Source organism: Microtus pennsylvanicus, chromosome 9, assembly GCF_037038515.1.
Source record: "Microtus pennsylvanicus isolate mMicPen1 chromosome 9, mMicPen1.hap1, whole genome shotgun sequence".
NCBI lineage: Eukaryota > Metazoa > Chordata > Mammalia > Rodentia > Cricetidae > Microtus > Microtus pennsylvanicus.
The window spans coordinates 80,914,226-80,975,173 of NC_134587.1; the positions used below are offsets into that span (position 1 = coordinate 80,914,226).

Below are 60,948 nucleotides of genomic sequence, written 5' to 3' on the forward strand. Positions count from 1 at the left end.
TCTATTTTAAAAATCTAAGTGATTTTTTTTTTTAAATAATAGATCCATTGTCCTTATAAAAATCGATGAGAAATCTTGAGGTTTGTGATGTATGGGTCTGAATTTGAATGGGCATTTGGGGTCAGCGTCCCCTTGTATCAATTCACTAAATGTCACTAAGGACAGTTTGCATAGAGAATCTGTGATCAAATGTGGAAGGCCTATGCTGGTGCCTTTTATTGCTTAGCACATTTACTCTACCAGTTTCTTCACGGTCGCTATGTCCCATAGACCTGGAATTCCTCTCTGAGAACTGTGGATACACGGAAACTGCTAACAGAAGTTGTGTGCATCACCAGTCTGGAGCAAAACCCGCACTATTCCCCATGCTTTCTCTGAAAAGTATGCTTTAAAAAAGAATGCTTAGAAACTCGATTAAATTTATGTAGCGCATCACGTGAGCAGTCATGTGACTAACGCTATTAGTAGTTGAGTCAAGAGCCCTTCACCACAATATAAAGCTGAAAAGGGTAGCACTTCCTAGTAAACCATAAAAATATACAATAATCAATTCTAGGCCAATGTTCTGCTTCGTTTCGTGCTAAAATCAAAAGTTTCACATTGTAACTTTAACGTTGTCAGAGATTCCTAAAGTAAACAAAATAGCATGGAATAAGAAAGCTTGATTGTGTAACTTCTGCTTTTGCTGGCTAGGAGATAGCAAGTATCATTTTCTCACAAACCCACCTCCAAACAACCATGACTGCCTGCCTAGTCACAAGTCTGGAGTCTCCCAAGTTTTGGTTTCATCAGAGGAAGTGGTACTATTTGACCAACGCTCCTGGTTTATTATCATCATCTACAATAATTACTTTTATGTTCCCAATTCTCAGTAAAAAGGCACAAAGTCCTGCTTACAAGAACCTTCAGAAATGACCCTGAGATTGGGTTCTGCCAAGGAACAGGGGCCTTTTCCCCCCTGCCAAGCTCTGCCTTTCAGACCTACACCCACCCGAACTAGCGGGCTGGCGCAGAACCACGTGTGCGCGCGCCCTGGCCCCGGCCACACAGAGGCGCGGAGCCGGACACCGCCTTCCTCCAGCTCTGGCGCGCGGCCGCGACTAGCGCTCCCGGCGGGGGTCGCGAGCACGAGGGAGGGGAGGGGAGGGGAGGGGAGGGGCGGCCCCGCCCCTCGCCCCGCCTCCCCGCCCCTACTCAGTGGGGCGCCCACGTGCCCAGCCCGCCTTGTGCAGCGCGGCGGCGGGAGCTTCTGTCTGAGCGGACCTGGAAGGTGGCGGCGGTTCGTCTAGCCCTCTCCCGCTTGGGATCCCCAGCGCACTGCAGCCGCTTGCTCGCCGGTCCCCGTCCCCGTCCCGGTCCCCGTCGCGCGACCGGAGCGCTGCCCCAGTAAGTTGCAGAGAGTGCGCCGGGGCCAGAGGGGAAGCGGTGGGGCGCGGGCGTCCAGGCCGAGTCCAGCTGCGCGCAGCTGCCCGGAGGAGAGGCCGCGCTCCGGAGACTGGGGAGCTGAGCGTCCGGGGTACAGCGGGCAGGGGCTGCAGCCTCGGACCCTCGTCCTCCGGGCTGCATCCTGGGCTGCCACCCTCCTCTTCTTGTCGGCCTCCGGTGCCGCTGGCTGACTCGCACTCGAGGCGGGCATGATCCACGGCGGCCACGCGGGTCGTAGAACTTGGGATAGGGCTCGACACTGTGGCTCCGCTAATGTCCACAGTAAGTTTAGGTCCTGGAGACCCTCAGTATCTCTCTCCAGGAGGGCAGCCTGCCTCCACACCCTGTACACGGAGTGGTCCCCCGAAGTCTCCTTTCACTCTCTTGGGAATCTTGGTTTAAATTTGGAACAAGGCTTGGATCGCTAGAAGTCTTTTCCCATCCTGCTCTGGATCTGGTACGACAGGTAAAATGACCCACTTGGGCGTGGGGGAGTTTGTATCGCTGACTTAAAGTAAATGGGTGCAGCATTAAGCGCTTGAGTTGTTCTGTGCCTCTTAATCCCGTTTCACGAAGCCTTCAAGCCTTGATTACCTTAAGACCATCGCTCCAGGTTGTAGGTTCGACTAGTCTATTCCACCTTCTCTTGCCGCATACATGCAGTACGTGGCGTCAGGTAACCCTGTAGTTACTTCAAAGAAATAGGCTCAACAAGAGTCGAACGGCCACAGGTGGCTCTCAAAGTGGAAGCTGTCTACATGCCAGAAGTCAAAGAGTTAAACCGATTCAAACCCTAAACTCTGTAAAACTGCCTTCAAAAATCTTAGGTCACGACTCCTTTGGGACTGAAGAATTCTATCCATGTGGATCAGTTCTTTGCGAGAATGGAACTATCAGAATCTAGGGCTTGGGCCGTGTAGTTAAGTATGTCTGGCCTCTAACGTCATTCTTTTAAGACTTGGTTTTCTTTTCCACCTCCATATTAATATTTATCTTCACAGTAAAGCGAAACATTTTATTTGTTGTCTCTGGCTAGGGACGGTGCAGGTGAAGAATACCCTATTGTTATATATGCTTTTTGTGTTGTTCGATCTTTTTTTTTTCTGATCACACCAAAGTAGCATGAAGAAATGAATGATACATCGGCTCAGAAAAACATTTTTCCCCTTGCTTTATGCTAAAGAGTTGCTAGCTGGCGACTGTCCAGGAGTGAATCTTGGAGGCAGCATTACATGTGTTTGCATTTTTCCGGCTTTCTCCTTTGCTCGCCACTCTCCTTCCCTCTGTCTCTTGATGAGTGAATGTCATTTCCCTTAAGGCATTTTAATCTTCTGGGATGTGTCACGAACTTGAAGATCAATCATACTAGAGCATCTTGGTACCTGCAGAGATTCAGTTTGCAGAATTCTGAGCTTCACTTTGTCGGCAAAGCCCTGATTCCAGTCTCCAGTTTTTGTCGCTAGGCTTAGAGTTAATAGCCTGGAAAGAGGAATGACAGGGAGGAGAGCAATATGGTAGCTGTGGACATTTTGAAAGTCTGAGAATTTGGCCTGGCGCTGGTGGTGCACGCCTTTAATCCCAGCACTCAGGAGGCAGAGGTAGGGGGATCTCTGTGAGTTCGAAGCCAGTCTGGTCTACTAGAGCTAGTTCCAGGACAGGCTCCAAAGCTACAGAGAAACATTGTCTCAAAAAAGAAAGAAAGAGAATCTGAGAATTTGTTGAGCTTTTTTTTTGTTTATTTTTTTAATTTAGTTTAATTTTTTTGTTTTTGTTCCATATTTCCAAGTCTCTGGGCCCCTTGAGCCCTCGTATCTGGAAAGTTTTGAAGCTGGGGTTTCCTCGCTGCCAGTCACTCACCTTTGCAGAGCCATTTGCCCCCTCTCCCTTTTAGGTGACTCAGTGCCCGCCTTTTGTGTTCTTCTATCTTTTAGTTTACGTCAGTGTTATTTCTTCTGCCTCTCTTAGCCAGAGACCCTACTGGTAAGTGGCTATTTCTCCTTTTTCCAAATGTTCTTCCCTTAAGGTTTTCTCTGGTAACGTGTCTAACAGACTTCATGTTGCTCTTTTTTGTTACATTTGTTGGCTCCTGTTGGTGTGTGGAGGCAGTGAAGGTGGTGGGGAATGGGGGAGTTCAGAGCCATCTCCTTGTTTTATCTCAGTGCCTTGCAGGGACAGCTTTCAGGACAGAATCTGGAAAATACCCTCATGCTGCTGTTTGCTTCATTTTCTCCCAGATATAGTAGAAACATGATCTTGAAGTCTGGTTTCTTAAGAGAGGACTTTGTGGTGCCAAATATTTAGAAGAAAAGGAAAATTTTCAGTTGAATGTGTTTCTAAGCTTTCGTGTTCGACACTGTGTGCCAAAGGAATGCTTCACAGCTGGGTGGTGGTGGCGGCCTTGCTGGCGCAGGCTTCTAATCCCAGCACTCACTCAGGAAGCAGAGGCAGGTAGATCTCTGTGAGTTCAAGGCCAACCTGGTTTACAAGAGCTAGTTCCAGTACAGGCTCCAAAGTTACAGAGAAACCCTGTCTCAAAAAACCAAAAGAAAAAAAAAAGGAAGGCTTCTCCATGCAACTGAAAAGCCGAGGGAGCTGACCTTACATTATACCTGTCTAAACACCTTAGCAAATTTAAATGTTTAGCTTCTACTGAACCTTTAGGAAAATATCCAGAACTCTATCGATAAAACCTTGAGCAATAATAAAAATCCATGAAACGCTTCCTCGTGGTTTTCTATTTCAAAAATTTGTTCTTCTGTTCCCTCACCTGGTATGACCTAACATGTGTTCAGAGTGTCTTTATCGTAAAATAAATAGGAATGGTTCCAACAACTTGAGAAAACGCGTCGTCTGTCTCCTAATGCTTTCATGCCTTCACTCAAAGTTTCTTGGGTTCCTACAGTACACTAGGCATGTATTGAGTGACCCAAAACTAGTTACTGCCTACTAGTTAGGTAAATAGTGGTGGGATTCTGTAATCACTTTTGCATTTGGGAAACTCTTGGTGGACTTTAAAAAATAGTTTATTGTTGTTAACTGTATAAAAATAACAAATCTCAGCACATTGGCTTCAGCGTTGTGCTGCATTGTGACATAGGACGATGGTGTTGCCGTTTCGTTATCAAAAGCATGTATGCTGGGTATACAAATCTATGTTGATCTGCTCATACATCCTTTTGCCTGCTTTTCTGGCCCTTGACTTAGAAGTGGTAGCTATAGCTGCGGAAATGAGAGTGCTACTTTGTAAGAACCAAAGCCAGCGAGACTTCGTTTCCAGCAGGCAACAGCTAATCCAGACAATCCCAGCTCCGTCTATTTGTTTTTCTTGTCTAACTCAGTAAGCGTAACTGCTTTGTGCTATGGTGTGGGGGCAGGCAGCATACTATGCTTTTTGTGTGCTTGTGGACACTTGTAGATACTTGTAGATGATAGGTGTCAATTTCTGAAGACATCCCCTGCCCTTATGGCAGCATTCTGACTGGTAAGTATGGTTAGTATCAATTTAAAAAACTATCTGAGATAGTGTGGCTTTTGTTTAACAGACTGGATTTTAATGTGTGAGTCTTGTGTCTTCTCCGTTCTTATTGCAGCTTTCAGTTTGGATCTCCATCCTTCTAGAGAGCTGTGGCTCCTCACAGTACTAGGTGTGGATGTGGATACAATATCTTGTCGGAAACCTTGGGTTTTCTTAACGAAGGGTTTGATTCACCTGAAGCTGGCTCTTCTCGATAAAGGCTGTTGTGTGCTCTCTTTTGTGCTTTATGCTTATCTGCCTGTAAAGGAGCAAAGATAGGAGTGAAATATGTGCAATGAGCCTAAGAATGCAAAGCAGGCCTGCACGTGCTAGCTGGGTAGGAAGGCACTGCGTATGCTATCTCCTCTCTTCAGAGCTGACCCTGAGCAGAGACCCCGCAACACAGAAGGAAAGAACGGCCCGTGACCTTTCCTGCAAGAATCAATTTCATTAAAAAAAAAAAAAAAACAAAACTTAGGGGCTGGAGAGATGGCTCAGCGGTTAAGAGCATTGCCTGCTCTTCCAAAGGTCCTGAGTTCAATTTCCAGCAACCACATGGTGGCTCACAACCATCTGGAATGAGGTCTGGTGCCCTCTTCTGGCCTGCAGGCATACAAGCAGACAGAATACTGTATAAATAAATAAATAAATATTTAAAAAAATATAAAAAAAGAACTTATTAAACAATTCATACTAAGGAATGTTTATGGCCCCTGTTGGTTCTTGCTGGCTGTTCCTCTTCTTTCCTGAACTCATGCTGACTTTGAGACTCCAATTGTCATTCCATGTCTAATACAGTGCTTCTCAGCACTTCTCTTGGAGATGCCTTTCCAGTGGCCCCTGCCACCCAGGGGTGCAGAGCAATATCAGAGTTAAGACGCTCACTTTAGTTTAGTCCTTTGCTGGGTGGGAGGGATGTTAGTTCATATTTAAGAGAACTGGCTTTGTTGTTCTTAAAAACAGGCATTTTCTTTTATGACGTCTGGTAATAAAGTCTTAAAACTCACTTGTTATTAATTTTTCTTTTCGTGGGCAAAAAAATGGTGTTTGAGCTGCTACCTTGATCGTAATAGGGAGATAACTGTGAGGATTTCTTGCTTTAGCTGTGATATCTACTGGTGTCAGCTTGGCAGTGATGATGGTGCTGCTCACTGGCAGAATTAATGGCTATTTTATATTGAACCAAAAGAAAAAATTAGAGTGTCTCTCCAATTTCAGCAGCATTTATTTAATATGAATTTGGAGCAGATTTTCTAAATGCAGTATAATTTTAAAAAAAAATAAGAAATAAACTTAAGATGTGTTGCCCACTGCGTGTGGCGCCTCTGGTTCTTTCCCTGCCTGCAGTTCCTGCTGTACAGTTTGTAAAAGGTGTGCATTCCCTGCAATCAGCTTCATATGCTTCCGAAGTTAGCATGTCAAATGTTGTTATCTAGTCTACATAAAACTTGCGCTATTTAATAATGATACAGTAAGCCAGATGACTGAGTGTCGTTTCCTAAATCAGGGCCCCCTTAGATTAAAGCTTTGCAACTTCGATCCCAAGAGTATCCTATGTGACAGTCTGTGTGGAGTTTTCCATAGGTGTAGTTCACGGAATGCTTGTAATTTGCCCTAGCAGTTGTTCTGATTTAAAAAATAAAATAAAATAAACTTCAGAGCTGACCTTGGTGGAGCACCTTCATTTCCCAGCCCAGCAGGGGAAAGGCAGAATCAGGAAAATCCAGTGAAAAACTCATCCTGATAGTTTGTATCAACTTGCACATGAATTCCCCTGGGAAGAATGTGTTTCTGAAACTCCAGGTTGCCCTGTGCAGCAATGTTGCCTGCTTTATGGGCCTACTTTCCACACAAGGAACATTTGTTCGGGGGAAGAAAGAAGAACCTGTGGCCACAGCAACTCCTCTGCACAGCAGTGACTTGTGACATATCTGATGGAACTTAGAGATATTTTGTGATAAGTTTTTATCCAGCCATCCCACACAGTTCCCTTTTCCGTAGAAAATAATGCCCCTTCCTGGCCATCTTGTTTGAGATTTCTGAACATACGGGGTCTCTACTTTGATTCAATAGACAGCTAGAGTTTCTACAAATTGGGATAAGAATCCCACAATACAGAAGCCATTCTTGATGCCTTGGGAAGGAATCTGAAGAGATTCTATTGAGTCTGCATGGGGCAGTTTTGATCATGCGTTCTGTCTCCTTGCCAATTTAAGATGATCTACAGGTTCTGAGGGGGTCAAGTCATAGCAGATGGGGACTCACTGTAAGATCAACTGGTAGAAAGATGATGAGGTTTCTCTGTCCCCTGTAGTTGATGTGGTCGTCAAAGCAGACAAGATTATACAGAGCAGCCTGGGGTTTAGAAATGGGCTTTTCCAGGGGGACTCACACCCAGCTGGATACAGCTATCAGAAAGAGTTTTCATAGCATAAGGACGACTGGCCTCTTTGTGGCGTGTTGAAAGTGTTATGGCTCTCTGGACTCTCCGTCTTTATGGTCTTTTCTCCAAATTCTCAGATTCACATATTTCAGTATCATTCCGGTTCAAGAAGTGAATTTGGTTCAACTTTAGCAACATATAGTCTTGTTTGAATGTTTGTCATTACACCCATCAGCAGGTCCACCAAGAGTGGGTAAGAAGGATACATAATGTTGGAACATCTTTAAAATGACATTGAGATCCATCTTCCTGGTGCACTGTACATTTGATGTAGAAATTGTGGAAATCGCTGGACTTTCGTAAACTTGTTGAATCAAAGCCTAACTAAATGCTAGTAGCCGGGAAGGCATGCGTGGCTGGAGTGAGTGACCAGTTTGTAGCGGTCCCTCGTCACATTTGCTTAATAAATCATGTGCTGAACCAATGGCAGCGAGCCCAGAGGGGGATATTTACAGTCAGTTTCTCTGCTGAAGTCCATCTTTTGCAGTTTGTGTGGTTGGGATTTGTAATATTTGGTTAGGGGGGTGGAAGAGAGAAAGAAAAGGCCCTCTGATGTACTGCAGTTGTGACCCAGAGCTCACGTAGGGGGAACGAGTCTTGTATGGATGCTATTCATCAAGAAAAGAGCACCGAGTACATTTGCATGCCACTGAGGAACAGTAGTGGGTGTTGATACAATTTGTAGTACTCGCTGTGTAAACACATCCTAGGCTGGTGCCACGTTAAACTCCTGAAACTGAACAATTCACCTGCAAAAAGAGTCCTATCCTCAGAGGATTTGTGCATGAGTAAGGCTTATCTGCCCCAGGTGCAGTTGGTTTTATCACATAATGATTGTAGTAGTTAGTTTTGTATCCCAAAGTCTCCAGTGGCCTTAAAACTATCTTGTGAGAAGTGTCTGCAGCTTCCCGGTGTTCATTTCTAGCATCTTTCCCCATGGGCAGTTACTGAGTTCCTGGCACTGATTTCTGTCCCAAGCACAGCACTGAACAAATGTGGGGAGAAAGAAAGCACCCGAGAATGACATTTTAGAATGTTCTGTAAGCTCAGAAATCAAGGTCTTGAAAGATAGAACGTCAAAAATTGGGACAGTAGATCCATTGCAGAACCTAAGAATTTAGGTGGAAGTACCGATTCGTTTCGGGTGATCTTGCTTTTGTGAAAGAAAAATATAAATTGCTAAAATGCACATTTCATGTGGAATTTTGCAGGCGGGAATCAAATTACAATACCCACTTAAAAGTTTTTAGATTCTAAAATTTTCTTAGAACCTAACATGCATGCATATTTTAGCACAGTGGAATTTTGAGGATGTGAACAGTTTTAATAAATGGCATACTTTACAAGAAAATGAAATATATATGGTTAATCTGGGGGAAAAGAGACATTTTAAGTATGAGTGCTAAACCATTAAAGTCAGTAAGAGTTAAGCTTAATAAATAGCACTTTTGAACAAGGGCTATTTGTAAGTGCTTTTGTGTTAGCTCAAAATAAAAGAAGAAAGCTGTGTGGGTTTTTGCCTTTCAGATTATCCTAGGTAACATCTGGTTTGCACTTAGTTCAGTGACCCAAACAGAAAAAGAGCAGACTTTGCATAAAATTTCTGTTGATAGTGCATGTTAGCCTGGCTGAGATGGATCACATGAACTTTGTGCATAACGAACAGCATATTTACATTGTTTGGATCTTTTATCTTTCCTGCCACAGATTACCAGAGAGATAGGAAGAGCAAACAGCCCAGCACTGTCACCTTAAAAGTTATCTTTGTAAAGTATTTAAAATAGTCTTCAATTTTTCTGCCTCTAGGTATTTTCCGTGCCTTCTCTACTGCTATTTCACTGAACTACCAGAAGCTGTCTTAAATTACTCTGTGTAGAGATTTTCAATTTTAAGGCTGGATGTGATGGTGTGTGCCTATAGAATCTCAGTGTTTGGGAAGTGGAGACAGGAAAGTCAGGAGTTCAAGATCAGCCGCAACTGCAGGAGATCTTGTCTCAATTCCCCCCTCTCTTAAGTTTAAAATTGCTTAGTGTACTTAACCATTTTGCCCATCTGTGGACTGCCAGCACCAGCCTTTCATAGTGTTTAGCTTTCATGGTGTGCGGTGGGGAAGGCCACAGAGGGTGGAGGTACGTGAAGGCAGAATAAGAAATATTCCCAAAGTGGAGGCTGTGGTGGCATGGTCCTGGGATACCAGCGTTAAAGAGGCTGATGCAGGAGGATTTTGAACCCAAGGCCAGCCTAGGCTACATAGCAAGCTTTTTGTCTCCCCAAAACAAAAATGATGTCCCTGAAGTGGAATAGCTCTCCTGGAGGGGAGTGTGGAAACTAGCTGTCGTCTTTGGTATTAAGAGTTGTACCACTTTTGAATTTATATTCTAAGAATGAGCCTTTATTACATGACACAGAATCTTAATGTATTTTGTGTCAGGTCCAGAGATAAGGAAGGTTGAATTAACTATGATTCCACTTCTCATTTGTTTGCTTGAATCAGTATTTAGTTTCTTTTCCAGAGTTGGTGGCAAAGTTATTTCATTGAATTAAGTATAAGGGAGGAACAAAAAGAATGCAAAAACTGCCATTTGTTTCTTTTTGTCCAGTATGTATAGAATAATTCATTAAGAAGTCCCACCTGCAGTAATTAATTACTGGACTGAGATTCAAATGTCTTTTAGTTTTTGGTTTTGTTTTCATCTTTGAGACAAGGTTTCTCTGTGTAGCCCTGGCTATCCTAGAACTCACTCCATAGACCAGGCTAGCCTCAAACTCACATAGCTCTACCTGCCCTGCCTCCTGAGTGCCGGAATTAAAGTTGTGCACCATCACTGCCTGCTAGATTTGCGCACCCTCAAAGATGAAATATTCAGTATTGCGCGTTAGCGGTAGTGAATTATGAGATTGCTGGCTCAGAAGCGGTCTATTACACCCATGTCAAGCAGAGTCGTGCCTGGCTCCTCTGCAGGGGTGTGCATACTGTAAGTGTGAGCTGGCTGTGGGATGTGGGCAGATGTGTTTGAAAGACAGTCACGTTTCTAAAAGATAATGGACGGTTGAGGATGTCTGCATCTGTAGGGAAAAGTCAATGTTTTAATGCCCACCACTGCAGTGGTGGTTTTCTCCGCTTCTTTTCTCTACTGCCTGGGAGGACAGGGGAAGTTAGAACTTCAGAAGTGTGTTTAAGTTCCCACTCTGAAGGAGCAAGTGATCTGTCCTTTCCTGTCTGTTATTCCGTAAGATTTCCCCTCTCTGCTGTGATCTTTCTGAACACTTGGTGCTTGATGCCACCTCTGCATTACAGGCCCTGGCATACAGCGGGGGCATTCCTGGTGGCTTATGACTGTGGACGGCTGACATCAGGCCCCAGGTGGTTCCCTTATTCCCCCTCCTCCTCCTTCAGAATTAAATGAGTAGCCTAGCTAACCTGAAGCCTAATGGCCACTAGTATCTGACATGTTAGGGCTGAACCCTCTCTGAGTGTCCCCGTCAATAATACTCTGTTATCCTTGGTCTGGAGATGGTGTTTTCTGTGCTCCTGTGGCACTAGGGAATCTGCCGGTATGTAAGGGTCCCATCCTCATCACCTACTCCTCCTTCCTCCCTCTGTTTTCTCTCCACTGCTTTCCCTCCGTCCTGACTGTAGATGCTACCCCTGGAGTCCCAGACAGCCTTTTTAAGAGTGTAATAGTGAATAAAACTGAACATGGGAGGAAGGTACATTAGCCCTTTAGACAGTTGTTGTCTCCATCAATTTATGCCATCGTGTTAACTTGTAAGGCAGATCTCTAGTTCCTCTGGAGAGGGTTAGTGATGGGGCTTCCGGACTCCCTCTTGGCTCTCAGTGTGGGTGGTTGCATCTGTGATCTGAACACATTGTGCTTGAGTAACAGTTACCAGACATTGAACTTTCCCCCTGCTACTGTATTTGTTATTGTTGCAGTTGTTTACAGACTACCAAGGACTCACTGGCTTACCCTCCTGTTTTGGGTACTCTGTCTCTTTAGAGAAGCGCTGTGTCTGGTGAATAGTTCATACCATTTGCATCTACTGGCAGGTTATGTCTTCGGGCAGGTTTTTCAAGGACAGCAATCACTTCATAAAGACCCACTGACCCAAAACATCAGACCTACTTACTGGGGAGGGGGTAGGGAAGCTCATCCCAGCTTAGACTCTTGAAAGCTCAGATTAGCGGGAGAACTCATACTGGACAGTGAAGCCCGTGTTCTTTCTGAAAGCTGCCCGATGCCAGGCCATGGTGTGCACACCTGTTACCTCCACAAAATAATCTGCTCCCCTTAGAGGAAATGACCTCATTTAAGAGTCTTTGGCTGGTTGGCTTAAAGGTAAATCAAACATTTTAGAAAGTAAGTGTGTGTGTGTGTGTACGTGTGTGTTGGCTTTTAATTTTGTGATACTACAATTTTAGGCAAACAACATAAAATCTTCTATCTGAAGCTTTTTTTAAATATCCAATTCAGTACCATTAAGTACATTCATATTGGTGTTCGACAGCTTTCCAGTGCTTTTGAATCCTGAATAAAAAAAAAAGAAAGAAACTGTACCGATTAAACGGCCCCTGGGGTGGGGTGGCAACCACTGTCTTATTTTCTGTCTTGATGAGTGTGTAATAAAAGTATTACTTGTCCTTTTGTGACTGGCTTATTTTATTAGCAGAGTGTCCTAAAGGCTTATTCATGCTTTACTGTGTGTCGGAATTTGTTTCCTGTGTTATATGTGTGTCTCTGTGTGTGTGCGCGTGCACGCGCGTGAGCATGTGTGTGTGTGTGTCCTTACATCTGTGCATGTTCATGTGGAAGCCAGCTGTCATTCCTTAGGCTGTCCGCTTTGTTTCTGAGAGTCTCTGACTGGCCTGAAGCTCACTATGTAAGTGAAGCCAGGAAGCCCTGGGAATCCACCTGTCTTTGCCTCGCCAAAACCATAATTACATGTGTGTGCTAGCGCACCACTTTTTAACATGGTCTTGGGATCAAACTCAAATCCTTAAACTTTCAAGGCAGCACGGTATCAACTGAGCTCCCAGAATTTGTTTCCTTTTTATAGCTGAGTATTATTATTTCATGATATTGATACTCCACATTCTATTTTCCCTTTTTTATTTTTTATTGTTTTTATTGAGCTATCTATTATTTCTGCTCCCCTCTGTTCCTCTCTCCTCCCCTTCTACTCTCTCCCATGGTCCCCACCCCCTATTTACTCAGGAGATCTTGTCCTCTTCTGCTTCCCTTATTTACCCTCTTACACATCCGTCAACATCAGGGGCTCTTCCATTTGTGAACACTGCTTCCATGAGCACAGACGTGTAATTATTTCCCGGAGACCCCAGGAAATAAAACTGCCGCATCATGTGGTGATTCTGCTTTTTGATTTTTCTTTTGGTTTGCAGCACTGGTTTCCAGAGAGGCAGTGCCATTTCCCATTTCCGCCAACAGCACGTCGTCTCTCGTTCTCATCTAATCTCTGGAAGGCATTTTGTAGTTACAAATTTGCTCTACTGTCTCAAAAGCAAAACAAAGCAAGCCTTTCACTTCTGTTCATACACACAGATTCAAAATCTTACTGGCTGTTTTTCCAAGATTTAAAAGGTTTAAAAGATATCTTGTTCGTATAATAGTGAACACCAGGACATGGGAGACGCCTAGGATTGCTTCATACAGATTGAATTTAAATATTAAACATTCACAATAATGTTGGTTTCTCTCTACATGAGTGTGTTCATTTCTTGAAGGATTGCTTGGCAGCAACAGCACCTCACACATCTGTGATCACAGAGTCTACTTCCAATTTAGCCAGAAAGGAACATAAATGAATGAAATCCTTATGCAGTATAGTAAGAAATTTGTGGAACTAGGGTGAACCAGAGACCAATCAACCTAGAAAATACTCTGTGTCCTACAACATACATTTCACCCTGGGAGCAGTGACTGATAAATAGTTGTAAAGAAATCAGTGCTTCTAAGTCTGATGATCCAAGACTGTAAGTCTAGCAAATGGAAAGGGTGGGCAGGAGGATCTGCCTGGGCAAGTTAGTAAAATCCTGTCTCAAGATAAGATGTGCAAACTAGGATATAACTCAGTGAGTTGTCTAACATGCACAGAGACCTGGGTTGATCCCCAGCACTTCATAAAACCAGGGCAAGAAGCTGAAGCAGGAGGGTTACCCATCCAGACCAAGCTGGGATACCTAGTAAGATTGTCTGGAAAGAAAACAACAAGCACAAAACCAAGAATTTGTTTAGATGGTAGCCCAGTGTCAAATGCTACATGGACCAGACCAAGTGAATAAACAAGAGAGCATTTTCTTCTAGTCTCTGGAGAAATGATTTCCTATCTTATGGTGGGCACACTGGCAGAACCATGCGCCAATACCTGCTCTTTTGGATTAAATACAACTACAGGGATAGAGGGGAAAAGGGAGTGAAAGGGAAATTACAGGTAAACAGTTGACCCAAATAGGTTATTGCATCAGTTGAACCTTTAAACTTAAAAAAGGTTTACCAAATCAATATTTACTTGATCTAAGTGTTATGCTGTGGTAATGACCCTTGGCCTTTTCCGGAGTCGTCAGTGATGAGAGCATGGCTGTTGTTTTTTTTTAAATTCTCTAGTCCCTGTGGTCTTACTGGACACAGGGATGGGGCTGATGAGTGGGTGTGAGGTCTGGTGCAGTATGTACTTTAGAGTAGGACCCTATCAGCTTGGATGTATGCAGAGACCCAGGGGCTGAGCCTTGCTTTATCCAGCCACTGAACTGCCCTTACATTTCAGCAACTGCCATAGCCAATGCCCTACAGAATCTCGTGTCCTGTGATCACACGACATCCCTGCCTGTTGTCACCCAACTCCTGCATTCTCTCATTGATTTGTAAGTAAGGACATGGTCTCCAGACTTAGACACCTGGCCTATCTCAATCACACTGTATTGGAATATTTCATAAGGACCTAAAAAGATGGGGCTAGAGGAAGGTATCCATTCTGGAAAATTTTGAGTTCCTGCTACATGCCAATACCCAAAGTCCCTTCTTTCTTGTAGCTTACATTCTACGGGTCTTTATACTGTGCCTCTCAGGTTCTGCCACATTGCTTTGTCCTCCAGGGTTGGACACAACTGAGGTAGCAAGGAAATGAAGAAAAGATACACACACACACGGAAATCACACAGTCAAATGGAACAGGCTCTTTCGGAAAAACCCCCGCACCCTGGAAACTCAGCATGTTTATTAGGTAGAGTTGAACAGAGAGGCGGAGTATTGCATATAGACAAGCCAGGAGGCAAGATTATTACATACAGACAAGGAGGCAGTGTTTGTGATACACAGCAGGATCTAGGGGACTGGTGTAGCTAATCTCTGTGGGAGTAGTCTCTGCAGTGGGCTAGTCCTCAGGTGGTAAACATCCCGAGGAAGGAAACTCAGGTGGACATTGCTGCTTTTACTACCAACACTCTCACTGTCTCCAGAGGAAGGCTTTGCCGACCTTTGAGCCTGAAGCTAATGGAATTCTTGACACAGTTGTGCGGATATCAACACCATACATTCCCTCAGGACTGCTTCCTCTCTCTCTGCACCCATCGACAGCGGTTGAGAAGTAGAGGTGACGATTCTATGGGAAAATGTCAAATAATGCGTGAAACATATCAGATGCCGCTACCCTTTTCCCCCATTTTGATCCCGTCAAACACATTCCTTCCGTGGATTAAGACAAAAATTAAATTACCCTAGTTTATTTCCAGGCATGAGACAAAGTCTCAGAAAACCCTTTGACCATAGGAGGGTGCAGTTCCTGATGTGACCAGTAGTCACTTTAAATAAAATCTGAACAAAATGAAATATAAGTGATGTGACCTGGAGGGCCAAGATATTTGCTCTGAGATAGTTTTGAATTCAGAAATATGTGAAGACTTGAGACTATTAGATATTTCAGAAGGTAGATTGGGAATGCGATGGCTAAACTATTAACTGTATACAGTTTTTCAGGAAGTACAATACAGTTGCACAAAAACCAGCAGGTTCTTTTCTGCAAAGAGCCTCATATTAAATCATGGAAGGATTTTACAGCCAGAAGAAATAGGATTTTAATGTATGGCAGCATTCTCGACATGATGCTTTTCTAAATATTTTTCTTTATCTTTAAAGGTTGATTTTCTACCTTGCTTGCCTGATAATTATCGCATTTCCTTTCTTTGGTCAGTCGTGGCTTTGAGCATTTTGACATTGAAAGGTTAAAATCTCATGCCGATGAAGTTTTAAAATTCCGACGCTTTTTCAGATATATTTTCAGTAGTGTCTCGATGACCTTCAAACGTCCTTTTATCAGCTGAGCATTAGGTGGGCTGCCAAGAGTCTGGGCCCAGGAAGAAAGAAGTCTGCACTTGCTGGTTCTTTCTAGGTTATTTGGGGCAGAGCAAAGAGCAGAGGCTTACCAGCTGTAAGACCTCGAGACCAGATGTCTGGTTTTGAGCACATTGTTTGATGGTGCCGAGCTTGAGTTTTATCATCTACAGGTGAGTTGACATGCTGAGAACTCAGTAACACACACGCAGGTCAGGAGCCTTAATGGTCAGGAGGAGTAATGAAGAACCTTCTCCACCTTTTCCAGTCTCATATGCCAGAGTCTGGCATAAGACAGCCTTGCTGAAAAGTAAAATCCTCTTTGAATTACCCTTTTCTCCCCATATAAGAATCTCAGATATGTATTCTTTTATTTTTCTTTTCTTTCTCTCCCCTGCCTCACCCCCAAGTATCGGAGCTAAGGAAAACACTGTATCAGGTGCCACCGTGGACTTGGAGTTTCTCTGCTGCTGCTATACTGAGCTGGATGATGTAACCATTAGCTAACATTGGCCTCTCACCAAGCTCTGGCGACAAGGTTCTTCCCTGAAGGCATGCTCTGGGTAGTATTTCGTCTCAGTTTAGAAGGCGTACGTCATAAGAGGACTATTTATCCGCAGAGAACTGCCTGTGCTTTGCCTTCTGGGCTGTGGGAATTAGCACTTTGGCCATCCTGAGCCCTCCGCGTTTCCTCAAGCTAGTGCCCGTCCTGGGAGACATAGAAGTTCAGACTGCAAGTTTGCCTCTTGAGATGGTGCAGGGTACCCCAAGACTTCACCCACTGCAGCAAAATACAAGGGTTGCAAGAAAGGGGGGGACGGGAGAGGTTGTATTCGCTGTTGGTTCCCCTGTATTGTTTCTAAAATGCTGATGCACATTAGAGCCTATTGCGGGCAGTCAGACAGAGTGGGTTCTGTGTCCTAACTTGTGTATCTGGTTTGCTCAAGGTGCTAAAACAAATGATCATAGATTGGGGGCTCAAACCACAGACATTCATTTTCAATTCTGGAGGTTGAGAGTTCTGGGTGTCAGGATGATGGGGCTCTGGTGGGGGCTCTTGGCTTACATATGCTTCCTCCTCTCTGTGTTTCCATGGTGGAGGGAGAGTGTCAGCTCCAGGACTTACTAAAGACACACTTGCATTATGAGGGATGGGAGAAATTCATTCACATGCCTCATTTAGCCCTCATTACCCCCAAACACCATCACACTGCATTATAAAATTCAGGTGAATTTTGAGGATGCAGTCCATCAATAACACTTAGGTGGAACTTATCTCCCTGGGCTTTGGTTTTGTCAACAATATGATAGCAACTACAGTATAGAGTAGTTTTCGTATTGTCCTTAGGGTCACCAAGGTCAGTGCTTCTTGATGAAGGTTGTTTGCATGGGCACACTAATGCGTTGGTCTGTATTTATAAACCTGTCTTCTGCTATGAATCTCTTAGAACTCTCTTAGGTTTTAAAGCAATGGCTAAGTTCTTTTTTTTTTAATATTTATTTATTTATTTATTATGTATACAATATTCTGTCTGTGTGTATGTCTGCAAGCCAGAAGAGGGTGCCAGATCTCATTACAGATGGTTGTGAGCCACCATGTGGTTGCTGGGAATTGAACTCAGAACCTTTGGAAGAGCAGGCAATGCTCTTAACCGCTGAGCCATCTCTCCAGCCCATGGCTAAGTTCTTTGTAGCCTTATCAAAGTCTCTCTTCAGTGTTCCTGCCCCGTCCCCCGAGCTCCGTCCATCTAGGTCAGCCTTCACCCAGGGTGTGTGCTTGCTGACACCATCCCTGCCGTGAACTTTGCCTCACATCCTCCAGACTCTTTCTTTTTTAGTTTTGCTGCTCTGCCTTGTCCCACTCATTCACATAAAGATGGCACGTGTCTTAAAAATGGTGAAGAAAAGAGTTTCTTTAGTTCTTTTGAACCAGGACAGGTGGTTTCTCATGCCAAACACTCCTCTTACCCAGAAGGCTCAGCTTGCTTATTCTCTGCTCTCTCTTCCCCATAAAGCCTCCCAGATTGACACACAAGAGCCCCCTGGTTCTTCTGTAAGCCCTGGTTCATTTCCTCCCAGGAGGACATGATGAATTGAAATGTCTGTCCTTCTAACAGTGAACTTGGAGACTATATGTATATGTATATATATATATACATATATATATATATGTGTGTGTGAATGAAAGAATATATATTCTTTCAAAAAATCATATATATGTGTTTTGAAAGAATTTGTGATTATCACGACATTAACATACTAAAGCTATAATATATTTAATTTTATGATACTTAAGTACTGTTGGCTACCTTTTTTGGACATCAGGAAAGCCTCATGGAGAAATTAGGGTTTGAGAAATATAAGTCAAAGAATAAAAGGGGTGTATGTATATAAATAGAGATGAGTGTTGACTCACCCAATCCTCAGAGAGGTTAGCGCTGATATACAGAATGGAGTGGAGACTGAATGCCAGGACGAGTTTATCTGTGGGTGCTCACTGAGGTGTTTGAATTGCAACAGTGAACAACTGGGGTTTCTGGGAGCTGAGGGTCCTGGGGTGAACTCTAAATTGAAGAATTGCAGCTCCAGGGGTACCCATGAACAATAGCAATAGTGGTATTTTCCTATGTGTAAATCTTTAAGAAAGAGGATATATATTTTTCAAAGGAGTCACTGGTTTGCTACACTATTGTTGACCTGTGAACACAGAACTACTGTATAAAATTTGTAAAGTATCTGAAAAAGCTGGTCCTTCCTGCTATCTGCCCTGAGATAATTTAATGTGTTGCTGTAGAGCTGAAGTATTCAAGGTTGAAATGACCTTTTGTAAACCTGTCCTGGACTGAGCATATTTTTTAGGTTTGATTTTGAAAGAAAACCCAGTACCATAATGATATTTGGTCTTTCAGATTTGTTGATAGTATTGATTAGGCTAACATATGCAAGGTAACTATAATTCTCTTACTAATTCTATTCTCTTTTTTCCTTGAGCCTTTTAGAATACTTGCCATTTAGAAAGAAATACACTTAAAATATGAAGTTGTATATTTTGGTAGAAGGAGGACAAAGAAGTATTTATATTTCAGAAGAAAATGGAGGGAAATACTTGTAGGGGTTAGGCAATGCTAAGTGTACTTTGTGTTTTTCCCGCATAAGAAAAACAAAGGTGCTTGTGAATGACCTGTATTCCTTCTTTGTGACTGATGGTAGGGGAACAGTGTGTGGCTGTAGGAAATTTGCATCAGGTTGGTTTGGCAGGACATTGATAGCTCCTTTAGGCAGAGTTCCTATGTTGGTAGTTTGATTGACGCCCCTAAGTAAAGAGTGCATTGGTAGAATCTGCTCTTCCAGCCCCATTAGGCCCCGTCTCCACCATTTAGTGCCTCAGAAACTCTTCCCTAGTCAGAGTGCACAGTGAAGACAGCCATACAGAGACTTGGCTCAGGGTGAGGCAGTAGCCCCAGAGAGGGGTTCTGCAAGGGAAGGAGCCATGGCTCAGGGCTCCAGCCTCCTTTCAGCTCTCTGGCAGTGACTCTCTCATTAGCATGGGGTGCTGGGATCTACTTGGCTCAGGAGGGAAGCTCAAGAGAAGCCTTGAAGAAAACCCAGCTCTTGTGTCCAAGCCCAGAATGATGTGTTACTGGCACACATCTTCCTTCGCACAAGGAAGAAATCAAACCCAAATGTGGAGGCCGGCTGCCTTCGCTTTCCTGTTCAAGTGTTCTCTTCAGCACCTCTCATAGCAAAGCGCCGCCCTAAGGCCAGGCTTAAGGAATTGTGTTTGGAATGGTTTTTAAATTGAGACCACAGGGCCCAGTGAAACAGCTCGCAGGTGAAGGCACATGCTGCAGACTCACAACCCGGAGTTCAGTCCACTTTGTTGAAGGAGAGAACCAAATCCTTCCAGTTCTCCTCTGCCTCAGCACATGTGCCGTGGTGTGTGCAAATACAGTCAGTCAATCAATTCATTATGTTGGAATTGAGATTGCAAAGACTTACAAACCAGTAGGAATGCCTTATTAATTATAGCATTGGCTACAGAAACTCAGCTTCAGACAGGAAAGGGAATTAATTGTCTGGGCTATATCCAGGACCATAAAGGTTAAATGTGTTCAGCAGCGGAAGAGAGCAACAAAGGTGGCTTGGAGTTTGCAAGTACCATGTGTCCTTGGCTGTGCTACCCAGGTAAGTGACAAAGAAGAGATTGGGCAGAACGGTCATGACATTTTATCATGTGCCTTGTGTGATGTAAAAGAGAATTCTGTTTGTCCCAGGTGTCTACTTCCCAGTTTTAACCCAGGAATCTCCATGAACCCCTGAAGTGAAGAGCAGAGTCCCAGTGCCTCTGAGGGCACGGTGGCTGCTGGACTAGTTCTAGCTAATGTCTTGTAAGGTACCGTCGCCTTTGCAACTTCCAGGAGGGGCCCGTCTCACCCTTTTCCGTGTCCAGATGATGGGAATGCAGACAGGGCTGCAGTCTGAAGAGCTCTGCGGACCATGAGGTTAATTTAAGGCTGAGTTGACAGGGGACAAGCTGTAAGGGGCTGGTGTCTCTGCTCTGCAGACCTCGGGCAGATGACCTCTGGGCCTACATGACAATGAAGTGAGCCCCTAGCTCAGATCCCTGCTTTCTGGGGTTTTCTGTCATTGATACTGGAACATATTCCTAACACAGGAACTTTGTGGTAGAACTGAAGACAGAAAAGGGTTAAGTTTTCAATATAGGAGAATTTCAAAATAGTGAATAATGTTAAGACCAAAATGCATTGGCAAGCTCTTGGATGAAGATAAAACACTCAGTACAGTGTTTCTAGGAGTTTATACTGAGTTCTTCTTGCATAAGAGCAGAACATTTCAAAGGGTGGAGGATATTTTTTCTTTTTCTTTTTTTTTTTTTTTTTGAGAGGCCTGAAATTCTATGAAAGCTGTGAACTGTATTCTGAATTTCCTGAGTTTATGTGTAAGTTTCCAGATGTTTGGGAGTTGTCTGATGAATAATTTCCTTGGAAATTTTCTTCCCAGCTTAAGGGAATGTGTAAGTTTTAAGGTGTTTATCCTGGGTTGAGATATATGTGGATTCTGTAGCTCCAGCTGAAACTTTATATGTCAGAACAATGTGATGCTTTGTTCATTTGTTTATTGTCTGTGTCCATGCTTACATCACATTTCGGTCAGCACCTTGCTTTGTTCACCCTCCTTTCCTCAGTCTGTGTGTGGCAGGTGCATAGGAGACTGATATAGTTTAGAAGTAGATTTAGTTAAGTGACCGATCCACATCGTGTGTAGTACTGACTGCTATATGTGTGTTCGGAATTTTTAAATTTTTATTTTTAACATCCATAACTGAAGAAAGTAAGTTGAAGCCTGCCATTATGAACACACATCGGTCAATTTGTCTCTAATTGTTCGTTTTCTCTTCATGTATGTTGAAGCTGTTTTTTGTTTTGGTTTTGGGGGGGGGCGGTTTCAAGTCAAGGTTTCTCAGTAGCTTTGGAGCCTGCCCTGAAGCTCACTTTGTAGACCTGGCTGGCCTCGAACTCACAGAGATTCACCTGCCTCTGCACCTTGAGTGCTGGGACTAAAGACATGCATCACCACCTCTAGGCTTTCAAGCTGTTTTACAAGCACATCTTGTTAGATGTGACTTCCCAATGTGAGGTTATGTGTTAGAAGCTTGGTCCTCAATGCAGCAAAGCTGAGAGGTTGTAGGACATGAGAGGTGATGCAAGGCTGGAGTCTGGAGTTGGTTAAGCCTTTGGAGCCATGACCATTAGAAGGTCAGTCCTAAAAGAGTTCTCATAAGAGGCTTGATATTCAATGTGTGGATGTGGCCTCTCCCTGCATCATAGCTTATTTTGCCGCGCAATCTCTCCCTTTGCTCATGGTCCCCACGTGTTGCCATCCAGATGAAGCTAACGGATGCTCCTGGGTTGAGTAAACCCTTCACGGGAAAAGTACTCACCCTCAAGTATTTTTGTTATCGTTTTTAAGAGTAATTTCTCCATAATAAGTTGACTTTATTCTATTTTGCAAGGGGTCTAGTTAGACTTTTAGCCTTAGAATTTACTATATCGCATAAGGTACCATTGTTTTCATTATGCTTTTTCCTTTCTCTGTGTATTATTGGCATGTGACTGGCTATTTTACCTTTATTTGATATGGTTATAACGTTGACTGATCCTTTTCCACACACCTATGAAATTTCCACGTTCGTTTGATTTAATGAATCAGTCAGTAATGAGACATATAACTGAAAATTTTTAAATTCAGAGGATACTGTCTGATATCAATGGGCAATTTTTTCATGTTTAATACTTTTGGTACTTTCATATCTCATTTTAGCAACTGGTTTGCTGTTTTGTTTTTTTAAGGTTTTTTATTTAACATAATTTCCACTGATTCTTTGGGAATTAACTAGTGATTTTTTTTATGTGCTGTGTTTCCTACATCTTTTTGGTCCTCACATTAATTGGGAGTTATTCCATTTGTCTTCTTCACCGTGTGGATTACTTGCACTGTGTTCCTTTTCATTTGGTGCTGGGAGCTGAGATTTACGGTGCACACTGTCCTGGCAGTAGAGAACAGGGACTGCATGGGCTCAGCTGCCCTTCTCTAGAATTTCTTCTGCTTTTACTCTGAGGGTCTGTTTGTTTGTTTAACGTATTTGATTGGTTTTCTGTTTTGCTTCATATTCTTAAACAATAGTTTTGATCTTTTGAATCGTTATGCTCATCTGCTATTTCTGTTATCCAAAGTTTTAGGAAGGCTACTTAGTTGCTTTTGTGTGTAGTGTTTTATTGTGTAGTGTCCTGGTTTGTTTTGTTGTGTTCGGAAATCCTGGTTGTAAGCCCATAATTGGCTTAATTGAATCTGTAGGAATGCTGAAGCTTTGAATTGAGTAGGCTTTCCTACCAAGGGGATTTGCATTCGGGCCGAATACATGCTAAGGATCTGTTTTATTAGGTACACAAGCGTGCTGCTGACCTTGGCCACTTGGGTCCTGTTTCCATGCGTGGGAACAGCCGTCTGGCTTCTGCCCTTGTCTTGCTCTCCATAGATGTCTGACTCCTTATTAACTGTGTCCACTGTTCCTCTTCCACCTCCTTCAAATCATTTTGTCTCCCTCTTTCTCCATCTGCCTCCCTCCTTTCCTCTCAGGTCCCCCCACCTCTATCCCTTTCTCTTTTCCCTCCCTTCTTTGTGGCCCCTCATGGCCTTTTGCTCAATGCTGCTAAGCTGTGTTTTCATTTACTCAGAATTCAGTTGGGATTTGTAGGCCCCTGCTGAGCATCCAGCCCACGGTACCTCTGGGGACAGGATTGCCTACATAGTTGATACATATTGATATATCATAGTTGCCTACATAGTTAATCATATTGATACATCATAGTTGCCTACGTAGTTGATACATATTGATATATCGTAGTTGTCTACATAGCTGCCAAGCATCAATAGTCTGTGTCTGCTTCATACCTGCACTTGTGATATGGGAAAGCTGGCTTTATCCCCAGGACATTTAACAGTGACAAATGTTTGTAAGATTTGGCCTCTGTGTCTCTTGACATTTGAAATACAGGTTGAGCATCCTTAATCTCAAACTCTGAAATCCCAAATCCTCTCAATCCAAAATTTATTGAGGTCAAAAGTTCCAAATTTCAGATATTCATACCAGAGGTGTGAAAGTCAGTAAATATTCTAAAATCACTAAATCTCTCAGGTCTGAGACACTTCTGGTGTCAAGCATGTCAGAGAAGTGATGTGGCTGGTACTAAATTACCAAGCCCACAGAAGACTCTAGTGTCCTTTGTAGCCTGGTGCCACTGGACCAGTTTCTCTCCACCACCGGGTCCTGCACGCTAGTTCCCACAGCCGCTTATTATCAGTTACAATTGTTTGACCAATGTCTTAGGCTTCTTACTGGCTAGCTCTAACTATTAAATTAACCGATTTCCATTAATCTGTATGTTACCCCGAGGCTGTGGCTTACCAGTTTGGCATGTTGCTCCTGCAATGACATGGCATCTCCCTGACTCCACCTTCTCTCTCTCTCTCTCTCTCTCTCTCTCTCTCTCTCTCTCTCTCTCTCTCTCTCTCTCTGTGTGTGTGTGTGTGTGTGTGTGTGTGTCTTTGTTTGACCTTCCCGCCTGGCTTTACTATGCTAACCATTGGCCAAATGGCTTTATTCATCAACCAATAAAAACTACACATATACAGAAGGGTATCCCACATCAGTCCTTCAATGTAGAGGAGTTTCAGGGTTGCAGAAGAGGAAACTAGAGGGGAGCACAGTGGGCCCTTTGTTTCTCACTGCAGTTCCCCTGGAAGACCTCTGGGAGGGTCTCAGAACAACAGACAGAGGTGGCCTGGGAAAAATGGCTCCAGCTGTCTTGGTGGTAAGGGAAAGGAACGGAAGTGGGAGTTCAGTGAGGAATTCTCCGGCCTCAGTTTTCTCCTTTAAGGAGATCATGATTTCTACATGCTACACTCTTTCTAAATGAAAGTTGGCAGTTTATATAAATGGAGTAATTTCAGTGTTCCAGGAGAAAACTTTTCTAACAAATATCTTCTGTGTATGTTATAGAAATAAGTTAATAATAAATAAATTAATAATAGCCCCTCCCCACCACTTCACCATCCATAGGGCGCTTGACGTGTGGTGAGCACGTAACATGTGTGCCCTGTGATCGTTACAGCATCCTGATAGAGCACTGTTGCTTTCATTTGGCCACTCAGAAATGTGTCTCATCCCCAATTCCACACAGGGCGCCGATTTCCAGAGCTACTCAGGGCACCTGTTACACCGAAGGAGCACAAACAGTAACAGTAGAACAACACCCGATTATCATCAGCTTTTAAAATGTTTGGTTTCCCTCTAGTGCTCTCTGGATAAGAGTTTTGTCATTGTTGCCTCTGTGAAGGGTCAAAAGAAAAGAAAAGAAAACAGTTTGCCCCGCCTTTTCCCCTTTCACCATTCGTAGGTGAGGAAATTACCAAAGAGTATTGACTGGGACAACAGTCGAGGGGGACACAGAGCTCAGCTCTGTTCCTGTGTGTAAATAAGGGTGCATGTGGAATACTGTCTTTTCTATTTGTGTGGTTAAAAAGCTCCTTTCAGTCCATCAGGTTTCCCTCACTTTTTGAGGTGAGGTGTGTCCCTCTGCCCACGTCTTCCATGTGCTAAGATGTTCATCTATATCACTAGAATGGGGGAGAGATTTTTCATTGTGGGTATTTTTTTTTATTTGAAGCAAATCAAATTGTGAAGGCCTTCTCTTTTAAAGGGGTAACTGATCTGGTCAGTCTATTAATCTGATTGGCCATAGAAACCAAAAGTAACCATTTCAGTGTGAAGAACTGTAGGCTGACACCACATTGTCCACCTGAAATGTGTACAATAAGAACAAGCAAAAATAGTCAACCCCCAGAATATAACACAGAAAAGCATCCCGAGTTGTGATTGTCAGTGTTCGCTGGACTTGCTTCTTGCCTCCTCATGCCTTGTGTGTGCCTTCACAGGAAGATGTCCCAACAAAAGGGACACAGTGTGGATTATAGTGTGGGACATAGGAACTGAGCGATGGGCAAGTCCTGAGGGAGACATAGGTGGTAATCCGGAAGGTGCTTGCTCTGGTCTTAATTTGACCATCAGCTTTTGACTCTTGAATGATCGTGGTGGAGAACCCTGCTTGTCTCATTAGCAACAGACTGTCGATGGTTTCCCACTGAGGAGACATTAAACAACAAGAAGGTTCTGGAGCTTCCGATGTTGAAATACTGTTTTGCTACTTGCTAACAAGAACATTTCTGTGCGCAGTAATTTTTTTTTTTTGTAAAGCCTCCTATGAAAGATTCTTAAACAAACGTGTTCTTTGTTGGCATAAGATAAAAAAAAAATAGAGTTAGCCAGTGGGAGTTGGGAACTACAGTTTGCAGTAAATACTCATCTTAAAATGTCTCTTGGTGACAGGGAACTGCTTTGCTTGTTCCTGAGAACATTTCTGTAAAGACGCAATCTATACCTCCCAAATCCATTTAGAGTTGGTTTTTAAGGACTCAGAGAAAGTGTGGCTATAACTCCATAGACTGTAGTCCTAAGTGGCAAAGCTGTTTGAGGAAAACAACCATCAGATATCACAAGTATCTTGTCAGATAGTGAATGCTTGGTCTAAGCGGGGAAAGAAGAAAACTAGGTAGATACCAGAAGAAATAACTGTGGCTGCCTCGGGAATTCGCTTGAGGAATTTAATTTTAAAATATGCATGAATAAAGTAAGTAGTGTGGATTTGTGAAAAACAACAACAAAATATTAAAATTGAAGTTTTATGAAATAGTTCATTGTGTATGTGTCCAAGATGGGAATGGCCTGGAATGGGGGCAGTAGGTGACTGAGAGAAGACAAGCCCCGACATCCCTTTTGGGGGGATTTGTGCACGAATGCAATCTTACTAGAATAAAACATATATTCCTGGGGGGTCCTGAAGCCTGAAGTGGAGAGAGGAAGAACTGAGCCACGTCCACCTGGTTTGTGATTTCGTGTCCAGGTGCATCACACGTAAGGTGTTAAAAGAGTGAGGGTGCAGAAACATGCACTGAATGGCCCTCTGTAAACTCGGCACCCCAAAATAGAAGGGGACTGAAGAAGGGAAGAAGCAGTTACCCTTATTTCCTGACACGAGACCCCTGGGAACCTCAGGTCAGGCAGTTACATGTTATTCGCCAATGAAAGTCCAGACATTCCTAGTATGTGCTTGGGAAAGAAGGGCTGGATCCCCGGGAGGCATCACAAGCTCACCATGAACAAGTTATGCCTCACAAACTCTACGACATCCATTTTATGTGGTTCTCAGGCCAGTGGATATGGGAAGTTTAGACATAATGTCTGCTGTCTATGATGATCAGTACCTGTAATTTCAGCATTCCAAGGCTGGAGGATCATAGGTTCTAGGCCAGCCTGAGATACAGATACAGAGCGAGAGACCCTATCTCTATAAGAAGCAGGTGGGGAAGATACCAAAATAATACATCAGCATTTCACAAAGCATTTAACTCCACTTATTGTGACAACCTTGGCTAGATAGGTGAGGAGATAGGCTAGAGAGAAAAGTTAATTGGTAGATGTATGATATACCCAGAGTTTTGTCAACAGGCCAACTTTGTTAGAGGGATATTCTTGGTGATATCATATGTGCTTGCCTATGTAAGGTGTGACATTTTACATATAATTTACTTAAAGTTGGAAAACATACCTGTCAAAAATTGCAGTGATACAAAAATAGGTAGGGCACTTGATGAATTGATTGCTGGACCTTTATTACAGCAGTTGCAAATAAAACTTTCAGTTTTGAAACAGTATGGTTAAACCCTGGAGTTAAGGCATCCACTTGTATAGGTATCTTTGATTTAAAAAAAAAAAAAGCAGACATGTATGTTTGAGTTGACTACAAACCAGGTGTGAAGCAGTTATAGATGTCTGACTGTATTTCAGCATCTGTGGGGGCCCAAGGAACACAGCAAATAAAATACAGACGGATATTTCAGGAAACTCAACAGCCTAAAGGAGTCTGCTGATTTCAGAGCTTGCCATATGAAAGTACTATAAACCAGGTGACTTTTAACAGAAATGAACTGTGTCATGATTCTGAAGTTACGGGTCCAAGAATCAGAATGACAGCTAGGGAACAGTTCCCTGGAGAACATGGGGTCACCCCCTCTTTCTTGTTTTTAATATTTATTTATTTATCTATTATGTATACAATATTCCGTCTGTGTGTATGCCTGCAGGCCAGAAGAGGGCACCAGACCTCATTATAGATGGTTGTGAGCCACCATGTGGTTGCTGGGAATTGAACTCAGGACCTTTGGAAGAGGCAGGCAATGCTCTTAACCTCTGAGCCACCTCTCCAGCCCTCACCCCCTCTTTCATTCCCTGTCTTCTTAGAGTGGGTGACTTTCAACTTTTGGTGTTTGTTGGGTAAAATATTCATCACTAACTTATGCCACTGCTACCACATGGCATTTTCCTGTGTGTCACCTGGCAGGTTTTCTTCATATATAAACACAAGTCGTTCTGCCAGGGGCTTGATTTAATGATCTTAATGCCTACAGAGACATTTAATGTCATCAGGCAGGGTAGCAGGGTTTAGCATTTCACAGCTGTTTAAGAAACACAACTCAGCCTGTAATAATGAGGAAGAAAACATGTTTATCCAAGTGGTTGCCTATAATCGTTATAAAGACAGAAGTGACATAAAAATACAGAATAGGCTAAGGTTGTAGCATGTATACTTTTTTACAGTGTGTGAGGTTGTAGGTTGTTTCCCCAGCACCAAGAAAGAATAAACAAGAGCCAGTGTTGGGAAAACATGAGAAACCTAATTTAATGCAAAGAGAGCTATCAGGTAAAAAAAAAAAGGCAAAAGTCATTTTCCAAGAAGACTCACCAAGCAGAAAGCCCTAGGCTCTGTGTTCTGAGGAAGTTACAAGGAAACCCATTGTCGCTCAGGGCAGAGAGGAGGGAACAGAAGATGGGCTGAAGAGATAGTGAGGAGCAGGTCCAAGGCCTGTGTGCCATGTTTGTCCGGTGTATGGGGGGCGTTAAAAACAGCAAATTGGTAGACATATGTAGGGGAAATGGACTGTAAGCAAATGAGACTTTGTATGGCCACATCTGGAACTCTCCGCCTTTACCGCAGAGGTTCTCTATGTTGTTAGACTTGAATGGATGTGTGTATATAACAGAGGATGTCTTTGGGCAGCAGCCATTTGGATTTATTTGAAGGAGGAAACAATTCAGGAGATGAAAAGTTTTCTAGCAGGGAAGGCTGCCCACGGGGAGGGCAGGATGCCTTCATACCCAGGCTCTGCGTGAGGGCAAAGATGAGGAAGGCAGCCTGTAGCAGTGAGGTGAAGAGGAAGCCGTTTCTGTGAAAATCCTCTACATGAAGTGTCCATGAGGTTTGAGAGGGGGCAGAGAGATTTCTAAACTATATTACACGTCCTTTAAAAAAATAAGAAAATTAAAAATCTTAGTGTTACTAGAGAATGATCAAATACTTGAATTCATTTAAAAATCTTGGCAGCACTATTCAGATGATTTGGCTGTGCTGTGCTGTGCTGTGCTGTGCTGTGCTGTGCTAGGTGCTGTGCTGAGTTGGGCTGGGCTGGGCTGGGTGCTGGGCTGTGCTGTGCTGTGCTGTGCTGTGCTGGGTGCTGTGCTGTGCTGTGCTGTGCTGGGTGCTGTGCTGTGCTGTGCTGTGCTGAGCTGTGCTGTGCTGTGCTGAGCTGTGCTGTGCTGTGCTAGGTGCTGTGCTGTGCTGTGCTATGCTGTGCTGAGCTGTGCTGTGCTGTGCTATGCTGTGCTGAGCTGTGCTGTGCTGTGCTATGCTGTGCTGAGCTGTGCTGTGCTGTGCTATGCTGTGCTGAGCTGTGCTGTGCTGTGCTGTGCTGTGCTGGGTGCTGTGCTGAGCTGTGCTGTGCTGTGCTGTGCTGGGCTGGGCTGTGCTGGGTGCTGTGCTGAGCTGTGCTGTGCTGTGCTGTGCTGGGTGCTGTGCTGTGCTGTGCTGGGCTGGGCTGGGCTGTGCTGGGTGCTGTGCTGAGCTGTGCTGGGCTGTGCTGGGTGCTGTGCTGAGCTGTGCTGTGCTGTGCTGTGCTGGGTGCTGTGCTGAGCTGTGCTGTGCTGTGCTGGGTGCTGTGCTGAGCTGTGCTGTGCTGTGCTGTGCTGGGTGCTGTGCTGTGCTGTGCTGTGCTGGGTGCTGTGCTGAGCTGTGCTGTGCTGTGCTGGGTGCTGTGCTGAGCTGTGCTGTGCTGTGTGGAATCCCATTTGTCTTTGCTGACACACTGTAGTAGTCGCAGTGAGAGTCTTTAAGCTCATGTCTTTGGTCCAGCTCTCTCTGCTATTCCCTGTCTATTCCTTCAACTGACCACTCATTCTATCAAGCGTGATTATACAGATCATTGCAATAAATTTGTTCAGCCAAATATGTTTCCTTTTAGAAACGACGGCATGTGAATATACACATTCTGTTTCACACCGATAAAGCAATGTTATCTTCTTTGGGGAGGAGGGAAACAGAGGGCACATAGTAAATACAACAGTACGTTTACCAAGGTACATTTGAGAAGGATTTCAGCACTCACCCCTCTCTCTTGGAGAGGATCTGAATCAGACACCAATCCTCAAAACCTTCCTCCCTCCCTCTTCTCTTGGAACAGGTAGATAGGTAATCTAAAGACACTCATTCTTTTGACTGTTGGCTTTTCTTTTGAGTGAGTGGAGTAGCTAGGGGCTGGCAGAGAAGGCAGAGAAATGTCTTGCTGACTTTAGTGACTCAGAGTACCTGGGATAAGGACAGAAGCAGAGGGCCAGGGGACAAGCCAGCAGCAGCCGGGAACACACAGGTCAATATCTCTTTTCACGTGTGTGGGCGAGAAAGCAAATGTTCCAAGGATAGTTGGCCAGCAGATCAGAACACAGCATTCACGTGGAGAGCTGCAGAATTCACAGCTGGAAGGGTAAACTAGAGACGGAGCCCAGAGGGAAACCCAGGATGGAGGCAGATGAGAGTCCAGTGTGAATAAGCATTCAAATTAAAATCTTACTAGTTGTAGATCATAATTCTTATATCTGTGTTCTAGTGTTTATGATATATATATGGAAACACATATGATATATTTCTGAGAGTACTTAAAATTATGGAAACTAAATTCTGCTTTCTTAACGTAATTCACTCACAAACCCTTGTGCAGCGTAGTCTCAAGTATTTGCCACTTCCCCCGAGCATCATTTAAAGTGAGAACTGAGAAACAGCAGTGTTGGTTTCCTGGACAGAGCTAGGACTCAGAGTCTAAGGTATTGTGCTTGCGTGCTCTCTCTCTCAGCACATTAGTGTTAAAGACCAAAGACTGTGCAGGCCAAATCAGACAGTGTTTTATAAAGCAGTAACAGGAATTCAGAGTAGAAGAGAGTGTTTATCTTTCTTCCTACAGTCTTCTTAACAACACCATAAATGTGTGTTTATAATGTGAATTGCTGGCTTTAAAATACTTTATGTTGTATATTAATATATTTTTGTACGTTTGTGTGGGTATGTGGTATGAGTGTATGTGACCATGTTGTGTGTGTGTGTTGCACGCTTGAGTACACACAGGCGGAGACCATAGCTGGATAGCAGGTGTCCACCTCTCTCAGGCTGTCTTATGGCCTTCAAAGTGGCTTTGTGGAGAGAATTGGAAGCTCTCTATTTGGACTATGCTAGCCAGCCAGCAAGCTCTGGGATCCACCAGTCTCTTTGTCCCTAGTGCTGGATTAGAGGCTTGCATGTCATACCCAGCTTTTTGTGTGGTCGTTGGGAATTCAAACCCAGGTTTCCAAACTTGCAGAATGAATGTGCTTACCCACTGAGCCATCTTGCTAGCCCTTGTTTGGTTTTTGTGAGTCATTTTTATAAAACCTACTCTTCCCACCTTATTTAAATACCTTAAAACCTTTATTGATGAATGACTATCAGATAGTTTTCATATTATGAGATAATTTCAGTTTTAAATCACATAGTAATATGAACTGTTGCTGTTTAAAATTAAATCAAAGTGGACAGTTGGAGGACCTTTTGGTAAGGATTTTGTATATTGATAATTATTTTAAGGATTTTTCTTTTATTATTTATTATAGAAATTATATTATTATTTTGCAAAATTTGGGGTTTTTTTCAAAGAAAGGGATTGCTCCAAAAAAGTAAGAGTCTATTTGAACTTCCAATTATCTTTCAGAAGTAACAGAGGTTATGACTCCATCAAAATACCAAAATGGGTTTTGAAGATTGTGGATATTGCTTCATTGTCAGAAGAAGAATGAGCTAAATGGGTTCTCTCGTTTATAGTTTTTGCTTTAGGGACTATCTACATTGTAGGCAGCCTGCTTTATTTACTACTTATTTAGTTTTTGAGACAGAGTCTAGGGCTGGCTTTGAACTCTTGATCTTCTTATGTCAGCCTTCTGAGTGCTGGGGCTGTAGGATGCATTGCCATGCAGCCTCCCCCCCACTGTTGAAGATTCACTGCTTCCAGCTCCTGCTGAATCTGAACAGTGCGCCCCCTGCCGTGTGTTCTGGCAGTGCAGGACTTCCTTTAACAGAGCCAGTCCGCCTGTCTCTCTCTCCTGTCGCTGCGTTCCCTAGAATGGTTTTAAAGGCATTCCACTTAGGCTAAGAAAGTTTCAATTTTTGGAATTTCTAAGACTTGACCTTTTAGAGAACTTGTCATTTTGTGGAGCAGTTGGTCGTCTGAATTCAGTCTTTACAAAAATATGGAAATAAAAACTTGTACGAGGAATTGTTGACAGTTGTGGCATATTAATAACGTGTCAAGACGGCCAGGGTTGCATTTTAAGAACTTCGCTGTTTCTAGTTGGGCTCATTTTTTAACATTATCCTTCGTTTGCATATTCTAAATATAACTTGTGGTTCTGCACCATGGGGATGAGTTGGCATGCCTTTCCTTGCTTCCTCTGAGCACACAATAGGAGGGTTTTATTCTCAATTAGCCGATGCCAAGTGAACTTACAAAGTTCCCTTAATCAATAGCAGTGTTTCAAGAATCTTCCCAAGATGCCAGCAATAGCAGTCTCTGCCCGTACATTGTTCGCAGAATGTCAGAAGTGCCAAATCAGAGCATTCTTCTCAAAATTGAAAATGTAGTGTAGAACTGACCCCCCCCCAAGAAATAACTTTATAGCAAAACCATGAAACTAGGTATCCAGCTACATTTTTTGGAGCTAAAAAATGGGTGTGAATTCTTGTAAAATTCCTTTCCCACCACAGTTTGATGGAAGGAATTTTTGCCTAGCAGTGAGACAAGAGTGGTCAGATCCTAACAGCCAGCTAAATCAAGTAGTTTTGGGGGTGGTAGACTGAATGAAGGGTGTTCTGCCTCTGGAAAGACAGTGGCTAGAGGAAATCAGAGTGCCCTGAAGCATTTATCAGTTCTTTGCCTTCAGACAAAAGACCTCCGCTTCTCCCACCCCCATCCTAGTCCAGGCTCATACTTCCAGCATCTGGAATCCAAAATTTGGTGACTAACCCAGAAATAAGTATAGTAGTCTGTTTCCTGAGCACTGGCTGCCTCAAAAAGTGCTAAGCGCATAGATTCCTTCAGATCATCTGGATGTTTTTTTTTTTTTGGCATCCTAGAATGGACAGGGCATGAAAGGTAGAATTAAGGGAATAGAAATTGTTTTTAAAACAGCCATGGTCATTTTTTAAGAGTTTCTTTCAGAAGCAATGCTAAATGAACCCCCCCCCCACACCTTTGTTTTGCTTTATTTTGCTGTTGTTTTTTTTTTTTTTTTTTCCCAAGACAGGGTTTCTCTGAACTAGCTCTTGTAGACCAGGCTGGCCTCGAACTCACAGAGATCTGCCTGTTTCTACCTCCCAAGTGCTGGGATTAAAGGCATGCGCCACCACCGCCCAGCTTATTTTGCTGTTTTGTGTTGGGTCTGTTTAGTTTATGCGGATGGCCACTTTGCTGAAGCCCCCATCGCTGGCCACTTGCTCCTTCGTCACTGCGGCATTGTCTCCCACCCCTAAGCCACCTGCAGTTGGAGCAGAGACAGATAGATAGGCAGGGCATGCTCAGATGTCCCCTAACTCTAAAGAACATAATGACTGTGACACTCAAACCAATGGGGTGTAGGCTACAATCCCCCAGAGCAAAGGTGACTGAATGGGTTCCCCTACCAGGGAGACATGGCCCGAGGGGACCAATCACCTCTCTTCCCTCCAACCCTGCCAAACTTGCAGTGTTAGGCTGTGTTTCCTCTGCTCTGCTAACTCCCCATGCATGCAAGCTGTGCTGAGCTGTCTGGCCAGTAAAACCGGACGCTCCCCATGAGGTCCGGTGGTGTTGCAAGGGCTGCCCTTCCAGCCCCTGCTCTAGGGGTTTCATTCAACCCTAAGGTTCACTCACCTTTTGCCCTTCGAGCTTCACTTCCTGCCGATTCCTTTTCCTCCCAACATCAGACTTCCAGTTGGAATACTTTTCCAGTAAGGTATTCAGAGAAACCCCATTAGGCCTACCCTTTACACCCACCAACAGTTCGTGTTTGGCAAGTGACTCCGGAGCAATGGTTCTCAGCCTTCCTAATGCTGTGACCCTTTAATACTGTTCCTCGTGGTGCTACTTCATAGCTGTAATTTTGCTGCTGCTTTGAATTGTAATGTAAGTTTTTGATATGCAGAACATCTGATATGCGACCCCTGTAAAAGGGTCATTTGACTCCCTAAGGGGTTGAGACCCACAGTTGAGAACCTTTGTTCCAGCGACACCAATGGCTTTATCTTATTCCTTTCATAGGTGGACTGTGATGTTGGCTAACTATACAATACCTTAGTTTGTTCATCTATACAATGAAATTAATAATATACCTGATCTTACGGGAACACTAAAAAGGCTTTGGGATTGGACAATAAAATAAAAGGTATCAGGGCGTACCAGGATCATAAAATCACCAGAGACCTACACTGTTAAAACAAGTAGCACTTGCGAATTAGTGGCAGGTATGAGATAATTTTGGGAAGGCCTTCTCCTGATGTTTGCAGTGGTCTCTATGGAGTGACTGGCACCAGCAGCTTGGGGAAAGGAACAGGTGGTGCCCTATGGCATTCGGGGTGATTTATTGGCCAGCCATTGCTGAAGGGAATTGACGCCTGCTTGGTGCTGGTGCTGCGACCAAGCCAGGGCAGAGTGCTGACTGGGCAGCTGCTCTGGTTACCACCGAGCCCAAGGCTTTGCTTTCATTATTCCACTTTTTGCTGTATTCTCTCTTCCCTTCCCCTGGGAACAAAGTTACATGCTAAAATACAATAAAAACAACAAACAAAGAAAGAAACAAAAATCGTGTTCCGTCTGTTCCAATGAAACCGCTCCATCTGTACTGCGGCTGTGTTTTCAACTGTTCCCGAGGTGAGTGTACCCACGTGTTCCAAACCACCCGTTATCTTTAGGAACGCCCCAAAACCCTGCAGCAGCTATTCAGTTGTTGTATAACCTTAGAAGAAATGCTTGCCCGTGAGAAATGTTGAAATAGTACATTTCTGCCTCCACGTTCTAGCCATACCGATTCAGTACTTTAAGAGAAAGAACACATGCCCTTACTACAGTGCCTGGACATTTGTAACCATCTCAATTGTATCGTGGATTCTTACTTGTCTCGACTTTGCCATTCGCCTCTCTGGGAAATACCTGAGAGGATGAAGTTGTTTAGATGTGGAGAAAAGAGAGAGTAAGATGTTAGGGGAAATAAATGCAGGGCTTGTTTTTGTCGTTGGCTAGTCCAGGTGCAATGGTTACCATTTCTGAGCAAATAATAGCTTGCTTTAAGAAATTTATGTCTCAAAGATAAGTAAAAAGAATTACCGTTGGTCAGCCATGCCATATTGCTTTCCCCTTTTGCTGACTTAAACTTTGTGTTGGAATTTTAAAATCATGGGCACATAGTTGATGTTGACTATGGAGACTGCGAAATCAAAATATCTAATCTGAAGAAAAAAGGAGGGGTAGGCAAGGATCCTTGTACTGCACATGGTAACTGCATTTCTCTCCCTCAGTCCCGACATGCCAAGTGCATATTACGCACCACGAAACTGGCAGAGGGATGAGAAAGAAAAACCTGGGTCCTAACTGGGACAAGCTAATTGGTTGCAGGCTCTCGGCACCACTGCCCTAATGGCTTGCCTCCTTTCGTTCCCCCTGTAGTAATATTGTAGGACAAGTGATTGTCACGCAGGGACCATTTGACATATCCGCCTTGAATGGGCTGGAGGGGAAGGATTCGTTTCTGTGATGATTGTATCAAATATGGAAATAAAGCCACAATCCAGGATGGACTTTTTTTTTCTATAACTAGCAGGGGACATCTGCCCCCTGGTGCTAGATCATCAGGTATTAGGGTTTAACTAGACCCAAAGTTCTCTGCTGTCAAATTGATGACCTGGATTGAAGACATTTTAGAAGTTACATTTCCGGGTTGCTGAAGAAGTATTGATAATTAGAAGTTGTCATCCTCCAGGCTGGGAGTGGACTGAGGAGGACTCACGTGTATCATTAGCCTCAATAAAATCATATAGGGACATGCTCATAGTGCTCGTCCCCGCAGGCTCGCTTCAATCTCAGCTCACGTGGATTTCTCTTCCTCAAACAAAGTCACTGTTTTAGAACTTAACAAAATAATCATTTGTTCTAAAAAAAAAAAACCTACGTACCTATTTCTGCTATCATCAGAACCCTGAGTCTACAGGGATGTTAGAGCCCAAATATCCTAAGGCCAAGGCCGTAGGGTGAGTGTCGCGTGCGACAGTCTCATAAGTTTATGTTATTGTTGATGAATATGATGAAGTTGAAGGGATCACTGTGCCGGTGTTCAGCCCATGAAGTACAGGCAGACATGACTTAATATCTACAGTTGCATAGACAGATACACAGTAGCCCCTACCCCTCTTCCTCCATTGCCTTCAGTCTGCTGAATTACATGTCTCTATAGGAAAAGTCAAATAGACTTTTAAAATTGCAGTATTTCTTTTGTACATAAGTTATACCTATTGCTCGGCTGAAATACACAGAAGTAAAAAATTAACTCACCATCAAAATATGGTTAGGCTAGTATTTTGGCTCAGACATTTTTTTTTGCTGCAGTGTGTGTGTGTGTGTGTGTGTGCGCGCGCGCGCGCGCGCATTACTGAAATCCATACTTTGTTTTATATAATAATATTTTCCAGGCTTAAATTGTTTGGGCCAATGGGGCTCTTTCTGTTCATTATTCATCCCTGCTTAAGAGGAAAATAGCATGGTTCTGACACATTCATTAAAACTTTCAAGTATATAACCACCATCCTTTACCTACTTTTAAGCCAGAGCTAGACTGTAAGCCCCTTAAACGAGAGCCACATGTGTGGCCATCCTACATATATTCCTAGTGCAACCTTGGTGTTTGAGAAAGCTCCAAAATCTTGAATTGGATGAATGATTAAAGAAGAAAATGGTTTTAAGGGCAGGATCTAAACCTTGTCTTCTAGTGAGGGGTAAATTAGTCGTCTAAGAAGAAATGCATTCCTTTCGATGTGTCTCAGAAATTACAATAATTGGAGCAAATAGTGAATCTTTCAAATCACCTTCTCTTCCACCCCAAAAGTAACTCGTTGGAGTCCCTTTAATTTTTATGTGTGACACTCGGGAAGTGAGCAGCTTTCTCGCCTTTAATCCTTCTGGTTGCTATGAACCAATTATCTACTAAGCAAAAGGGGGAGCTGTCTGTCTTTGCTCCATGGGAGGGAAGATGGCCGCAGACCCCTCCTAGTAACCCCTCCTCTCCTTCCTCCCCTAGGCTGCTGTCTTCACCATGATTCCCTGCAGAGCAGCGCTGACTTTTGCACGATGTCTGATCCGGAGAAAAATCGTCACACTGGACAGTCTAGAAGATTCCAAACTCTGCCGCTGCTTAACCACCATGGACCTCATTGCCCTGGGGGTTGGAAGCACTCTTGGCGCTGGGGTTTATGTCTTGGCTGGGGAAGTCGCCAAAGCAGATTCTGGTCCCAGTATTGTGGTATCCTTCCTCATCGCCGCCCTGGCCTCGGTGATGGCAGGACTTTGCTACGCTGAATTTGGGGCCCGAGTCCCCAAAACTGGATCTGCTTATCTATACACATATGTAACGGTTGGAGAACTGTGGGCCTTCATCACTGGCTGGAATCTCATTCTGTCATATGTCATAGGTAAATTCCAAAATCAAATATCGGTTGTGTACAGGGTAAAAATAGCCATCCAGAGACTCTCTGCACTAGGGGTAAGCTTGCACATCTCAGCTTGTTCCCCCGGCTCATTTTTGTCATCTCTAAAATACATCCTCACTGCCAAAGTCTTCCCCCTTGAATTCATGATTCTTAATGGGTTTGAAAATTGTTTGAAGTTTTAATTTTTTTCTTTTCATGAGTTTGTGTGGTGTGTCTGTGTTTACATGTTTGCTGGTGCATATGATTCTGTCTTCGAGGGAACAGGGAGGTCCGAGAACATATCAGCATCTTCCTCAATTGCTCTTCCTTTTGTTCTCTGAAACAGGATCTCTCAGTTGAGCCCAATGGTTACATTTCAGCTCAACTTGGCCAGCTTGCTCTTGGGCCCCACCCCTGCCTTCCAAGGCTAGATTTAGAGGCTGTGCTCCCCAGTGCTACCTACTTAAGGGTCTGACTTGACATCTTGCTTGTGCAGCAAGTGATTTAACTGCTCAGCCATCTCCCTAGCTTCTGGAAAGTTATTTATTACAAATAAAGTTGCCTGATATGAGCATTTACACACCTTATGAGGTCTACCTGGGATAACAAGACCCTGCCTCAAAAAAAAGTGTTCTCGTATTCTTGACATCTTTATGTATATGTAATAGTAATTTGGTTTTCTAATGTGATTAAAGTTTCAGTCTGTGTGAACTAAGCCAAGTTTATCCAGAATCAAGTAAGCAGATGAGTTTCGTTAATTTCCTACCTGTAACCTTTTATTCTCTGAACATTCTGCTTTGGGGAAGGTACATCCAGTGTCGCAAGAGCGTGGAGTGGCACCTTCGATGAACTTCTAAACAAGCAAATTGGTCAGTTTTTCAAGACGTATTTCAAAATGAATTATACTGGCTTGGCGGAGTACCCAGACTTTTTTGCTGTGTGCCTTATACTACTTCTGGCAGGTAAGAAAACCAGTCCTATGCTGTTCCCGGTAATGCACCACACCAAGGGGCCCCCGGAAAGTTGGCTATGCAGATTTGAAGCCTGGATTCTTGGAATGAGGTCAGTGTATCCTATCAAGGCCCGTAGGATCAGTGTGGGTTCGCTGCGGGTTTCATCTCCCCCATGTTTCACAATAGGATTCAATGTGTGTGAAAGGAGACCCCTGGCTTTGCAGGAGAAGGCACCTGGATTGCAGTAAGTCATAGGATGGAGGTGCCCGTCTTTGTTTTGAGAGCATCGGTCTTTAAATACTAATGAGAGACATTCAAGAAGAGGAAGGGTATTTCCATAAGGGAAAAAAAAATGTAGAGTTTCATGGTATTGTTTTACCCTGTTAAATGCAACTCAGGTCATTAGCAAACATATTAGTTCTAGAAAAAAGTGCTGTTTTCCTGTCTTGTGCCTACTGCAGACACTTGTTTGAAAAGGAAGGATCCAGCTACCGGGGATTGTCTAATGCTGATATCCCACAGACAGACAGACTTGGTAAAGGACCTTCCACTTTCCACCAGCGTGGTACGACAGCGCTTTAAACAGGCTCAAGAAGGCTTTTCGTCTTTCTCTGCTGCTCACTGCCTGCAGGATTTGAAAGGCGCGCTCCGTCTCTTCCTCCCTCAGTGTGTTCATTAGTGAACTGTGAATATCGCCGACTGCCTCGCGCAGCTCCTGGCATAGAGCGCAGTGTGCACGCAGATGGCAGCCAGTTTTATTGTGTACGAATAGTTAATCCCTGCTCTCCCTTACATGGACTCTGAGCATTTTCTGTTATGACTGTCCTTATCTACAGACCCTCTTAACGTCGATCTGTTTGTTCCGGCTTCTTACGTGATTTACCCTGGGTAATTGGCCTCTCGCTTTCCTGTTCTTCCTCATTCTCTGTTCTCTCCCTGGGCTCAACGAGTGTGACAGAAATAATTTTCTATTAGGAAATGTTTTACCTGGACAGTTTCACACTTCAGAAAATAGCCTTATGTTAAAAAAAATCTGCCTCATTAGTTAAGAATATTATAAAGATGGGGAAACAATCATGAACAAATTCCATAGATCCATAATATTGTGCCCTTTGCTTCAAGCATTAAGAGAAATACCTTCTGGGTCACTGACATGGCTAAGTGGGTAAAGGTGACTGCCGTTAAGCACGAAGACCCAAGTTCAGTCCCTGGAGCAGCAGTAGGAGGAGAAACCAACTGCCCAAAGTTGTTATTTTATTTCTACCCTTGAGCTCCTACCACCTCCCTTCCCTACCCATATGAATACAAAATCTTTTCATTTTAAAGGATATTTTCAAAAGAAATACATCCATTATTTTTCATTATGTGATATTAAATGAACTTCACTGATTCGGTTTAGTTTCAAAGCAGCCTAGTTAATATGATCATGTTTTATTTAGAAATGGCTTCAATAAACTTAAAATATTCAGCTTTACTCTCTTAATAATGAGAAGTCTGTAGCTGTGGCTGTTCAGAACTGTTCAATTCTATAGCGGCGAGACCTCTGCTTGAGCCTGAGTCTGTGTCCTCTGCTCATTTCCCTTCAGAATCTATCTTTTTAAATGTAGTCTAAATTTACATTAAAACTTTGTTGCTAGACTATTTGAAAATGAAAATCTCCCGTTATAAGTAGTGGCTCAAACAAATTGCAGTGCCACACGACCGCTGAAACTTGTTTTATGAGTGCTACCAGGGAGTCATGGATAGCGTTCAGATGAGGTATTTACTGGGATCGGATCTGTTGGTGGCAGATAGAAACTTAAGTAGAGAGTGTGTTGGCATGTTTGGAACCTCATATAAAATGTGGCTGTGGCTCTGTTCTTCTTGAAGATGGGCACATCTCACCCAATTGCCAATCGCAGAGTCCATAGTTGTGCCAACCCCACAGCGTTCCTTCATGCCATTGATGCAGGGGTTTTTTTATAGACACAGAGACAGGCTTTATTTGCGAGGTTCATGCAGGGAATGCTATACTCTGTGTGTGTGTGTGTGTGTGTGTGTGTGTGTGTGTGTGTGTGTGGTGTGTGTGCATGCTCATACATACACATGTCATACATATGGCCATTCAGCTAGCCGTGGGAATTTCCCACTTGCATGGCCTTTTCCCTGAGCACTGGAAAGCCCTAGCTATGAGGCACTACATTGTGCTGAAACTTCAAAACATTTTCATGACCGTTGTGTCTTTCTAGCCTGACTCACCAACTCCCGTTCTTCACTTTGTGTTGAGTGTGTTGTTTTGCCAAGAGTGGGAACTGTACATGTAGAAGTGAAATGCCGCTGCTCTCATCTCTGCCTGCACAGTTCTGCTTCTATGGCAGTGGATGCTGTGGATGCAGGGGAGCAGCTAGCAGAGCTGTGGCATTGTCTTTTCATGGCAGCCATTGCCCCAGTAGTAAAAGCTGGACTGAGAGCCACACTTCATATAGTATATCAGGTGGGTTAAAGATGAAGATACGATAGTATAATAGTCATTTAAAGCTGAAGGGAAACGTGAATACTTGAGGATTGAAGTTTGGGGGGAATCTTATTAAAAGTAACTATTAAGATAGGTGCATGTGGGTTATTCTAGCAACTTTTTACATTTATAAACAATAAGTTAAGGTTAAAAATAAGTTATAGGGTTGGGACTGAAGTTCATCGTGAGCATTCGCCTAACACACACAAGGGCTTGAGCTCTAAATTTACCACTGAAATAAACCAAATGAAGTCATTTTTAAAATGATGGAGATGAAAAATATTACCATGAATGGGTGGCAGAGAGCTAATAACATTAATATCTATAAGTACTTATAATATCTATAAGTACCTCTTATAAATAATTATGAATAAAATACTCTGACTTAAAATTCATGTAATGTAAATGGTGCCAAATCTTGTTCTCTATAAAAATTCATGTCCTGGGGCTGGGAAGATGACTTCATGGGTAAAGTGGCTGCCTCACAAGCATGAAAATGCGAGTCTGGATCCGGAACTCCTCTAAAAGCTGGCAATGGCAATGTGCATCTGTAACCCCAGCACTGGGGGTGGGAGGAGCTAGGGCAGGAGGATCCCTAAACCCCTAGAGCCTACTGGACAGATAACCTAGTCAAAATGAGGAGCCCCAAGTGTAGTGGGAGACTGTCTCAAAAATGAAGTTCAGCGCAGTCAAGAAAGACACCCATATCAGCTTCGGACTTCCATGTGCATTCTCATGCACACATGCATACACCCACACAGAATGCTTATATACTACACACACACGTACTATATACATACTTACATGCATACACACACATACATGCATACACATACAGACACACAATGCATGCCCTCCCATACACTCTTAATTTGTAGACTATTGTAAGGAAAAATGTTAGAAAATGCACAGGGATATTTATATAAGATGGTAATGATGTCAGTGCTGTTTATAAAATAAAACCAAGAGTGACCTAATTGTCTATAAATAAGGGATTAAAGCATCTCCACATAGTATGTCATGCAGCTGTTAAAACTGATGATAAATTTGTTGATACAGAAATATATGTGTGTGCATGCATATGTAGAATTCTACGGGAATACCATAGTTGATCGCTATTCTTTATACTGTTCTTTTTTTTTCAAACTATTCGAATAGGATTTTTATGTTCTTAGTATAAAGTAATTCTGTCATATAAGAATGGATTTAACAGAGAACTGTTTTGGCATGGCACCTAGGAGAATTATTTTCTGGTGATGTGATCAGAAAGTGCATGGGAGACTTTTATATTAGTCCTGGAATAGCTGTTAAGGACAGCCCTTCAAATGACGGGTTCTGCCTGTGCCTGCCATGGTAACAATAACCAGAGTTACTAGACTTACACAGACAGCATAGAGCTCTCGAGTGTGAGCACAGTCTGCTTCCAGAAATCACAATCAGTGGCGTCTTCAAAGGCGTTGCTCCACAGAAAAGTAATTGTGTGCACTAACAATGGAACTAGAGAAATGGAAGGTATGCATGACTGCTAATACAGGAATATCCAATGCACGTATTAGCACCAGGGTTCCATTGCCTTGTCTATGGCTGAAGAGCCCATGTTAACGCCTTCTCTTTTTCCATAGGTCTGTTATCCTTTGGAGTAAAAGAGTCTGCTTGGGTGAATAAATTCTTCACAGCTATTAACATCCTGGTCCTTCTCTTTGTCATGGTGGCTGGGTTTGTGAAAGGAAACGTGGCCAACTGGAAGATCAGTGAAGACTTCCTTAAAAACATATCAGCGGGTGCCAGGTAAAATGTTTAGTCCCTCTCCACTTCCCCCCTCCCCCCCTCCCTCTCTATCCTCTCCTCATTATGTGTTAAGAGTGCTGTTTTCTGAGAGCAGCACTTCTCCTTCTGGGGCACGGTTCTAGGATGTGACTCCTCTGCCCAGGCTCCCCAAACTAAGGTAGGGATGAGCTTCCAGCTGCACCAATGTGTGAAGCTCTGCAGATGCTGGCTCCCAGTGCAGCCTCTAGGGTGGAGTCTAGTCCCTGCAAGAGCTCCCCTTCTGCCCCCGAACAATTCACCAGGGGGCGAAGAGAAATTTTCTTACCTTTATTGTAGAGCATGGCTCACATATGGGATCTCAGATGTCAAAATCCTGCTTCCTGTGTTCCTCCGTCTAGCAACATCTATAGAGATCAGCACAACGGTGCTCACAGGAGCCCGAGGCGAGGGAATGGCACGTGTTTAAGTCTAGCCTGAGCTGTATTTCAGGTTCCAGGCCAATGTGGGTTCAAAGTAAGACCCTCTCTCTCTCTCTCTCTCTCTCTCTCTCTCACACACACACACAGACACACACACACTTTGGTCTGGGCCTTCTGTATTTGCTGTTGAATAGCCTGTAGTTGGATGTCAGTGACATAGAGGTTATTATGAGGGAATCTATCATGTTCTCCAGACTAAGATGACAGAATAAAATTTTGGATTTTATGAACATTAGCTCCAAAGAGACAACGAGCAACATCAGCCTTCCAAGACTGTGGTTGGAGAGGAATCATCAGAAGGTACAGTGTCTGTGAAGTGGCTGACTGTGTCTGTTCTTTCCTTCAGAGAACCGCCTTCTGAAAATGGCACGAGCCTCTATGGGGCTGGTGGTTTTATGCCCTATGGCTTCACAGGAACTTTGGCTGGTGCTGCAACTTGCTTTTATGCCTTTGTGGGATTTGACTGCATTGCAACCACTGGTACGGGCAGTGTCTCCTCGAGAATTAGGAGAGGGTACCACAGGCGTAGGCAGCAGAGGATCAAGGAGACAGGATGAGATGTGGGGTGGGAAGAGTACCAACTCCAGATCCACCTGCAACCCATGTTACATCTGACACAACAGCCACTTGGTGTAAGTCTCAGGACACTGGTGTCTGTCCTGTTAAGGGCAGCACCTCCCCTGAGGATATTGTGACGACCACCAAAGACAACACATCTGGCTGATCGGATGAGGAATCTATCTGTAACCTTTTGACTTAGAGCTCTGTCCCCTCCAGATGGTCATTGTCTTAAATGGTCTTTTCATTCACCAGCCAAAATACTATACCAATTCTTTTCTCTTTATCCCAGGTGATACCCATCCCAGAGTTTTTTTGAGCTTTCCAGTTGCACAGCCTTGTAACTGACTCTGTCTGGGTAGCTTCAAACATTAATCTTGTAAGAGGCATATTCTGATAATTTTTTTATAGAAACTAAAGTTTCGTATAAATGAGTAAATAAGTTGGTTTGAAGCCTTGCAGTTCAAAAGCTCACAGAATACCAGTGTAGCTGTTTTCCAAATGACATCAACCACCATTCAAGACCTAAACACTTAAGAGTGCTCATGTGTCTCCCCCTCCCCGACCATCCAGCCTTTTGCAAGTAGGAAACTGACTTGTATGTTCCATTCTTCTCTTCACCCTCTGCCATTTGGATCATTTTTTTGTTAATAGTGTCGTATCCTGAAGAAGAGAAGGGAATCTTTATAGGAACTAGATAGAGCTCACTAAGAATGCAGAAGGGGCAAAAACATGGTAGAACGACCATCAAGGAGGGGGATTTGAGCCACAGGAAGTCCAAGGAGGGGGATTTGAGCCACAGGAAGTCCTTAAGCCATTTGACTCTTTACTAACCTTCAGTTTTGTTTTTCCTTAGGGGAAGAGGTCCGGAATCCCCAAAAAGCTATTCCCATTGGAATAGTGACTTCCTTATTGGTTTGCTTCATGGCCTATTTTGGGGTTTCTGCAGCTTTAACGCTTATGATGCCTTACTACCTCCTGGATGAGAAAAGCCCACTTCCGGTAGCCTTTGAATATGTCGGATGGGGTCCTGCCAAGTATGTTGTTGCTGCAGGCTCCCTCTGCGCCTTGTCAACAAGGTACATGTACTGTCCTTGGGGCTCTCAGGGCTCTTGCAAAGTGTAGTCAGTGTCTTCAGATTTGCTTTTGTGGGTTTCAAGAAGAGCTGTGTGGTAGAATACTTGGCGAGCATTCTGGAGGCCCTGGGTCAGCACCCTAGCCACTGCTACCACAAGACTGATTTTGTATATTCTAAAAATATCCTAACATGAGGAACGCATTATACAACTATGCACTCAGTGAATAATTTGCCCAGAATCCCTGTCTAGAAATCTTGAGGGATTACATAAAGCCTGAGTGACCATCATCAGCTGAGTTCTTTTTTTTGTTTTATTTTGTTTTGTGTTTGTTCTTTTTTTTTTCTTCAGGATAATGGTGGTAGCACTGGGACACACACACATCTGTGTCACACATAATCACATGCTATGCCAGGCACCTTTGGGATGCTCATGTTCCTGGCATCCGTATTGCTTGCATTGTGTCAGTTGGAGATTATACACAGACTTCACACTTGGGACAATTCTCCAGGAAGTAATAGTGTGTCTGGGACTGGAAGCCATATGTAGCATCATTTTTTATAATGTAAATGTGCATCTGAGCCTTTTTTCCCCTTTAGTGCTGACCAGACTGGATTTATTCAAGAGACAGAATCACCATTCTGAAATTACCAGCGGAAATTCTTTACTTATATGAAAAGAAAAGGGAATTTGATTGCCAAATGTCCGTCTTTTCAGTAGCTACTTATTTACTATGTTACAGCTCATGCCTCAAGTTTCCACAGCCGCTCATATGATCTGGAGCAAAACATTTCATTCTAATCTGTGCCACACTTCACAGGAGAATAGTCTCACATGGAGAATATCCTTTTTTTTTTTTGCCTGAGAATTCCTTTTGAAAATCGAAAACGATTTTCACAGTTCTGAAATAAGAAATTTTTCTCAATATAATTTATCAACATGACATTTTTTTCTTTCAAATGTGTTTTTAGTTTCTAGTCCTGACAATACTAAGTGAGTTTAGGAGTTCTTCATCATCTGCTGTTGACGTGGTTCATTATGAAGAACTTCGAATAGCTTAAAGTCCAAACCCTGATGACACTGTGCCACCGTGATCTGCAAAGGGATGAGAGGACCCCTGTGGCTACATCAGCTATTGGTGCACAGCCTACTACTGTGGTTGGTCCTTACATGAATATAATTTGAATTTTTGGAAACTTTGGCTATGCTGTCAACTTTGAACAAAAGTTTCTCAGTTTACTGTGTTGAGTTGGTATTGTACAGAAACCGACAGCTGCATTGGTGTAGAAATGTGAAACTTATTTTTTTCCATTTGTGCAAGGATAACACACTGTATTAAATATACATATCGTCTTACCTATGTGGGTTTGATGACAGAAACTAAGAAAGTATTCTCTAAATAGTGGGGGAAAAGATAAAGAAAATTAATAGATGTTTTTGGACACAAGATCTTGTTGTATAGCCACAATTGGCCTGGTACTCACTATGAAGTCCAAGCCAGCCTCAAATGTTCGGTAGTCTTTTGCCTCAACTTCTTAACTGATAGGGTTTTAGGCATGAGCCACCATGTCCAACTCCCCCATTAACTTTTTATTTAATTAAATATTAATTTATTTATTAATAAACATTAATTAAAATTAATTATTTTACCTCTTTTTCTTAAGTAATTACCTTCACAACTGAATCATATGTGGAATGACATAAGCAATAAATGTAAATAATTCAATTTATTTTAAGAAAAATTGTACATTAAACCTCACTGTTACTAACATTTAATTGTAGCTCTTTCTATATACTAAATCTATAGTATGTTGTTCTTAAAGCCATTCTTTACCTTGATAATTTTAATGCTTGGAACTATTACATGTTATAGTTATAGGATGCAAAATCATGGTACTATGAAAATACACAATCACTATATAAATGGGTGACTTACTGCGACATAAAATTGATCAGTCTTCTTAATTACCCATTATTTTGGGAATTCTGTTTTCTGAATTGTGAATGCTAAAAAACATCTTAGTATTTCCTACTTCATTTTATTTTGCAAGAGCTAATTCAGTTTTAATTCAGTAACAATCATGGCTATAACCAAATGACGTATAGTATTGTTCTTAGTCTTATCATTTTGCTGGGCAGATATTTGCAGAAGTTATAAGTAACACCATGGCCATTACTGACTGGCAGGTGTGTTTAAATGCCCAACCGCAGCACACTGTAAGACCACGTGAGTCCTTGACCACAGCAGTCTTGACGAGTGTTATCCAATCACGGTGTTTCTGTTCTGGGTGTGATCACGTGTGATCATGCATGACTGTGTTTGCCATACTGCATGTCTTTGCTTTTTACCCAGTCTTCTTGGATCCATTTTCCCAATGCCTCGTGTAATCTATGCTATGGCGGAGGATGGGTTGCTTTTCAAATGTCTAGCTCAAATCAATTCCAAAACGAAGACACCAATAATTGCTACTTTGTCATCGGGTGCAGTAGCAGGTGAGAGAGCGTTGACTTTTACTAAGAAAAGGGGGATCGTTTTTTGTCAAGAACTCTGGAGAATGTAGACAGTTAGGTGGTTTTTCTATTTCGGATTAGCATAAAGTTCAATGACTTTGTGACTTTTCTACTTTGGTCTCTTTGTGTACCTTACCTATATGTACCCTTGTAGAATAATACTCAACTCACACTGGATTATGAATTTTTCTATTCTAGTCTTCTGGGTTCTATGTTCCCCTTACCCCGCATTCTGTTTGCCATGGCCCGGGATGGCTTACTGTTTAGATTTCTTGCGCGAGTGAGTAAGAGGCAGTCACCCATTGCTGCCACAATGACCGCGGGGGTCATCTCTGGTAAGCTTTACAAACACAGGTTTCTCCATCATTGGACTAAAACGTGCTGTGCGCATGCGTGGACTTAAAAAAGGGTCTGCATGCTGTGCATGTAAGTTAAGAACACAATCATGGATAAATTACTGTGTGAGTATTGGGATTAACATCTGACAATTATGGTGATGGTGAAACACTGAAATTCGTTCATAACTAATCACTGGGGAATTCTGTGTTTTTCCTACTTTAACCATTGAGGCATCTAATCCATGTGTGAGGAGCTAATGGCTCTCTACTATGTATTAGATATCACTCTTCTAACTGATGAATAAGCACATAAAGTTATAATTTGGGCACAGAAAAATTTCTAGATTAAATCATTGCTTAATATTGGAAATGCTGATTTTAAAATAATGATTGTAGGACTGTTAGAAAGCTAAACTTTACCAAGTCTTAGTCCAGTGTAAGAAAAGAAATGCCAAAGGTAATCCGAAGTTGGTTGTCCTCTCTCCCCAAAGTGAAGTCCAGCAGGGTTAGGCCTGCACCCTCTCAGCCCCCATTAGGAACCTAGCTGTCGTTCAATAGTTTGGACATGTAGGTTTGGACTCCTAGAATCTAGATTGCCTACGTTTTGATATGCTATGATGTTTGTGTTAACTACCTCTGGCCAGATTCTTAGAGCATGCAGAAGGTTTCAGGGGTAGCATAGCCTGAGACAATGGTCTTAGTAGCACTTGGCTATTTGTAGTCATTACAAATGTGCTACATGTTTGATAATCTATTATATAATTATACCAGTAATGAAGCGTCTGCAGAGGGGGCATGGGGTGCATATCCAGAGAGGAGAGGGATGTCGGAGGGTTGTAAATACAGGACGGCTCTGCCCGTAACTGCCCACTGTAACCTTCTTAAGTCAGCTTGTCTATGAAACAGGGATAATTCTATCAAGGAAGACCATGGGAAGTTGCTAGATTTGGTAAAAGTAAGTAAATAAATAAATGTCAAATATTGTCCATCTTATGTAACTAAAAAGGAACTAATTTCCTCTGCTCCTAGAACGACTGACTGAAGATAAAGTGAGTTCATAGACGATAAAACTTAAAAAGAGGTCTAGGACACCATATAATTTAAATGTGATGTTAGCTATTTACTAAGACAGGGAGTATTATGTAGTAAATTCAGCTAATATAAGGTATTTTTACTTTTTAACATTGTTGAGATTTTATGTACAGGATCGTAAGTTGATTTTTCATAGCTAATCAGTCTTCCAGAATGTGTGGTTTTAATTTGATTAAAGTTTACTCTACATCCAAAATATTATTTCACTGAAGAAAATAAGTATTATTTTGTAAAGACTATTTAAAATATGTTGAGTTGTATATAACTTGATACAAATGGAATTTAAAGTGGTTATATAACTTATACACATCAAACTGGTATTTCCTAGCAGTGCTTGTTTACCTTCCGAGACCTCAAAAGACAGTGTTCTGTCATATAGTATGTTTTAAATAATCATAGCAGATGTATTTAATGTTTCCTAAGGAACTGGGGGCTTTGAGTCTTAGCGTTGGCAGTTTATATAGCCCAGAGACTCTCTTATGACGTTGTGAACAGAAGAGTATCAGTCAGCTGTCCCTGAGTGAGTGAGCAACTGGAAGAAATGTCCTCAGACATCTTTGGTTTTACCTTTCCCATCTGTTTCCTGATAGCTGTGATGGCATTCCTGTTTGACCTGAAGGCTCTTGTGGACATGATGTCCATCGGCACCCTCATGGCCTACTCTCTGGTCGCAGCCTGTGTGCTCATCCTCAGGTGAGTCTCTGTTGGTTCTGAAGGGCGTGTGTCAGATGGTAAACAGGGCATGGAGAGAGCAAGGACTGCAAAGATCCAGCAGCAGTGTCACCAAAGTGGGAGGCATTAAAGCAGTAAGATGGAGTATGGGAAGCAGACTTGACTTCTAGCAAAAAGTCAAGTACAGTTTGACCCTTACCGATAGCTTGTCCCAGTGTACAAGGCTGTTCATTACAATGTGTGGAGATACATAAACGTGTTGTATTTTTTGAATCATAAATACTAGCAGACTGACAAATAGGCCCCTACTCTTGACTACTACATGATATTGCCTTTGTTATATTGTCAATATATCCCGAATGTTATTCCAAGTCAATAAGTGTATCTACCAAATATGTGCGAGGTTATAAGTACTTTTAGCATTAATGATTTAGTGCTAAGGTTTTCACTAAAGACCTTATCAAGGAGTCACCAACAAATCGATGTGAATGATGCTCATGGAAAAGGTAGATTGAGAAGTGTGGAAAACGTGGCTGAGAATAATGATGTAAGTGAAGGTACATTTACAGTGGCTTCTTCCGCAGTAAAAGCTGATATTTTGGTGTTTTGAAAACTATTCCAGTTTGAAGATACAAAGCCATAAAATTTGAATTTTTTAAAATAACATTATAAATTTACATTAAGAAATAATAAACGTTTATGTCTGCATATATTCCAAGATGAGCTTGTACCAAAATGCTAATGGGGATTAACTTAATGACGCTGTTGGTCATTGTTGTGCCCTTCTGAATTCCTTTGTGCATTTTCCTTAGTGAACGCGTTTCTTTTCATGGGGGGGGGTGTTTCTGAAATAGGCAAGGGCCACAGGTACTAGGAAGTGAAGCAAGCGATACACTGATGAGCTGTAGAGGAATAGGGCAGATCGCAGGAAAATGGTGCCCATGGGGTAGTAAGGTGGCCGAGTAGCTAAGTGAGCATCTCTGGGTGAAGTGAGACGAATCAGGCTGGGAATAAGGAAACATGGGCAGAGAAACAGACCCTGGTGGCAGCTTGTGAGTCCCTAGCCAAAGAGATGCTGTCCTTCATAGCTGGTGACTGTTTCGGGCTCTTTTTATACATCCCAATGCCACTGGGGAAGGGGGCTGCAGGTACCATCCTGTTGCCGTCATTTCTTCACCTTTATTTCTAACTTTACTTTTTGGCATTTGCTATACAACTTTCTGGCTAAAGATCAAGGAGAGGAAGTTCAGAGTGTCTGTGGGGGTTTGTAGCTCAGCACACTGTGAGTTGGAGTCAGTTATGAGGCTGGTCACCTGACTGTACCCACTGGGACTTTGTAAAGTGTCTCACTCACCAAAGAGTTTACGGTGACAGTTTCATTTGGTCTGATGAGAGTAAAGACACTGATATTTATTTATTTGGGGATAGGTACCAACCTGGCTTGTGTTACGAGCAGCCCAAATACACCCCTGAGAAGGAAACTCTGGAATCATGTACCAATGCAACCTCGAAAAGTGAGTCCCAGGTCACCATGTTACAAGGACAAGGTTTCAGCCTCCGAGCCCTCTTCAACCCCTCTGCTCTGCCCACCCGACAGTCCGCTTCCCTCGTGAGCTTTCTGGTGGGATTCCTGGGTAAGTCTTCACTGAGCATGTTCGAAGATCCAACAGATTTGGGTGTGTAGAACCAGTCTTTGTGGAAGGCAAAAGACAAGGCCTCACATTGCCCGGGATATGTTAGCAGCCAATTTGAGACATGAAATTTGACCTACGGAGGTGCTGGTAGTTATGGTCGAGTTATATCCTGTAGGAAGACTTATGAGCTGGAGAGCAGACTCCGTGGATAAAGTACAAACTGCACAAACGTGAGGCTCTGAGTTAAGATTTCCAAAACCCGTGCGAAGCTGGATGGGGAATTATGTGCTCGTATGGCTGGTGTCGCTGCGGCAAGGTGGGAGTTAGAGAATCCCTCAGTAGCTTGCTGCACACTGTGACAAGTAAGAGAGGCTGCCTCAGACACAGTGGAAGGCGGCCACCAGCATCCAAGGCTATCTCTTGACTTCCACGTGAGTGCTTTGACACACATTTCCCATAATCACACATATGCATACAGATGCAAGGAGTTCCTACAGGAAGAGTTGCAGAATTAGAAACTGGCACACTCCATTAGCTCAGGGTGCTCCCTGTGTTAAAGAATCAGGCCAAGTAACAGAACTGGACCCCAATGGTATTGGGAGGCAATATAGGAGCGTTTTGTTAGCTCTCTGGTTACCTAACCTCCTATAGGTTTAGTGACGTCTACTGGGCATTATCTGTGTTCTGAATACTTGGGGTGGTCAGACAGACTGCCCTTGCTCTTGAGGACTGTACAATAAGATCATCGCAAACTAGAGAAAAACAGGCTTCTCTGAGAGTGACTAGGAGGGACTTTTATTGCCTATGTGATGATCAGAAGAAGCCTGACATCCTTGCCTGGAATGTGGAAGAAAGATTCAGATCATGGGATATTATTTCTTTGTATTAACAAATAATCTTTATACTAGCTTAATATAGTCAAAGCTGCCATACTTCATTTGAAAAGAAATGGAAACCACACACCACCAAAAATGATCCTCTTCATGTAGTCTAAGAGTAGGAAACTAGGAGCCCTCATCACATGTCAGACAAAGCAGGATGTTAGTGCCAAGTGGGGAGGTTGACTTCTGAAAAGACAGACATGAGGGCATGATTCTTACGTAGGTGAAGTAGACTGTCTCTTTTTTTACAATAGAAAAGAAGTGAGGGGTCTGTGTGGCAAAATAGATTATAAAGAACTTGGTGTTGCACCAGGCTAGACCCCTAGGACTGAGCGACGTGAGACAAGGATGTGTGCTGACTCTGCTTGTGTACTGACACCACAGCCTTTCTCATCTTGGGCCTGAGTGTTCTGACCACGTACGGAGTCCAGGCCATTGCCAGCCTGGAAGCCTGGAGCCTGGCTCTTCTCGCCTTGTTTCTTGTTCTCTGCACGGCCGTCATTCTGACTATTTGGAGGCAGCCACAGAATCAACAAAAAGTAGCCTTCATGGTAAGTGAAATAATCATCAGAAATCATAGTTCTTGAATACACGTCCTCTGTATGTGTTCTGTGTTTATTGAATTTTTCTAAACAAAAGCCAACAAGGAACGAGACTGTCAAAATTCTTTAATGAATTCCTTTAGTCACAGTACATGAGTCATCTACTGCTCTTCTCAAAACCTTGAGTAAGCATGCATGCGTGCATATATACATGCATGAATACATACAAACGTGTGCATGCGTACATACATACATTCATACAGTGAACAAATTTTGTGTTGTATAGTCTATAGTATCAGAAAAATAATTGATGAGATTGTGGGTTTAATCCCTAGCACTAAAAAAATAAATGAGGATGAAAAGAAGCGAAGGAAGGAAGATAATTTGAGGATTTATTTTCAGAAGTTTGAAGCCCTCTTGTGAGGATTCATCCCCACCAGTGCCTTCATGTGCTTGTTAAATTACCCTGCACCACTGGAACTAGGGGTAGGCATGGGTATGAACAGAGCTACCTATACCCAGAGATCCAGAAGCATCCCCTGTTGATGGATAAATGAGCGCGGTGAACTCTGAGCCACACTGATGCTAAGCCCTGCGGTGGCTGAATGAAAATCAGCAGGTGTCACTGTGTTTCTTTCCACTTCTGCAAGTGATGTGAATGGTGATTCTCCTTTCCCTAGTTTTATCTAGTTCCCTGGTATTTATTCAGGTCCTGAAGAAATAATTCCTGAATTATTTTTTGAGACTATGAGCTCAGTGACACAGTAGGACTACATGTCAGATATCGACACTGCCTTGGAATCACTTAGAGAATATGCTTCCACAGTAAACTCTGGACTCAAAGGATGTTTCTTCCCGTAGGTCCCGTTCTTACCCTTTCTGCCGGCCTCCAGCATCCTGGTCAACATTTACTTGATGGTCCAGTTAAGTGCGGACACGTGGGTCAGATTTAGCATCTGGATGGTGCTTGGTAAGTCATGTTATCTGGAGGTTGGTTCGCCTTGTGTCGGCTGTGGTTGCGGGAATGCGCTCACTCCCTTCCTCCAACTAAACATTCTGTTCATTTCTTTCATTATGACTTCCTCTCAATGATTACTTTCCCAGTGTTTCCAAATATAAACGTTTTCTTCATTTTTCTTCCCTTTCATTTTCTTTTCTGTTGGGCTGAGGACTCAACCCAGGCCTCAGAAATGCTCTCCCAGCCTCTCTCACTCAGCCACGTCTCCAGCCCTTCAGATGCTAGTTTTCGTTTATCTCCCACTAACCCCGGAGTGCACATAGATTCTGTTTTCTACCACTTATGAATGAGAAAATGAAGTCCTCAAATATTTGTCATAACAGTGCCAGTGCCAAACCCTTCCCCAGCTGTCTAAACTAGAACGTAGCATGAGAAAATACATATTTATAAGTAATTATCTTCTAAGGGCACTTAAAGCATTGCCTTCTTTTCCCCCACAGTTAGCACGGTTAGTGACGCCTCCCGTTTGACAGTAACAGGTAGAAGGATGTCCATGTCCATTGTGAGCACAGGCATGCTTTTCAGGCTACCCAGCCATGACTCTGATAACCCACTGCTGGGGTTCAGTGTGCAATGTGAGCGTCACCCATCATTCTGCTTAAAGTTATTCTGTTGAGATTTGAGAGCGTAAGTGGAAAATTTCCATATAACTGCTGTCTGAAAATACTTGTTGAGAGAAACTATATTCTGTAGGGTTGGGGGATTACAAACTCAGAGGTGCTTTCTGTCTAGATAGGCAATCTATGCAACATCTTAATTCCACATTCTGTTTTTCATTTTAAAGATGGTTTACTTTTATTTAAATATGTTTTAGATTGAAATATAATTATATTACTTTCCCTCCACCATTCCCTCCCTCCAGCCCCACCAAAGTACCTCCTTTTAACCCCTCCTATGACCCCCCCCACACACACACATACTCTTAAATTGATGGTCCCTGGAATTACAGGCAACAACTGACAGCTGCTCACGGAAGGAGAATTGGCCTCTCCCAGGGATGAGCCCCCTTACTGGGCGTCCCATGCAGAGTGGCCAGTCCTGAAGCCGTATCCACATGCATAACAAAAGCAGACTCAGCAGGTTGCACTTTTATACTATATATGCACACATTCTGGTTTTCCCAGGTTGCACAGAAAGAGAGGAGGAGACTTATTGTATTGTTTTCCACATTAAAATATTTCCTAACACTCTGATATGCTTCCTCTCCCCAAAGGCTTTTTGATTTACTTCGCTTACGGCATTAGACACAGCTTGGAGGGTCACCCCAGGGATGAGGAAGATGATGAAGATGTTTATTCAGACAACATCAGCGCAGCAACAGAAGAGAAATCCGCCATGCAGGCCAACGACCATCACCAAAGGAGCCTCAGTTTACCTTTCATATTCCATGAAAAGACAAGCGAATGCTGATGCCGGCCCACAGTCTCACCACATCGCTTATAAGGAGTAAACTATGCGGGACATCACCATCGTGCTGGGCTGGCATGAGATTGCTGCAGACATGGCTCACCTAACTTATACTTCCTCCTCCAGACAGCCTCTCTTCAGATGGTGAATTATTGTGTCTGGGGAAACTGCCTGAGCGCACTCCTCAGCAATGAGTATCCCAAAGTAACGTGTCCGTGTGCGTCCATGTATGTTCGGGAATGTGAATTTTAAATGTCCTTGGCTTTTGTTACTGTGACGTTTTTCCAGCGTCGTGATGGGTGGCATAGATGGCAGATGCTAATGGAGGGTGTATTGCGGAACAGAAGTGTGTTCTGATATGTCCTGGGAGGTTAGGGAAGTAGTGGTGGCTTTCTTTATTAGGTCTATGACTGTCAACTTGGGCGTGCTGAGAAGGCAGCCACCTGTCGTGATGTTTAGCAGTGAGCAGGGTGAGCAGGAGATAAGGAATGAGCCTTTTCTATACATTACAGTGCCTTTAGAGTTATCACACGTTGTCTTCTTCTACTTGCTAGGACTTTACTAAACTTTACAGGGGGAGCGTGCCTTTATTCAGTATGACAGGATGGAGAGGCGAGGCTGTGACACCAGATGGTCGGTCCTGGTTTTGAGAGCTTTGGTCCTTAAATAGAATGCTTCTGCCTGCTCTAAGTGGCATGTTCCCCCAACCTCACCTCCATCAAGGACTCGGGAGAGGTACTAGGACCTGCTCGGGACCCTTTAAGTGGTCCCATCCCACGGCCAGAGGACCAGAGAGACTTAGAGAGGCTCAGACAGGCTTTCTGTTTTTAAAAGTGAGTGAGGGCAGTATAAGCCCCTGTGTCCCATGTTTGGTGGAATGGTTCAGGCTATTTTCTGTTACTTAATACCCAATCACAGCTCAGCTTCTGTTGCTACATCAATCGCTCTTTTGCTCTGATATTTTCTCTGACCTACATGGAAATAGATGTGATAGCAAATTCTATCTTTGCAATGTAAAGAAGAAGAAGAAGAAGAAGAAGAAGAAGAAGAAGAAGAAGAAGAAGAAGAAGAAGAAGAAGAAGAAGAAGAAGAAGAAGAAGAAGAAGAAGAAGAAGAAGAAGAAGAAGAAGAAGATAAAGGGATGCAGGAACATATTGCTAGTCCAATCTCACAGGGCATTTGAGCCCAATTTGTGGATTTTAGACCTAATAAACCTCTGCTGTTTCTTTTAGAAATGTTTAGAGATTCCTGCCCCCATCCCATCATTTACCACTTTTTGCTTCATTTGCTTTTAACTGGCTTCATTAAACCTATTAACACAGCTCTGATATTATGCAATAAATCATCAGTTACTTTCAGAACACAGTTTTTTAAAACTTTGAGTTAAATAACCAAATCGAATTAAAAGCACAGTGATCTTTGTATATGACTAAATAAATTTTATAAGTAAGATTCTCTGATTGCTACATTTTACTTTATAGGGTTCTCTGATAGTGGGTTATAAATCTCCAATCATTCTTATTCCTTGTGAGTTAATTTTGTATAAATAATTAAATGGTGTATTAGATAAATCTAGAGGCCAGACAGGTAACACCAGGCGGCACTCCCAGGCAACCATGTGTTACCAAGAATGCTAGTTGCCTTGTGTAATCCAAAGACAAGGAGATCAATTGCTCTTTCATAATCCTTCTAAGAGAACATTGATTTTACTGATGCCGTTTCCAAGCAGTTGTCATCCTTCGTATGGAAGTAGGCGTTAATTGTGGCTAACTATCAGCTAATCAGACACAGGTTCTGGGCTCCTGGTTGTTAACGATGCCTCCCTGACCCAGGGATTAGCGCTGACATTCCAAAGTTTCCAGGGTGCACGTGAGAAAATCCAAAGCCCGGATACTCTTTCCAGCTGCTTGCTTTACCACAGAAGAAATGTAGAAGAAGCAAAGGCTAAAGCAGTGTGAGAAGCACTGTAGCGTGGTCAGGGATTCTTGCTACCATTAGTAGCTGCCCAGGGAGGGAGAAGCAGGGATGAGCCCGCTTGTCAATTAAGTAGTCCCAGGTGGTCAGCATTACACATTTGTCCATACAAGCAATACTAAGTGGACTTAGCAGGTTACATACACACACACATGTATATATGTAACAATAATAAAGAAGAGGTCATGGATTTGATAGGGAGTAGGGAATATTGGAGAAAGAAAGGGAGGATAGAAATCATCAGAACTATATACTCACATAAAAAAATTCTCAAAAATTTTAAATTAAAAAAAAAACACTGCTTTTACAGCAGTGCCCTTCACACAGAAAACGTGAACGAGGTCATACACGAATCTCTGAGTTTCTTAGTATAATAAAAACAGGTATGTCTGGGGCTGGAGAGATGGCTCAGCCGTTAAAGGCTAGGCTCACAACCATAAATATAAAAACAGATATGTCTGGACCGTGGTGGGCAACTAGAAGTATTGTGCCCACTGAGGATGTTCACACCAAAACACGTTGGATACACGGATGCCTGTGAAAGATGTCTTGTCAGAGACCATACTCTTTCTGTGAAGAGCCAAATGGATAAGCAAGTCTGTGTGTGTATAGTGTTTATAAACACATTGACATATGTTTGTGTGCTGTATGTTTGTCTGTGTGTTTGTGGGGGGCTTTTGGTTATCAGCGTGTAAGTAAGTTGGGTTTATGATGAGCTTTGGATGTGATATTGTTACATAGATAAAAACCCAATTGATGTGGCGAGAGACTAATGTTTTATATCGATAGATATTTTAGATTTTAAGCTATTTTAAAATTTACAATTTTATATGTATGTTTTCTATAGATAGATTCTTTAAGACATATTTATCATGTTTCTAATATGAAATCACTAAGCTCTAGTATATTATGACGGGTGCTTTTAAATCTGAATGGAGTAGGGGTAGGGACCTTGGAATGTTCTTGTTTATTTGTTTCTGTGGCATTGTTTCTGACACACCTGTGCCTGTGTGTGCTTGCCAGCAAACGCCAGTTCTACCACCTCTTTGCCAACCCTCTGTCCCCCTGAACTTGAGTTCATAACACTGTGAGCAAAGCGTCCTTTTCTGTTTTGTAGGATCACCCAAATATTTTGTATAGATTTGACTAGCGAGCAAATGATACAGAAAGTCAAATGTGGATGCCTTTTTCTATTCATCACGGTGAGCAACAGTTTGTAGTACTTTACCTTTTTCTTACCCTGTGTTGTTGGCATTTTCAGTGAGATGGTCTCCTCGCAGCACCTTAACTTCATACTCCTCACAAAAAAGAATGATCTGGGGATTAGCACATAAAGATCACACCAATCATTTATTTAAAAGGGCGCTTATGAAAACTCAGGTTTAGAAACTCCTGAGAAAAACTTAACTAGAATCTATGAGATATACTAAAATATCTCAATCTTGTTTCCTTAGTGAAACAAGTCAAGGAAACTAACCAAAATATTATATACGTATGTATCAACATTAATATGTAAAATTAACATTGAAACTACTGTTGGTTTGTTAACTGGAGTTAAACGTAACTAATTTAAAAAGAACACCAGCATCTGAATAGTCTTCCTAAAGAAGAAAAGGTTAGATAATTTTAAACTTTATAAAGCTTTTCTTTTAACTAATTTTTTCCCACATCCCGAATGTTTTCTAATAAAACACTGTGATTCAGAATTGTTGCTAGATCATTTTCTAAGTTGGTTTGACCTTCTAGTAGAGGTGAAGGAGAGTGATTGCCCTACGGTGCTAAGGAGACAGAAGGAATAACTGCACCTTACCTTCTCCCATCATATAGTATAGCAGGGTGTGGGCACACACACATGCCTGCGTACATTCACGCACATATGGTGGCTATGTAAAGAGAGAAAATCAGAGTGTATCCCCAAACCGCCACCCAGATGATGACGTTGCACTAAAATCCCAGCTCTTGCTTCTTTGCAGCACTACTTGGGATTTCTCCAGATACCCTTCAAGTGATAGTCACTAAAATAAAGTTTCCATGGCACTTTAGAAGATGATAGTCCCTAAGATACAGTTTCCACAGCACTTTAGAAGATTGGTTTCGAGCGTTGTGAATGGGTGGTTCATATTCACATAGTGTGTAGGGGTTGGTGGCAGGGGTGCCGTTATCTGGTTTTTTGTTGTTGTTTTGTTTTGCTAGTTCCAAAACAGTGCCTTCTCTGTACATGTTTTACTTTATATATCAAGGAAAAGTACTGAAATTCATGTAGTAAATAATGCCAGCAAAGGTCATCTTAGCTCTAGATGTGAAGATAAGGTCGCTAGACTTCACTGTTTAGCTGAGGTGGGTTTTTTTTCCTTATTTTTCCTTATATACTTGTATTTAAAGAATTTAAAATAGCTTTGTGGGTTTTGAGAGGTCTGATACTACTGTTGTGTTACTGGTTTAGGTGTTGGCTTTTGTAGAATTCATGATTGTTTATATTTACACAGTTGTTCTCTTATTGGTTTCAGATGTATTCTGTTATAGCATAACCCTATTTTAACACTACTGGTCAGGAGTTCTCTACTTGTCTGTCCTTACCCAAGTCCTGAAGCTGCTGCCACAATCTCTGGACTCTAAGCAGCCTTTCTGACCCCCGACAGCCCCATAGAGATTTCCAGCTAGGAGCCCCGTTTAATGCCACGACCAGGCAGCCTGCTGTATGGGGTGTCTGTGCTTACCTTCTGGAGGTGTCTAAGATAGTGAGGTAGAGTAGGAAGTAAAGAACTTCTAATGAATTACGGTCATGTGGAATCCTTAACTACAGTTCTAGGTATCTTATCAGTCTGTTTAGGGGAATAAGGACCAAGGAATATCTGTGACTCGTGGAGGGGTGTGGCTGTGTCTTGGAACTGACATGGTAGGGCCTGGCCTGCTGTATTTCCTGCATGGTCAAGAGCCTGTTGGTAAGGAGCTTTGTACTGCCAGCAGGGTGGCCTACTGTACCCACACCTCGCTGATGAGCCCCAAGTTTTTCATGTCCACTCGCAGTGTCAAATTGTTTTATTGCTTTATTTTGTTATCGTTATATTTAATAGCAGTTGTGCATGAAGGCCTAAAACAATCCAGAACTTCTGTGTCTACAAAACCCGACAAGTACCCTATTGTAAGTACTTGTGCAAATGTAAAAACGTTTTGTTCATGAAATAATTTTGATGTTTTTAATGGTAATTGGTGTTCCTTTTTACATATAAAGTTGAACTCCTTTTTTTAGAATTTGTAATAAAAACTATTGCTGCTTCAGCTGTTATAATGTTATGCTTTATAATGTAACCATGTGTTTTTAAATAAACCTTAATATGACTTATAATAATTTAGTATGGATGTGTATCACACAACATAAAAGCACACATTTCAGACTCACTTAAAATTTGGAAGCTTATGTTTTGTCTTTGGTTTCTGAACTTAAGGACCTTTAAAGCTCAGAAACACAATACAATGTAATCTTCTTCATTATTATTTTATTATACTCAGAGAGCCGTCGATGTGACTACCAGGTCTTATAAGATAGGAAAGAAACATCCACCCTTCCTAAACTGAACTTCACACAACAAACAGAGCATCTTCAAAACACCCAAGAATTAACAGATTTAGAACATAATGCTATTTATGCACTTACAAAGGGAATGGTGTCTGATGTCGTTGATTTGGGTTTTTTCCCTTAGATCACTATCTAATTTCTATTTTGAAGAAAGCTTTCTCTTTCCTAATAAACTCTCTCTAGTTCTAATTAAAAAAAAAGAAACATCCACAAAACTTTAGTCCTCATGATACATCATGAAAATAATCAGCTGTTTTTGAAGCATGCCACTCCAAGATCCCATGTCTGAGATTACCTCTTCAACTGATAGTCCATGGACCTGTCCCTTTGACATTGATCTTTAGGAAGCTCCTTATCATCCACCCCATCATAGCAAAATGCTTGATAAGGGGATGTAGAGATAGCTGGGAGGCGGGGAGAACACTTCTGTGAAAGCAAGAGGAGCTGCATTCAAATTCCCAGCACCCATGTAAGTATTAGACATGGTCAC

General features: G+C 42.7%; 1 protein-coding gene across 4 annotated transcripts; it reads left to right on the forward strand.

Moving 5' to 3' along the window:
* The first annotated feature begins 1,210 nt into the window (after positions 1 to 1,210).
* Positions 1,211 to 60,230, forward strand: Slc7a2 (solute carrier family 7 member 2). 4 transcript variants are annotated; one of them, XR_012911861.1, is made up of 13 exons: positions 1,211 to 1,386; positions 37,098 to 37,488; positions 38,292 to 38,447; positions 42,555 to 42,720; positions 43,525 to 43,658; positions 44,593 to 44,815; positions 47,166 to 47,305; positions 49,344 to 49,446; positions 50,854 to 51,059; positions 52,325 to 52,491; positions 53,344 to 53,452; positions 54,714 to 57,264; positions 57,334 to 60,230. XR_012911861.1 is itself a non-coding variant. In XM_075986571.1 (12 exons), exons 2-12 carry the CDS (start codon positions 37,113 to 37,115, stop codon positions 54,908 to 54,910), a joined length of 1,977 nt encoding a protein of 658 aa, XP_075842686.1. In that variant the 5' UTR covers positions 1,211 to 1,386; positions 37,098 to 37,112; the 3' UTR covers positions 54,911 to 60,230. The 4 variants fall into 4 exon arrangements, 3 of the variants coding, with proteins under 3 accessions (XP_075842686.1, XP_075842688.1, XP_075842687.1); XM_075986571.1 differs by having other exon boundaries at positions 54,714 to 60,230; XM_075986573.1 differs by lacking the exon at positions 47,166 to 47,305 and adding an exon at positions 47,522 to 47,658 and having other exon boundaries at positions 54,714 to 60,230.
* Positions 60,231 to 60,948: the final 718 nt, after the last annotated feature.

Bases quoted from the DNA above. Each gene is read 5' to 3' on its own strand.
- Slc7a2 (XM_075986571.1), top strand. From the start codon at position 37,113: ATGATTCCCTGCAGAGCAGCGCTGACTTTTGCACGATGTCTGATCCGG. The intron at 44,816-47,165 runs GTACATGTACTG...CTTTTTACCCAG, and splicing joins CTCTGCGCCTTGTCAACAAG to TCTTCTTGGATCCATTTTCC. The intron at 53,453-54,713 runs GTAAGTCATGTT...CTCTCCCCAAAG, and splicing joins TAGCATCTGGATGGTGCTTG to GCTTTTTGATTTACTTCGCT.